The sequence below is a fragment of the Mizuhopecten yessoensis genome, unplaced genomic scaffold (genome assembly GCF_002113885.1).
Source record: "Mizuhopecten yessoensis strain PY_sf001 unplaced genomic scaffold, ASM211388v2 scaffold11101, whole genome shotgun sequence".
NCBI classification, from domain to species: domain Eukaryota; kingdom Metazoa; phylum Mollusca; class Bivalvia; order Pectinida; family Pectinidae; genus Mizuhopecten; species Mizuhopecten yessoensis.
In genome coordinates, this window is record NW_018408880.1 from 27,449 (window position 1) to 99,537 (window position 72,089).

At 37.0% G+C, this 72,089-nt stretch overlaps 3 protein-coding genes across 4 annotated transcripts in view; 2 read left to right on the forward strand and 1 right to left on the reverse strand.

The window, feature by feature from the left end:
• Nucleotides 1-23,461: 23,461 nt before the first annotated feature.
• On the forward strand, nucleotides 23,462-41,127 carry LOC110465835 (cysteinyl leukotriene receptor 2-like). Its single transcript, XM_021521943.1, has 2 exons — nucleotides 23,462-23,975; nucleotides 39,160-41,127. Exons 1-2 carry the CDS (start codon nucleotides 23,917-23,919, stop codon nucleotides 40,238-40,240), a joined length of 1,140 nt encoding a protein of 379 aa, XP_021377618.1. The 5' UTR covers nucleotides 23,462-23,916; the 3' UTR covers nucleotides 40,241-41,127.
• Nucleotides 41,128-46,414: 5,287 nt separating this feature from the next.
• LOC110465778 (AAC-rich mRNA clone AAC4 protein-like) lies at nucleotides 46,415-48,968 on the reverse strand. The gene is made up of 3 exons (XM_021521853.1): nucleotides 48,295-48,968; nucleotides 47,606-47,768; nucleotides 46,415-47,066 (listed from the first exon to the last, which is right to left on the reverse strand). Exons 1-3 carry the CDS (start codon nucleotides 48,466-48,468, stop codon nucleotides 46,876-46,878), a joined length of 528 nt encoding a protein of 175 aa, XP_021377528.1. The 5' UTR covers nucleotides 48,469-48,968; the 3' UTR covers nucleotides 46,415-46,875.
• Nucleotides 48,969-63,694: 14,726 nt separating this feature from the next.
• The window catches only part of LOC110465765 (regulating synaptic membrane exocytosis protein 2-like), a 96,779-nt gene continuing 88,384 nt past the window's right edge, over nucleotides 63,695-72,089 (forward strand). For both annotated transcript variants that reach the window (XM_021521838.1, XM_021521839.1), the window contains exon 1: nucleotides 63,695-64,184. In XM_021521838.1, coding sequence (XP_021377513.1) covers nucleotides 64,036-64,184 — 149 coding nt within the window. In that variant the 5' untranslated portion in view covers nucleotides 63,695-64,035. The remainder of the gene's footprint in view (nucleotides 64,185-72,089) is intronic.

Here is a 72,089-nt window from a genome sequence, read left to right on the forward strand (position 1 = left end):
CGTGAATCAGATATATTATTACTGATTAGCACTTTTGATTATCCTCAGTTAGTTGGAACAGGACCGCTTCATAGCTCTGACCACGCAATATATAATTGTAAACAGGGACGTAAATGTCACCAATTTTAGCCAATCACAGGACAATATTTCCGTGTAAAGGGTTAATCCAGCGACAGTTCCAAGAGTAAATACGAAGTTTTAGAAGGATACTTAGTTCTAACTAAGAATAAGATTATATCCAATGACGTTTGAGTGAACTTGAGTCCGTGGTAATGGATTTTATTTGCAGTTTGTTTAGTATTACTAGAAGGTGACGTTATGTCTCGTTTATGAATATCTGAGCTCATTAACTGAAGTATTTTTACCGGAAGTTGCGTGTAGCATGCATGACCTACATTCAAGTAGCAGTTCCCGATTGAGATAAACAGGGTGCATTTTCAATAAGAATACGACGTTGTGATAAGATCATATGTTCTATAAAGAAAAGTAATGATATTTACAAGCCATTCAAGTGCATTTGAGTCCAAAGTTACGCATAATAAAGACAGTAGGTCCGGTATATGATTCAATTTAGTACCAGTGACTACCGCTAGAGGCCGTCTGTGTGAAATCGACATTTATGAATATCTGAGCTCATTAACTAAAGTAATACCAATAGCTGGCGGCTAACGCCTTAGCTAAAAAGCCTATCAGATAAAACCATCGAAACAGTAGTAAAAAAAAGAACTTTTTTAATGTCTGATAATGATTTTTATATAGTAATAACAGGCGGTTGATACATGTAACAAATACATGTAACAAATATGCACAGGAAAAATGGAGAAATGATTAAATCTCATATTTTTTTATGTTGAAATGAGCCGGACAAGGAATTAGAATGTCCAAATGTCAAGCGTTACGTTAATGCCATAAATCGCCCTCAGAGCATGACAAGTGCGCTAGCATAGGACATTTGGTGTTGGCCAAAGCTCTCCGCTGATACTTTGAGACGAAATTGGACGGAGGTTTGTTCATACACACAAGATATCTTCTAAAGCGTAACTAGGGGGACCTAATTTCCGTAAACTAAACCCCAAATAAACCTGTGCAGATAAAAACACCTGACAGGTGTCCAGTAACGATGCATGAAAGGGACATGAGCGTCAGGAAAATATTATGTAAATTTTAATTATTATTACAATATTTTATATATCAAGATTCATGATACAAATAAATATTCAGGAAATATAAAATGCATGTTTACATATTGTTTACTTTGCAATAAATATCTTCCAACAATATGTCAAACACGTATTTCCTAATGTGTAAAATCAGCGAAATTCAGACCTCAATATGGAAAAGGAAAAACAAGGCACTGTACACAGCATTTAAAGTTTACAACCCCAAATTGTTGGTATACCGATGTTACCATAAACATTCCAAACCAAACTCTAAGATGGCAAGTTTTTATTCAAACAACCAAACGTGTAAATACATTACTTTGGGGTTTCCTGGTCATTATCATCTTTAATTTCTGCACACGGCTCAGTTTTTCACAAGGTGATAAATCACTGGGTTCTGCAAATCAGTCAGTTGTAAAACTTGATCACCTGAACGTCATCATTTTATCTCTGTCCTTGTGCGATAACAATAGCTCATCCGTCATAATACCCATCTTTCTTACATCTCCATTGATCGTTCTATTGTACACAACGGGATGTCAACATTCTGTTCACAATTACAGTCCCACACGTCACAATAAGGCGTCACACAGGGAAGCATTTGTGCGAAAACAATCGAACCCCCTTTCCATTCAAAACACCATCACTCAAACTGAAGAAACCAACAAAGCAAGTAGCAACAATTTTAACAATAGATACTGTTTTAAAATAAAGGGAAACTACCAGACAAGTGAGAAGGAGGTGCGAAGCAATTACCGCAAGTTATAACCATGGATCTGTGTTTATGAGATAGTTGGCCCCTACCTGATAACCTTTTCAATGATAGCATGCCGTGCCCCAGACTGAGTTATTGTGGAAAACGTCGCTATCTTGTCAGACAAGTAGACTCAAGGACCACGGGTACGGGACAGTACGTATTATCAAAACAAATAACATAAGAAAATGTTAAACTACAAATGTATGAAGTAAACGATACTATTTCGAGAACAGACCGGGTATTTTTCAAAAGGAGGTGTAGAATTATCTTTAGTTGAAAGATCATATTACATTTTTACACAGGTATACATATTTTCTAATGTTTGTCATGCGGTATTGACAAAAAGCTATTTACGAACGGACAACAGAACGGTTTTAAGGGTTTTGTATAAAAAAAATTGCTCCAGTCAGGAAAAAACAGAAATATACATAGTAATATGTGGAGTATTCGCAAGTTTCAAAATAGCGTTACATGTCCTGCTAATGTTTTTTTAATGTCATCTCTCTCTCCATCTTCACCTCTCTTCATTTTATCATTTAAGATTGTAGTAATAATTGTAAGAGTTTATGTCATATTATGATGCTTCAAATAACAACACACGAGAACATCTTACAAAAGAAGCTTAAATGGTCATACATAAAGCAAAAACAACCCAATTGAGCTTCGAACCGTAAGAAAACCCTTCATTAAGTAATACAAGCTGTGTGCTTGTTTGGAGTGAGTACCAGTAATGGGAAGCATTTGCAGACTTGCGTCATCAACGATTGATTGCTAGCTGTATGTTTTGCATTGCATCTTAATACATGCATGACAAAAAATAAATGAATTGTCTTATTATACCCAATATTTCTATAAGCGGCCGAACTGGCTTGTTTATCACTCACGTGCTAATGAATGAAGTTGCTACACACATTAGCCCTATGTTACCAAGATAAGTCCCGGTCAAGCACAAGCTCAGTCGGGTATCATTACAATAGGAATCTTTTATGGGTTTTTTCTTATTTATTTCAATCCTGTAATTTTCAGAATGAATCAAGGTCGTTTATTTTTACAAAGTTGAATGTTCTTGTGGTCAACAGGCTAAATACCATGCATTGACGAACGTTGCGCTATTGCCTGAGCGTTAAGGCTCTTCGTGGCAAATGGACTGAGAAAACTACATAACTAATTTGTTTAAGGTGCAATAAGTCTTTCTTCTTTAAAATGCCAAATTCAGATGAAATTGGTTAGATATAAATGTCAACGGCAATAACAAGTTTGATTGCAATTTGACTTTCTACAACAAGTGTGATTATTACCCGATTCCTTTCGGTAATGGTACATTTGTTTTGGGAAGCTATTTCAGACTAGTGTCAGCACCTGAGTGAATAACTGTAAAGGTTTCAATTTTCGCGTGTGGAATTGTCCACGTTATGACGTCTCAAGTTGAATACGATGTGAACATTTTCGCGTTGCCATTGGTTCAGAAATCATTGTATTCCTAATATCGATAACTTATGTAATATATATATAAATATTCGCGTGAGGACATTAACGCGAACATTTCCACACCGCAAAACCATATTTCATTAAAATGTTTCATTAACGCGAATGGAATCAGTTTACTTGAGGGGTGTAACAAATACGCACAGATCCAGGACACAGTTTCATTGGAGCGAACATATAAATGTATAAAATATTTACCCCTTAGAAACGCATTTGCTTCCAACGAAATATTTCCTATTTGGAAAAAGTGTGTTCGTTATAGTAATTTCTGACGTCATCGACGTAAGGACAGCGAGACAGCTATTGCCAGGAAGAAAAAATTATAACCTTTTATCAGTATGAGTTAAAGATTATGAGTCGTGTTCATTTCTCATCGATATATCTATATGCGTAATTATTACTTTGTTAACATTGGCGATTCCAGTAAAAAAAAAAAAAAAACAGGCATCCGGATTTGAGGATCAGGAATTCCCAAATGGCTCTGAAATCCTCTACATGGACACACTTGTAATTGTTGAACTCAATTTACACCTTCCTGGGACGGAATCGGTCTTGGTAGTGTTATCAAACATATTTAGTCAAACATTTCATTTGTGGGGCCTAAATATCGAGAAAAATATTTTGTTTGACAAAAAGTTTAAATAAATAAATAATGAATATACAACATTTGATATAGCGCCCTATCTAGCTAACATAAGCCACTCTAAAGCGCTTTACAGTACATAGATATACAATTAGTGTTCCCTGTCAACCCTGTGATTTTTTACTCTCGATCAGCCTTAAAGTGCACCAAGTAGCCCCGAGTAATTCAGGTAAACATACATGGTATACCATAACGAATCACGTACAGGAAATCAATAATCTTCATAATATGCCTGTACCTACCATATTGTCGATGAAAAACAAATATTTCCAAAACATTTATAGATATACAGAAATTTTACAATATTCTTTTTTATTTGTGAATAAATGACACGGGGTCTTTTTGTTACCTGCTTTCTTCTTTTTTTTGGTGGGGGGGGGGAGTCCTGCTTTCGACAATACAAACATGGTGAAATCCCTGCAGGTGCTATTGAAAGACAAGTGGCCTTCTGATATGCCAAAAAAATGGTCTTGTTCTCGGAGTGCATGCTATTATAGCAACGAAGTTTATGGCCGAGACTGTTCTGGTTTCTGGACTATTTTATTTCTGATGTATGGTTTAATCGGCTAAGTGAATTGGAAAGCATTCAAAAAGGCCATGCAAGTCAAAAAGTACGTTTTACATTGATTACATAGAGTTATATGTAAGGCATAAGATAATACAAATAAGTGTTAAGATGGTTGATATTGAACAAATATCAGGAGTGTGTAAAAAAAGTTTTTTGTTAATTTTGGTATAAAGGTGAAATACGGGACGAAAATAAAAACCCTTTTTCAAAGTCTGACCCTAGGACGGTCACACGGCCAACAAAACAAGGAACATTGGTCGACGCAATTATTTGCTTACAGAAAGACAAACGTTTTAGAACCATAGGTTTCCCTTATACTCCAACTCCAACAACCCAGGTATTCGGTATATTGAAAACGAATGTTGAAAAGTGGATAAACAATTTCTAAAGCTCCCAAAGTATCAGCGGAAATTCAAATTCAATTTGAAATAAGAACGGCCTTCCAATGATGAATTTATGTTCTTTCAAAGTTTTAAAGATGTATGAATCAATTGAAAATTCAAGAACATTAATCTGACACCGACATTAGTTAAACTATATAAATGGCCCTTACCTTTTCCGAAAGTACAATCACAACGGTATACGGAGCAATTCTACCTAGAAACTAATTACGTGCATATAACGTTTATGTATTGTATGATTCAAATGGTGTACAGTTATATGCAGCCCAAAAAGAGTGCTTGCTACTCCGTAATCATCAACCAATCGAATTCAGTTACAAAACACAAGTATCAAAGATCAAGTCTGTCCAGTGTAAGATACCGGATTTACATCCCCACATCCCCCTTCCTTTTTGATCCCGGACACATAATGCATTTTATGACAAAACGTATGACGAGTCAAGTAGTGCTATATTACTTAAAACTTTGTTTGCCGTTGTTTGTAACATGCATGGACACATGTTAAGGTATACCACAGCGTCAACACCAAAAAGACAAAATATACCACAGCGTCAACACAAAAAGACAAAATATACAACAGCGTCAACACAAAAGGACAAAATAAACCACAGCGTCAACACAAAAAGACAAAATATACAACAGCGTCAACACAAAAAGACAAAATATACAACAGCGGCAACAAACACAAAAAGACAAAATATACCACAGCGTCAACACAAAAGGACAAAATATACCACAGCGGCAACACAAAAAGACAAAATATACCACAGCGGCAACAAACAAAGACAAAATATACCACAGCGTCAACACAAAAAAGACAAAATATATAGAATAGAATTATTCAAATATGGGATTTTAGGATTTCATGTAAATGGTTTCTGGAAATAGACTATGACCTCGAGGAACCAGAAACTTGTTATACCCCTCAAGTTTATACTTTTAACTGTGTAATAGCGCACAGAACACAAAATTAACGAGATGTTTCCAACTCGATCTTGAATGGATGTACGTTCATCTTTAATAGCCATGAATAAGAAACTGGACCGACAGTGATGGCCACGTTCCAAATCCATGAAACAAACGAGCGATTTTATTAGAAATGCGTTGATATTTCAAAATACAGGGAAAAAATTAACATAATAACCTATTTTATTGAATATCCACAAAATACTTCAAGTTTGTCCAAATCTATTTATTTCTATATTTATGCTATTTTGAGCGCTTTATTGTCAAGCATATAAAGAAAAATAAGATTGCCGATTTTGCTTTTTAAAGAATTTTGCAAAATGCCAGTCGGCGATCGGAAATTTCAATTATTAAAGCAAACTGAATCAAATACCATATTTAAAGTACGAATGTAAATAAAATATATATTATAACACACGCAGATGTTACACTGTAACAAATTCCAATTGACAACAAACTGAAAATTACCCTAACCCGACGAATGGACGCACGGACGGATTAGTGTCAATGCATGGATCGGAAAACAAAAACCGTTCCAATATTTCCGAAGAACTTGCTCTACGATGAACTTTCGGGAGTTCCCTATGGTTATATGGAACAAAACGATATAGATTACATCAGAAATCACGTTCGGTAATTGACTATGATCAAAGGATAACATTACCGATTTGCTCAATTGCAAATTATTCGTCGATAACGCGATTCATGTATAAAAAGCGGTTCAGGAATAATTTCCTATCATTAATATTTTACTACTGAGGTCATTTTTTTAAGTATCCCCGAAACGGATATCCATTAAAAGTTCAGCGTCAAGAGTGAGAAAAAAAACAGTATATTTGTAACTTTGGATTCCGGGTGGATTTAATAAATGTTTCTATTTACAGGGTTAGATATAAATACATGTTTCATTTCACAGCTGGTTAAATGTAAGATATGTACCTACTTTGCATTTGGAAAACATATTTGTAGATTTTTGATTGCGCTCCAACCCAATTTTAACATGATTAAGAACGCAAAGGGATCAGCGTTATTTTGACGCTTCTCACACTGCATCGCATAACGTAAGGCAATCGTAAGAAGCAAACATTAAGATGACGTAAATCTATGATTATCACCTGCAATAGACACTAGGGAATATTTGAAATCAAAATCATATAGACAGATTTGTTCAATGTCCATGTCAGTATGAACACAAGTCGGTTACATAAATATGTACACGAAATATGCAGCTACCTGAGGTTACGGGAATATAAGTTACTAGAAACAAAAGTACAATGTGATTAGGCCTAAATACATGTCTTACAAATTTAGCATAAACTTTGGAACCCGGACACGTCGGTGGGAAATCGTGCATAATCACTGAAATCGCCGAAAAAAAAGGTTCTTTCGAAACCGGACTAAGTTGATTAACGACCAGTGCTTCACATTGGAATTCAACTACATTTTATAACCAAGAGGTGCATTGGACCTGTACCGCTCACTTGCATGAAAACAAATATATTTTGTTTATTTAAAAGAATACATGTAACGGAAGCTGTAACAGGGACGAAATCACCAGGGGAGGGTAAGTCTGTTGATTTATTTATTTTTTATTGTAAATGAAATCATCAATATGCCAAAATAGTTAAAACAACAAAAACTTGACATGTCCAAAAATACCACAGCTAATTGTCAGCCAAAACTCAAGGTCGCCACAGACCAAGGCCAAAAACGACAAAAATAGCTATAAATATAGGACATTAAAAGATCCTGGTCAAATTTAGCTAAAAGTCTGTTATAGGTAAATGTATGTAAGATATTATGGTAGAAAACAATAAAAAGATCAGTCTCAGCTAAATTTATAAAACCCTTTAAGGTCAGCCAGATCATTCAAAGCTAGAGGTCAATAACAAGTCCAGGTCAGTAACGGTTAAAAGTTAACAACCATTAAACGTCAGTCATAGCTACAGGGGAAAAGCTTGAAAGATCAGTCACGGCTAAATGTCAAAATCCATTAAAAGTTAATCGGTTCATAACAACTAAAGGTCAGTCACAGCTTCACTTCAAAATCCATTAAAGATTAGTTACGATTAAAGGTTAATAAATAAATGATCCGTCTTTCCCTCACCAGAAACGTGAATTTTGCTTCAAAAAGGTTGACGGGGTCGATTTTTCGACACCGACAGCTTTACACACCTTTCACTTTATTACATTATTGAAGGATGGCGTGTTTACCAAGTGCTGTATCTATAGTATATAGTAACTCTCTGTACACAAATAGCCTATACCTATTTTTAATATACTTTTTATAGTTTCTGAGTTGCTGGCGATTAGAAGTGCAGAAAATAACGGTATTCTAAGTGCCAAAATGCAACGAGGTAGACGTGGATTCGAGCCCTGGACATTCGACCATTATTTTGTCGCTCAAGCGAGTTAAGCTACCTGATTAACGAAAGTATGGTTACCAAGTCGTGCAATAATTTATTAAAAAAAATACGGGGAGGTAACTTTGTTTGCGAAACCTACAATGGATTTTTTTCTAAATATTTTCTTCAGTTGGGTAAGTATGGATTATGAAACGTTTCTTGTTACACAATCAATAAGTGTTTCTGGGTGACGTTTCAATGACTAGTACGGTATGTACTCTGTCACCTTCATCAGACAGATCTAGAGTACATACCGTACTAGTCATCGAAACGTAACATAGAAACACTTACTGGTTGTGTAACAAGAAACGTTTCATAATCTACAGTGGAACTCTCCTGTGTTTTGCCTGCCGTGTGACGGAGATCCTTAATTATATCAGCGAATATACAAGAATGTAGCGGCTACATATACACATGCCTAATTATCATTTTGACAATGACATGTGTATTATATCAGCATTTTCAATTTCACTGAATAATGAAGTACCATGGCCGAGCTCTTATCAAAGTGTTCACATGGTCTACGCGTGAACTTGAACTTTGACCTAGATGAAATTTGACATGCTCGCCATATATCGCAACGCAACATTAATGAAATGCACATTAACCTGTCAATCATCCAGTAACCCATGTGCTAGTCGCCGCCGAAGTGCATACTATACACACGTGGCATGTAATTATGTTTACTGGGGATTGTACACTTTATATATGACATTTCATTGTTATGACAAGCTAAGGGTGATACGTCATTTATACAATTAACGGAGATCTAGACTATGTACTCCGACAATCTTACCAACAGTGTATATATGCATCTAATTATGTCAACATATTTAAATCTATTTACAGTTTAATAAATCTCTTTTACCTTTTGTTCGGTTTTTTAAACAGTAGTAAAAAAAATCCATCAGGCGACTCGTGAAAGGTGTAAACATTGTACACAGAAGATTAAAGATATTTACTTTGCATTGGGCAAACAAAGATGTAGTCGGCACAAGGATTAGCTTGTATTCTAATTCAACTATAGCAAATACTAGTCACCTGATAAAATCGTTAGTGAGGTTTCGAATGGAAATTTTTGACAAATCGTTCTTTTTTTATATTTCTGAATTGAATGTTATCAGCGGCCAATAATACGTGCCTGACCGACACTCGTACAATATCGCCACGACAACCCGGGGGCCCGACTCTGTGCCTTTCATACCCGGCCTAATCCTACTCTTGTTACAAATGATAGAAGTGACACACATTAATTATATATATAATATTACCTGTTTGTGGTGACCGTCACAGTATACTATCCGTTACATGCACCACGTGTAGACTGACACCACCAGTAGCCACCCTTCTTGTCTAGTAAAACACAAGTATCCACAGTCATTGAGAAGATGACAATATTACACGAAGGCCCCTAAAAACGTAAACATCTTAGCTGAAATAAACACGTGTTGTCAGTTTTACACATGTGCAATGTATCCACACACAAGAATTGTGACTCTTTGTCTCGTGTAGCACGTTCCTCGCGCCATTTGCCGTTAGGTGTCTTTAAAGGGTCACACTTCGATAAACTTGGACACAAACAATCGTTACTTTTCCGCTCTCTCGGTAACATGTATACGTAATACGTCGTCTCGTCAAACATCAGAGCGTATTGTTTGTAGTCATCTTTTGAACACAGGCGATCAGCTGTAAACGACTGTTCTATACATATTCACATTGAAGTAATTCAACCCATGTTAGCCAGTTATCCCTCGTACACAAACTGGTAGACCTTGTCGCACACTTTCCTAATACAACTGTGCTAGTACATGGCTCATAATTGTGTGAGGGTGGGTGTGTGTGTGTTGTGTATGTGTCGTCGCAGTTTCACTAAGTGGAAAAGTTCCAAATATCAGTGTTCCGCATCCATTGAAATATATTACCCTAGATCTAGGTTTAACGTGTGATTGTATGCGTGCATATCGCATAGGCACAGTCCATTTCAAGATGTCACGACTGGTTCACCGCAAGAATTGATGGAGTAATAAAAATACTTGTTGGCTAGTCTCCGGGGATTTCCAGCAGTAGCTGTTTAGGGCAATGTTTTACGTTGTTTAAGGATCAACAAGCCCCCTTATAGGTTCTGTATAGTAACCTAAAGTCCCAACCTCTTTAAAGACCTCAATTAAAAATCGGAACTTATATATGTAATTTGAATACATTGAACTTGTACATTGGCTATACAAAAAATACATAACCAGGTTAACGTAGTCAAAAATAAGGCAATAAGGCTGATGTCGTCATAAAAATTGCTCACCGGACTTATTACATGTCAATCTCTTTTGCGACCCAACTGAGTGCTATAAGGAAATGACCATAGTAAAATACTCCCGTAATTTTTTTAGGCAGTTTAAGTATAAGAAAACAAATGCTAATTAACTTTGATCTATAAAGTGAACTTGAGATGATATGCCATTAAACAACATGCTGAGATGTTATGGAGGCGCTAGGATATGTTTAAACATTGAAGCTGAACAGTGCGATAATGTTTATACATGTAACATGTTTAGCTTTTTAATAACAACAATAGATTTTAAGGAAGGACACTTTATATGCAGTTAAAGTGGTTTTTATAGTCATAGGTCTGTGGTTTTACACATATTTACCAGTTAAGGATGCTACTCGGACGTTTCACTATGATTTTTGGACATTCCTATAGCAACAAACATCTACTTTTGAGGCCGGTATGTACCAGCTCCGCATGACCTATGCATAAAGATGAACTTTAAATAACATGTAATTTCGTAGCATTCAGTAAGGTCGCTAAAGAGATTGACATGTTATAAGTCCTGAGAATTATTTTTATGAACACGTCAGCCTTAATGCTTTATCATTGACTACGTTCACCTGGTTTTGTACCTTTCAAGTAGCTTATGTACAAGTTCAATATATTTAAATCACATATAGATATATTTCGATTTTTAATAAGTGGTCTGCGAAATTGACATACCAGGGGATTGAAATTTAGGGTGACTATTACATCTCTTTGGAGGCTTGTTGAACCCTTTCATCGGGCTTCCGGTGCCCAGGAAAAATTTGTAGTCCATGAGCTTTCCATTTTATCATGAAACATATCCTAGTCCATGGAATTTCTATTTTCAGGAAACAGTGGTTAGTCCAGAACACTTGCAGTGCCTTGGGAAACACTGAAATTGATGAGAATTTCTTTTGTTTCATCAAACCATGATTATATTCATTGTGTTTTTATTTTTAAAAGCGTCTGGTGAAAGGCCAAAAGGTCGTAAAATAGCGGACGTAAAACCGTCAAATAAATAAATAAATTGTTAAAGGAAAACAGTGTCTGGCCAGGGAGTTGATTAAGCAATACATTATCAAGGGAGCTTCCTGGTGCTTCAGGAAACAATGGCTTATATCGAGGGTTTGCAGTGCGCCAGGAAACGATGGCTTATCCCGAGGGTTTGTAGTGCGTCAGGAACCCATGGCTTATCCGGAGGGTTTGTAGTATTTCAGGAAACCATGTCTTCTACATAAGAGGGAAACTTGGGCTAGTCCAGTACAGAAAGTTACTGGTGATTGTTTGTTTGCATGACGTCACTCAACTACCGTTACAATGGTTTTGATCAAATATTACGATTTGCGTGTGGGCAGCTCTGTGTATTTCCAATATATATATATATACTGGAATCTACGTTTTGTTTCAATGGGAAGATTAATACATGACAGTAGAACTCTGTTATACTGTCACCATTGTCCAGAGAAAGTTTGGCGTTATCAAGGAGTTTGACGATAAATTGAAGGAAACGTATTTAAGCAATTCTTAAGTAAACGATAAAAAGGGACATTGAAATATGTTGGCGGTAAACGAGGTGGCAAATGAAACGAGGGGTATTACATGGAGGTTTTACAGAGTATCTACATGATCATTGACGACCAGTTGGGTTAATTTATCAGCTGAATACTTAGACTACCATACTATTGACAAGTTATAACTATTAGTACGACCAAATGTTGACAAAATTGACGAGTTGTTTAGAGCAAGGCGCTAGAGGTAGATAGAAATAATAATCTAGATCCCCATTACAGGATTGCAGACACGCGCGTTATTCAATTTGTCTGCAATCCTGTGAGAATTATAGGACAATCACTTTCCAAAGAAGGCAGTTCAATACTTAAGTGTTTTGAGAAGAAAGTTCAGTTTAGTTCAGTTAATTTCAACCCTGAGACGTAAGATGTCAAATTTGATTTAAACCCTGACAAATTAGAAGCCATATTTTATTTAAACCATGAGACATTGGAAGCTATATTTAAACGTAAACCCTTACACATTAGAAGTCATATTTAATTTTAACCCTTACACATAGGAAGTCATATTCAATTTGAACCCTTACATACTAGAAGCATTATTTAATTTGAACCCTTACACACTAGAAGCAATATTTAATTTGAACCCTTACACACTAGAAGTTATATTTAATTTGAACCCTTACACACTAGAAGCAATATTGAACCCTGAGACAAAGAAACACGTTACGATCATCAGTGTAAGCCTACCAATTGTCATATTAAATTTCATAACTATGCAGCAAGTAGTTTTTAAGAAAATCTCCGGAAACTAGAAGGAGAAAGAACAGCAACGACGACGACGACGACGACATCAACAAAAACATGAAACGCAGTAGAATCAACAAATTCCATACTTCATTTGAGGTTACTCTTTCATTTAATGGACGGGGCTGACTGGCGTATCGTTCTGTCTTCCCGGCTAGAGGTAAATACGTGAACACGTCACCGTAAACTGCATATAAGGAGGTTGAATTTGAAATACGGTCCCTGTAAAGGTAGGTGACGGCCACTTTCAACCTTTTTCATGGATAGTTATATAGCTCACTCGTACATTCTTCTAGACAGATGGTAAATTATCACGTCATAAATATGGAAATACATTTTAAAGTCGGTCGGAGGTAAGCGAGCTCATGGCGATGTACAAGGGGTTTAATCAAGGAGACCTATTGGCATTTTTATGGGGACACCAAATTTATTTCACTGATATTTTCCATTTAACAAAGTTATTTATGGGAGAAAGTCGATGTTTACTTCTACTTTGAACTTTATCATCATTTTCGATAACAAAGTCGATTCTACTTCGGTACAGCTGTAAATTTTAAAATATTGTATACAATCTTTAAACTTCCTATAGCTTTACTTTACAAGGATAAAACTACTTTTCAGCAAGGTTCAATATTAAGCTATTATTTTCCCCCAATCTAATACATGTATGTCGCGAATTTTATTTAATTTAAAGATGAGATTCCCTTGATGTTTGACAATATTGAGCTGTTAGAAATATATAAATCGTATCATAGGTTAATTTTCGCGTGTCATCTACCCCGAAAAAGTACTTCATAAGTTCCAAAAATGCCACCATAGAAGGCAAAATAAAAAGATAATTATCAGAGCCAGAATAAAACGCAATTAACCTGAGCTCGCAGTTTTTAATATGATGTAAACGAATTATGGTAATACACGTACCAGTGTTATTTATGTAGTCATGTGGTTAAGGTGTCTGACATTCTGCTACCACTAGGCCTCAACCACTAGGTCGCGGGTTCGAGCCCCCCACCCCCAAATAAAAAAAATAGTAATAAAGTTATGTTCACGAGAAAGTACAGGTGAATTCTACATTACCTATTGCTAATAAGATTCGACCTGCATCCACATAAAGAAATCGAATGACCCTGGAACAGTTTATAACTTATTTTTGAGACGAGATTTTGTAGCCAATTCAAACACAATATTAACACAAATTTAAGAAAAAATAAATAAAACTGACCATAACTTAACATACTGTATCACATTTTATGAAAACAAAGCGAACCGTGAGAGAGGAAAGTCGCCTTCTGAAAGGAGAAATCATTTTCAAATACCCTTGAATTAGGATTAGGACCCCCCGCGCGCTAATATACTGGCCAACAAGAGTGATTTTAAAATATATGTTGTAAAATTGTGTTTCATAAATGATTTGTTCCAAAGTTTTTAAAAGTTAACATGTGTACTTACACTCCGTTAAGCATTATTATACTATATCTTCTGTACTGTATTACATGTAATAGTAAAAAAAAAGAGTTTATTAATTTATTTCATATTTTATTTTTGTTAACATAAGTTTTCCACTGGTAGTGTTACATTTTGTGCATGAGAGCAGAATTTGTACCGAGATGGGATTCGGGTGTTGCTTTGATGCCTTGCTGTCTCATGCTATTCGAATTCAAGGTGAGTGGATACTTAAAAAATGAACGATTTTGTATGCCGAGTTGAAAAAGTCATATCCGAATGATCAGATTTTGGAATTTTTATAGTGTTGTTACCCTGGAGGCTATGCATGTACTGAAGGGGAAACAACCGTAAAATATTTCATTAACAGTGTTTTTTTTAATTACAGTTATCTCCCTTCAACGCTGTAGATCATCTACCAGAAATAATATTCCTGAAGTCTGTCAACTTATACAATTCTATTTTTTTAAGGTTGAAGTCTGACCACAATGACCTTTCATGTTAATCATATAGATTCCAGGTGAGTCGATACATAGTACAGGTATACAAGTGTTAAAAAAATTGTTTGTTTGTTTGTTTGTGTTTTAACGTCATTGCAACAGGCAGGGTCATATGAGGACGGGTGCCTAGAGAGACAGCGCCGGAAGGGGAGAAAATAGATAAGAAAAAACAGGATACTATTTTATTAGACGAAATTACTAAACGGTTGTCATCGCTGAACATATTAAATTAGTTGGTATTTCAACGACAATCGACTTCTGTTAATTGGTGTCACCTGTGTCGTATATTGCTTATAAAACATATATCCAAGGAACTAGTCTCCGACAAATAATACATTTTTTCTAAATTTCTGCATTGTGTATGCATTGTTGTGTCAAACAAAAACCTTATTTTAGAAACTATTTGCATGCATTCTTTATATTTCATGAATTATAATAATAATTTAGAGGTGGGTTTTTTTGCCGTTTTATCACAACCTAGTTCGTAGGTCGTCTCAAAGCGGTTCAAAAATTATAGTATCCGTGGGTATAGGGCCTTTTGCAACCAGACAATATCTTTCTCAACTCCCTGGGGAGCATACAGCCGGTGCTGCAATTTCGGTGCTTATAGCTAACATTTACAGCTAAATAGACTGGAACAAGCGGGGTGAAGTACAAAAATGTACCTTGTTCAAAGATACAAAACACTGAGATGCCGTGACGTGACTCGAACCAGCAATCCGCCGGTCACGAGCCCGGCGTCCTACCACTAAGCTACCGTGCCTCGTAAATATGAATAAATCCCTGATTTAATAACGCATTTAATTCATTGTTAAGCAGATTGTGCATGTTAATATACCTGTATGACTCTATACGCCTGAACTTAGTGATCAGATGGTTATACCTACACAAGGAATGTAACCGGCCAGTATGAATATTCCAACGAAAGGGTAAAGCGATGGGTCATGTGTGTCGGACTATGACAACGATATGTGTTTACATCCCAAAATGATAATCCCCTCGACGGCCTCTTGGAATAGCATTGTTCGTTGGTCAATAACTACCAATTAAACCTAAAATAGTCAAGTTTTTGTTATATGACGCATAACATATAAAATATGTTTTCATAATTTAAAGTTTTTCAACAAATTTCCTTTCTGAATCTTGTCAATGAAGATCTGTCGGAGGGTAACATCCGCTACACTTCCAAAACCTCAAGTTATTCCCTTCGGATAATTGGGCGTCCATGTGCTATTTCCTGCTATTGTTTACTGCCCAAGGTCGACACACCTGCTTTTTGATTGGTCAAAATATCATTTGCAATGGAAATGTATTTGTCTATCATAATGTCCATTCCTGATATTTTAGTCAACATCCGTTAATTTCGGATATAGTAGTCAACATCGATTAACATCAATCGGGAACCGTCGGCTCTTTCCGTAAGGCAACGAGAAAATACATTAGTCCCGACGGTTCCCGATTGCCGTTAATCACGCCATAAATAGTCTGATTTAATTAGTCATGTCCTAAATTACAACTTTCCAATTAAAAGGTAATAACTAATGTTTTTCTATCAATGGCGGGTTATGTAGTCACTACTGATGGACCCAAACGCAACAGAAATCCACTGCAACAACGTTTTGGTTTTTAATATTTTCAATATTTCCAATCATTTAGCCTTGCGAGTGCGTTCGTTCTGTTGGACGTAACTTGATAAGACAACAAGAGTCTGCCCATTGAAGGAGACTGTAATCTTTAAGATTATAATGTGTGTGAAAATATTATGATTTCCTCAAACTTGGTAAGCTGTCGATCAAAGGACGGTGACTGTGAACAAAGATTCGGAAAGTAATGTATAATCGTTTGTTTGTTGATTGATTGATTTATTAATAAATTTTAAGTATTTAGTTAATTGTGGGAGGTGGCAACGATGCAAAACAAGGTAAAGTTGAGTACGTCAAACCTTGCGAATGTAGGGCGTTAACATATGTTTTGCGGACTTATCTTTTGAAATGATAATAAATGCAAGGTGTGTCATTTTAACAACGGGAGGTTGCGACAAAAACTAGTTGATGAGTATGTAGATTGTTTTCTTGTTTTTGTTCTGTGTGTGGTTTCTCATTCACAAAACGTGTAAAACAGACATTGATAGATGGTTCGGTGGTTCCTAAATCATCGCTAACCGCATCCTGTATGCATGTATCAACTGTCATAAATATTTTTTTCTTGCTTAAAATTACGGAACAACAACTTACAATTTTATCACTTCATTAACAAATTTATTGCATGTAATTGATTTGAGATTTTTTTTATCTGACAATAAAAAAGATTTTTTTTTAAATGGTTAAAGTCCAGAATGCTAGATTGGTCGAGTGGTTAACACTCCAGCCTTCCACGCAGGCGGCCGGGATTCGATCCCGAAGTCGTCGTACGCATGGATATTCAGAGAAAGTGTTTTTCTCCTGCCCTCACAACTCCAACAACCCAGATGGAGTATACATTGGTCTGGTTGGATGTTGCGGTATCTATGATGTAGCATTCAAGTGAGGTGGCACTATAAATGATGCCGTTGGAAGCACGGGCCCACTACAAACAGAGCACATCACATCTCCAGCACACACACAGGCTTACATGTACACACATAGGGAGATGTTAGCCAGTTGGCATAGGACTAGTAGTTAGCGCCTGATAAGGCAGCTCCTTCGAATCCCTCAGAATTGTATTGATTAATGTACATGTATATGCTAATTGTATTAGTTGTACTGTAATACGCTTTAGAGTGGCTTATGTTTGCTAGATAGGGCGCAATATCAAATGGTGTATATCATATTTATTAAAGCACTAAAACGACCAATGTCAATGTCGTTTTCTCGCAGCAGATAAACAAAGTTTGTTGTCGATCTTAATCCATACAATATTATTAAATCCTTAGAATTCCAGAGAAATTAAATCAAATAACGTTTGTTTAAAGAAATAAACAAGACTGGTCCATTATGTTTCAACCTGAGGATTGGTTATCCTCGAAATTCAAGGGGAACTCTTTCTTACATTCTGTCTAGAGAATGAATGTAAGCTCACCCATGGACGATGATGATTATGATGATGATGATGATGATGAAACCATATGTCTTCATCCTGTTCTGTAATAAGCAATAAAACATTGAGAAAAATAATAACACAAAAAAGTAAATCTTCAGCTTGACCATAACACCGCAGATCGAGTGTGAGAAAGGTTTCATATATACATGTATTTGTCCTGGGTTCGGAATAGAATTGATCACTTTTCTAATACCGTTAACTCTCATAAGCTTAATGACTAAGTACATGTATGTATGTGTGTAATTGTGTGTCTGCGTGTGCGTGCGTGTGGGTGTGTGGTGTGTGCTTGTGCATACATGTATGTATGTATGTATGTGTCTATTATTATTTCCAATTGGATACTCTCTCTCTCTCTCTCTCTCTCTCTCTCTCTCTCTCTCTCATTTACCTCATTCAATTATAATGATATACATAATCTATATATATATATATATATATATACAGTAAAAACCCGTTTACTCGAACTCGAATGGTCCAGATTAATAGTTCGAGGAATACATGGTATTTGACGAATCCGATGTTCGACCGACATCGTCATTTTTTTATCAGGTTGGATAACAGACAGTACGAGCACTGCAAATACCGCGGATAGTAAATGATGGAAGAAAAAGAAAGTTTAATCAAGATGACAGCATTTAATAAGATTTAGAATAGCTAAACAATGAAAACATATAGCCACCTGTATGTATAGTTAACAACCTTATGATGTTTATATACGCTTAATTAAATTTTCCGGAAAGCGCGATACATATTTTAGTAATATCCTTTATTTAGCACTTTTCGCGCTACAATTATTGCGCTAAATTATGACTGCGCTAGTTGACGTTCTGATATAAAGTTATGCGTTGCATGTTTTCGGAATGCGCCAAAACATCTGTGCTAATCTGTTACTGTATGTTCGATAATGCGCTCAAACTTTAGTATGTTTACAGTATCTTATTCTACACAGACGCTGTCAACTGCACCTAGATCACCAACAAACATTCAGCTTGTATAAAACTTTTACATCTTCAGACTGAGCTGATGAATTAACCGCTAGTAGAAAATGACGAATCATATTTCAACCTTTTGACCTGTGAATATGACAAATTACAACAAGCGGTGTTGGTGGTAGGCGGGAGGCGATGCGAGAGGAAACCGGATGTTTATGAATCGTGCATGACCTAGTAGTAGTCATTTTAACAAGTGATGAGTCATGCATACATAAATATGCAAAATTATCAACAATGATTAAATAATAAAAGAAATGTATAAAAATATCATCAAATTGTCACAGGTGGGCGTGCACACGTTACTACGTCAGATAAGCCATAATCAGCAGAACGTCTACTGAAGAACAAATTATTATTTGGGTATTTTTTCGGCAGACATAGGGTAAAGAGCCAATACCTCACTTTTTACCACAGTATAGAATGTTCGCCCAAGTGAGGAAGGCAGTAGGTTCTGTTCCTATGCCAGGACATACCACAATCCTTAAACAATTGTAGTTATTCCCTGCCAAAATATCACTATTTAGTAGGGTAATGACAACAACTGGTTCACCCGCTGTCAGGATAATGTGACCGGAAGGAATACTGTGGTGGGTGCCTTCGTCATGGTATTTCAGTGAGGTGGCGCTCTAGTGTCGGAATAAGATTCGCGCTATCACTAGGAGGCAAATACACCAACAGACCCTGCCTCAAGCATACATTACACACATGGAGATACGACTTTAAATGATCTTAGCTTTTAATAAAACGCCCAACAAAATAACATCAAACCAAAATGCAGGTAAAGAATACCATTAAGCTAAGTTAAAATTACAATAGTCAGTAGTATACATGTATGAAATATTTGATTAAGGATCCCCGTAACACTGCTAAAACCGCTAACTACGCACTGGGTACTTTTTTCCCCGGCATGACTACTATAGCTTTGAAAAAATTATTTCTTAAAAGAAAACCATACCTTGCGAAACGTTTATGAAAAAGCAGTCAAGATGAAATAAACAAAATACAGTCAACAACAGAGTTCGGCCAGACCGAGATTCGAACCCTGAACTTAAGATTGTTATACTATCGCTCTAACTGACTGATGTTTTGGCCCAAATGTGCTACGTTTGTACGCAAAACGAAAAACCACAGTGCAGTGGGACGGAAGAAGTGCGCAATATAAATCAGGACACCTTAAGATGTATTTTTCAGTATTTTACTTGCTTGAAATTTGAGTTGTGAAAACAAAAATAGAAATTACATTTACAGGAGTTGAACTCGAGACCTATCCACTGCAAATCCTACATTTTACCAGTAGCGCTATCCTGAAAATTTTGTAAATTTCACTATGCATCAAAATGAGATATGAACACCTTTACAAGGGAAATTACTCTGCCATATTTCCTTTATATAGTCGTTTTCCTTAGAATAAAATGCTATCATAAAACAATAGTAATCGAGATGGCACTTGAAAATATATAAATAATAAATTAAAAAATGATCCAAAAAATGAACATGGACCAAATAATACGCTCCGTGTGACTGCAATGTTCTACATTAACTTTGGTCGGGTGGTGCCATGGATAACGCACTTGCTTTCCACCAAGGCGACCGGGGTTCGATCGGACGTGAACAGGTATTGGGTCACCTGCCCCACAACGTGGGTTTTCTCCGGGTACTCCGGTTTCCTCCCACATTAAGACCACCTGCGCGCTTACATCCGGGCCAACAAGAGTGATTAATATAGGTTGAAATAATCTGTTTCCTAAATGTTGTAAAATAAATAAAGTTTACGTTTACATGTGTTTGTCACCCTTCAAATTTGTAACACTCTTTCTGGTTGGATAACAGAGCCTTTGGCTCGGGGTGTATAAAAACCAGACGGGGTATATGAGCCCGTAGACCCCTCGTAACCCAGAGATAACTAATAATATGATTAATGATACATGTCATCTATTGAGTTACAGTTCCGCAGCGCTAAAATGTTTGATAGTATTACATGTACTAACACACCAGAAAAGTACTGTGTTTGCAGGCCCCTGTGATAGAGTTGGGCGATGAGTTCTTTAAGCTTATACTTATAACTTTCGGGAAATACATGTATTACTGATACAACATATACAGAGATAAGTTGTCTTATCTCCTCTGTACCAGAACGGATTACCAAGGGACTTTCGCCTGCTAGGTTAACGATTTCAACAGATATTTGGTATCAGTAGCGTTACACGCTTCCTCTGTGATGTTTATTTTTATTTGATTCTTCCTGTTTGAGAGAAAACAAACAGTATGATCTCGTGAAAATCGTGAGCCTTTGACTGTACTAAGGGCGTGCATCATTAGAGAAGTATAATAAAAGGATTTTGACGCATGCATAATGATCATAATGTTCTGTTTGCAATATCGGGAAATGGAAAAACTAAACTTTGATCTTTTTGGCATAGTTTTAGATCACGTTCTTTGATCTAGAATCGATAATATAGAATGCAGGTTTCATTTAACAAAGCAATATTTCATCTTGCGTTTAGTTTATAACAGATATACATACAGCGATATTTGTGAAACAGTCTGAGAGTTTTTTATGCATTCTCCTCCTATTTGTTTTTGTCATAATGTTTCATACATACCTATTGTTGTATTACTACTTTTCGTGTTTCAGATAAGTTTGTTAATAGTTTCAAGGTTTATTGCCGACAATTAGTTCATAACCTGGAAACAAGAATCTGTTTAATGAGAATTGTAAATGTCGAATGCACTTTTGTTTAGTCATATGGCGAATGAAACTTTCACACGAAACACGTGAATAGGTTTATCATCCATATTACTATAGCTCGCCCCGCATCTCTCAAAGGGAGATAACCGCGTAAACGTGTCCGGAATAGCTACGTGTGAAAATTGAAACCCAGAGACGTTTTATATATAAAAACCGAACAGTTCATCTGGTTTGTTTTATGCTTGTAGATATTATTAAAAAAGAGAACATTAGAAATAATACGAAAAAATATACCATTAAAAATTTAACATATCGGTGCTTTGTTTTTTATACGAAATTCAAAATATATAATATCTTTCAAGATTAAATATATGAACATTTGTAATGTTTTCAATATGTTAGGTATTTTAATACGAATGTTCAAAATTTAATCTCTCAAAATGGAGCGTTTTCAATAAGTTCGGCATTTTAAAACAAAAGTTCAAAAATAAATACTTCAAAATTTCTAGTATTTTTCAATATGTTAGGTACGCTTCGTATGGAGTTTAGTCTTCATGGTTCGTGTAGATAATACATTGTATACATATGTTATATATGTATATATATATTCTGTCTTTGCGTATTCCGTCTTTGCGTATTGCAGAGTTTTCTTCTCTTGGGTGCAGGTATTGGTTGTTAAGTCACTTGTTTGTGAGATTAACGTCATCAATTTTTTAGAAAACGACGTAATTTTCTCACACTAACCAATGACGTAACAATCAACCCCTGCTCCCAAGAAAAGATAACTCTTCAATTCCGTCTTTGCGTATTGTAGAGTTGTCTTATCTTGGGTGCAGGTATTGGGTGTTACGTCACTTGTTTGTGGGAGAAACGTCATCAATTTTTGATAAAACGACGTAATTTTCTCAAAAATTGATGACTTTACTCTCACAAACAAGTGACTTAACAACCAATAACTGCACCCAAGAGAAGAAAACTCTGCAATACGCAAAGACGGAATAGATCACACAGGAGCGATAAACATTTAATTAAGTCCCATTCTAAATATAAATCGATACTGATAACATTTTGTATAATTACTGTTAAGTGGTCTGTTATTTTTTATGAGAGTCATCATGACATCCAAACGAGTGTCTCGTTTACGGAAAATGCCGACGGTTCCCGATGTTCCTGTAGCGTTACCAGAGTACAAATTGCACTTGGTAATAATCGAGGCATATATAGTTTTGTGACGATAATTGATTTTTGCCAGAAATTTTATTTTTTAATTGAAATTTTATGTTTTTTATTCATGGAATATTATTCAATAGATAACTTATCAGGATTTTTTCTATTTTATTTCGAGAAGGCTCTCTAGAATATAGAAATAAATGAAAGACTGGGTTCATTAATGTCATATGAAGTAAAAGTGCATGTGGAATCCAATATATACTTTATCTATACAAAGTATTTTAGTGACTTACATTTTTTCCACATTCTTACCCTATATAAAGTTAAAAACCGCTTACACAAATTAATTTATTTTTTACCCGGCTTTTCCATTAGCTGCAGTAATTAATTAAAACGATCAATGTGTCGATGGTATAGTGTGTAGGGTTTATATGGTTTAGTATTGACTACGACTTTCATTAAATGTGTGTCACGACAAGCTAGTCATCCTTCCGGATCAAACTGCGAAGCCCGCATCCCCGAACGAAACCGGATATTGGACGAATTGATGCTCGAATCAAATATTAGAAAGCCACTTACCCCTCAACTCTCAACGATATGATACCCCATGTATAACTATTATAAATTCATGTGTACGATATGATACCCTATTTATAACTATTATATATATACAGTATACGTACGTATGTACAGTGTATATACATATATGTATAGCATATATGTATAGCGATAATACTAGTTCAGTATTTCTCTATTCGCCAGCAGTAACCGGCAAATGGACGATTATCTCCGCTAACGATCTGCTTCACTGAGTAAACCCCCTATAAACGTATACGGTGTTTGAAGCGGGAAGCGACGAGGTTGAAGATGACTGAGTGCTTCATTTTTTCTGATTTAATATGACAAATTAACGTGGGTTTATTTTATTTTCAAATCTGTGTATTCATTTGACAATGCTGTGGCGGAGACACATCTCACCTGATCCTCTACATCCGTAAGATTCGCGATTCAGCAGGAAAGTAACAAACAGTTTGTATTGCTCAGGCAGTTGATGATTTTAACCAGTGGTGGAGAATGTGTGATCTCGTACACAGGAATTTATAAATACAGGTGAGTTTTATTTTTGTGTGTATGATATATATGTCCACATGCGTCGTTTTTGTATTTAGCATTTATTTACATTTACAAGTTTTTTATTTCAAGAAACATCAGTCATTCATTTCCTATCAATTCATTTCATTCTTACCATTCATTTATTCATTCATTCATTTAGTCACTCACTAATTCATCCATTCATTTCGTTTATTCATTATATTCGTTATTCTCTCACTCACTCACTCATTCATTCATTCATTCATTCATTCTTTCATTTCATTTCATGTATTCATTTCGTTTCATGTATTCATTTCATTTCATGTATTCATCTATTTACTCACTCATTATGTTAATTCATTCGTTTCTTTATTCATTCGTTCAATTGTTGGCTTCTGTTATTATTGAAGTGAAGGTATGTCCCCTATAAACAGAATCTATTTAATCCTCAATTCCCATTCGGAAGATAGAATAAAAAAAACATTGAAAATGACAAAACGACAGATGTATTGACATAAAGGCATGTGTAAATATGATATGTGTCGTAAAGAAGGGCGAAAGTATGAACAACGGGTACGTGGAAGTATGACAGTAATGTACGTGGAAGTATGACAGTAAGGTACTTAGAAGTATGACAGTAATGTACGTGGAAGTATGACAGTAAGGTACGTGGAAGTATGACAGTAAGGTACGTAGAAGTATGACAGTAAGGTACTTAGAAGTATGACAGTAAGGTACTTAGAAGTATGACAGAAATGTACGTTGAAGTATAACAGTAAGGTACGAGGAGGTATGACAGCATATATTTTTCATTGGTGAGTTGTGTATTTCGAGAAATATTCAAGACTATCTCATTCATTCATTTTACTCTCGCACTCATTCATCCATCCATCCATCCATCCATCCATTCATTCAGTTTATTCATTCTATTGTTTTACATTTGTTTCGAGGATAGTAAACACGTCAATGAAATTGACAATACGTCATACGAACTGACAGAAAGGCAGGTGTAAAAGTATTATATATACCGCGTAGGAGGGTGAAAATATGGTAAACAGATGTTAATGAAAGTACGACAGATAGGTAAATTTAAGTTTGACAAATACATGCACGCATACATAACATAATGGAGACACGTCTTTAAATGACCATATTTTTGCATATTAATAGGAATTAGAACTGAATAAAACTGAATAAAACAAAACAAAACCAAGAAATGCCAATGAGATATCGACTCCATTCACGTGAATCTTGTTGAATCCAAAAATATATTTTCGTAAAAATGGCCATCAGAAAATTCCTTATTGTAATGTAGCATATGAAAGAGTTACTTTGTCCGACCCCACGTGATGTTACTTTGTCCGACCCCACGTGATGTTACGTTAAACATTTACTGCTACATTTAACTATTCATAAAAAGTAGCAAATTACCTAACCAAAATATAATTATATCGTTATGATAACAAAACTTAAAAATTATATAAGTTCCTTTTCAGATTGATTCCTGAAGCGATGATGAAAAGATGAATTACTAAAATACCATAGGAACTAATGCACTTCGTATTAATGCATTTTCTGGCTATATTTCCTTAAATTCTTGACTAATGCATAAAATGTGTCTTCAAAAGAATGCGCCAGTATTTGTATAGGGAAATATGAACACTTCCTCATATTAGAATGCAAAATATGTTTGTTCCGTGCAGAATGTAACAATGGGATTGGTGCTAGTAAAATGTTTACATATTTCTAGTACGAAAATAGATAAACAAAAACAAGTTGCTTATAGGAGCGATATCGCACCTTCATGTAGAAAAGTGTACAGGTAGTATAGGCGATCTTTGAGTTTGCGGATTGATTTTGACAGATTTCCGTCTACACACCGCAAATATATCAAAGTTATTTTATCTTAACAGTTAAATCAATCAAGATGATAGTTGAATATAAATAATTCATATAGATATAATGAATTGATTTTTTCTTGACTACCCTAATATATATATATATTAGGGTCTTAGATCAATCCGCCTGAAGAAGCCCTAGAAGGCAGAAAGGCCTAGCGGACGATCTGAAAAAATTGTTTTTATTCTATATTTTCCTTCGCAAGGACTTAGTTAGAATTAGTACTGCGCGCGCTTCAGTTACGCGCTGCATGCACGCGCTGCACTCTTTAGATAACATAGTTCAGCATAATAACCAGTTAACACAATATCTACAGTGCATATTAAATAATTAACATGTTATGTAAGTAATGCAATGTAAATTTATCCATATTACACTATCCGGGTCTCGTTTGTTATACATCAAATATGTAAATATAATTTATTGACGTACAATAATTGAAAACATTCACTTTATCAAAACAACCGTGTAAACAAATTAATGTTCGAAAAAATAAATACTTAAGGATCACTGTCCCACTGTCGACAAATAAATACTTAAGGATCACTGTCCCACTGTAGCAAATAAATACTTAAGGATCACTGCCCCACTGTAGCAAATAAATACTTAAGGATCACTGCCCCACTATAGACAAGTAATTACTTAAGGATCACTGTCCCACTGTAGACAAATAAATACTTAAGGATCACTGCCCCACTATAGACAAATAAATACTTAAGGATCACTGACCCACTGTAGACAAATAAATACTTAAGGATCACTGCCCCACTGTAGACAAATAAATACTTAAGGATCACTGCCCCACTGTAGACAAATAAATACTTAAGGATCACTGCCCCACTGTAGACAAATAAATACTTAAGGATCACTGCCCCACTGTAGACAAATAAATACTTAAGGATCACTGCCCCACTGTAGACAAATAAATACTTAAGGATCACTGCCCCACTGTAGACAAATAAATACTTAAGGATCACTGCCCCACTGTAGACAAATAAATACTTAAGGATCACTGCCCCACTGTAGACAAATAAATACTTAAGGATCACTGCCCCACTGTAGACAAATAAATACTTAAGGATCACTGCCCCACTGTAGACAAATAAATACTTAAGGATCACTGCCCCACTGTAGACAAATAAATACTTAAGGATCACTGCCCCACTGTAGACAAATAAATACTTAAGGATCACTGCCCCACTGTAGACAAATAAATACTTAAGGATCACTGCCCCACTGTAGACAAATAAATACTTAAGGATCACTGCCCCACTGTAGACAAATAAATACTTAAGGATCACTGCCCCACTGTAGACAAATAAATACTTAAGGATCACTGCCCCACTGTAGACAAATAAATACTTAAGGATCACTGCCCCACTGTAGACAAATAAATACTTAAGGATCACTGCCCCACTGTAGACAAATAAATACTTAAGGATCACTGCCCCACTGTAGACAAATAAATACTTAAGGATCACTGCCCCACTGTAGACAAATAAATACTTAAGGATCACTGCCCCACTGTAGACAAATAAATACTTAAGGATCACTGCCCCACTGTAGACAAATAAATACTTAAGGATCACTGCCCCACTGTAGACAAATAAATACTTAAGGATCACTGCCCCACTGTAGACAAATAAATACTTAAGGATCACTGCCCCACTGTAGACAAATAAATACTTAAGGATCACTGCCCCACTGTAGACAAATAAATACTTAAGGATCACTGCCCCACTGTAGACAAATAAATACTTAAGGATCACTGCCCCACTGTAGACAAATAAATACTTAAGGATCACTGCCCCACTGTAGACAAATAAATACTTAAGGATCACTGCCCCACTGTAGACAAATAAATACTTAAGGATCACTGCCCCACTGTAGACAAATAAATACTTAAGGATCACTGCCCCACTGTAGACAAATAAATACTTAAGGATCACTGCCCCACTGTAGACAAATAAATACTTAAGGATCACTGCCCCACTGTAGACAAATAAATACTTAAGGATCACTGCCCCACTGTAGACAAATAAATACTTAAGGATCACTGCCCCACTGTAGACAAATAAATACTTAAGGATCACTGCCCCACTGTAGACAAATAAATACTTAAGGATCACTGCCCCACTGTAGACAAATAAATACTTAAGGATCACTGCCCCACTGTAGACAAATAAATACTTAAGGATCACTGCCCCACTATAGACAAATAAATACTTAAGGATCACTGCCCCACTGTAGACAAATAAATACTTAAGGATCACTGTCCCACTGTAGACAAATAAATACTTAAGGATCACTACCCCACTGTAGACAAATAAATACTTAAGGAGCACTGTCCCACTGAAGCAAATAGATACTTAAGGATCACTGCCCCACTATAGACAAATAAATACTTAAGGTAAATACTTAAGGATAACTGTCCCACTGTAGCAGATAAATACTTAACGATCACTGTCCCACTGTAAAAAATAAATACTTAAGGATCAATGCCCCACTATAGACAATTAAATAATTAAGGATCAATGCCCCACTATAGACCAATAAATACTTAAGGTAAATACTTAAGGATCACTTCCCCACTGTAGACAAGTAAATACTTAAGGATCAATGCCCCACTATAGACCAATAAATACTTAAGGTTCACTGCCCAACTGTAGACAAATAAATACTGAAGGATCACTGCCCCACTCTAGACAAATAAATACTTAAGGATCACTACCCCACTGTAGCAAATACATACTTAAGGATCACTGCCCCACTATAGACAAATAAATAATTAAGGATCACTGCCCCACTATAGACAAATAAATACTTAAGGATCACTGCCCCCCTGTAGCAAATAAATACTTAAGTATCACTGCCCCACTATAGACAAATAAATAATTAAGGAACACTGCCCCACTATAGACAAATAAATAATTAAGGAACACTGCCCCACTATAGACAAATACATAATTAAGGATCACTGCCCCACTATAGACAAATAAATAATTAAGGAACACTGCCCCACTATAGACAAATAAATAATTAAGAATCACTGCCCCACTATAGACAAATAAATAATTAAGAATCACTGCCCCACTATAGACAAATAAATACTTAAGGATCACTGTCCCACTGTAAACAAATACATACTTAAGGATCACTGCCCAGGGTTCGAATCCTTGGTCTTGTCACGCGAAACATCTACACGCAGAACATTTACTGATTATTTTTCATGTTTGTGATTTTTTTTTTTTATAAAAGCCATGCAGGGTATGTTTTTCTTTTCAGAAGGGACTTGTCATTTATAGTTATGCTGGACTATTTACACGTGTTGGCAGTGGTACGGGAATCAATATATATGTACACAAGTGTGGCTCTATTTCCAATATGCGTAGCGTAACATTACAATCAGCTTACCATTTACAGGCCAATTCACTGAAAAGGTTCATTTAGCAGGAACTTAAGGTATCTTTGCACCAAGCAGTGATCAAGTTGGCAGAATGTCAGCGAAACTGTCTGGGTAAGAACATCGGTTTACATAGCGGTGACCAGACAAATCTAGCAAATATAGAATTATAAGTTCTACACACAACAGGATCCACGGGCAACAGTTGTAAATATTTATATATTATAAATTTCCCCGGGTTTTAGAACTCAAAAAGTGTTCTGCTTTAAACCTATAGTGATGTATATACGTTAACTTGAGCAACAAACAATTAACGTCAACACACATGGTTTAACATCGGAGCCCATCGGATTTACTGGGAAACATTATTCGGAACATCTCGCCCAAATTACAGTTCCTTCCATCGAAGTTGACTGAATCGGCCGAGGTGTTCCGAATTATGTGGTGCAGAAAACGCTTGTCATTTGGAACACAAGGTTCCACCCCTGTTTTGTTAGAGAGGAGGTTCCCTTTGTTGTTATGTCTACCAAGATCCAGATATAGTGTTTGTCCTTGTGCGTTGACGCTGGGATGATTTTTCTTCTACTTATTAAGAGGTGCATCATCAATTTAAAAAAAAAACGTGATGTAATGTACAAATGAAAACAAATTGATATCCAACACAGTTTTAATCAATCTACTTATACTTAGATCTATTTCTGGATAGTTATAGTACATGCATGAGGTAGCAAACGAACACATTAATGAACATCCTCGCTCTAACTGGCATTGCAGACGGTATTTGGGTTACATCGGCGCCCCTTATATGCGGGGGTTCCTACTCAAGGTTCGGCCTATCTTTGAAGTCATCCGGTTAAACTTCTGGTTACGTGGACGACCTAGGAGAACATGAAGTGGGTAAATAAATAAAACCTATATTATATGAGGATTTTTTAAATCACACTTCTGATGAAAAAAATAAGCTTGAGGCCGGTCGTTCGCAGTGCTGTTATGTTAGCAGTAATTAAGGGTAAAAAATATCCATTAGCGATGTTATCGTGAAATATTTTAATTGAATAGTACAATATATGTGTTTTGATTCAAAATTATCACGAAAGGCAGGAAAAATGTAGTTTTGTTACAAAAATGACAAAATGTCTTAATTGTAATGCTTTATTTCTGAACAATTTGGCTCAGCAGGACACTTCTTGGTTTAGTGTGTATAAAGTTCAGGTCATGCGCAGAACTAACTTCATTGTCAAAACGACCATTTTCGCTGATTGGCTGTTCAGGCGGTTACTGTATTTATTGTATCATCAATTTGGTGGCAATCCAGTCGATAAATAGTTTCAACATACGACCGGTATTGATTACACCTGTTGTTCAAACGAGTATAACAATCAACTTCTTCATACGTGTAATATAAATCTGACTAGACACCATCTCTTTCTTTATAACACTTTGCTATATGTAAGCAGTGATCGTACATGTATAACGTCATCCTGTTTTCAAGATCGCACGCATGCGTCGCTGTGGTACATGTATATACGTATGTCATGAATGTAATTGAAGGTTTATTTAATTACATCACCATTTACACACGGGGAACCTTTTAAATAAATTCGGAGACTTTGCAACGTGTAAAGTCCATATCTTCTTATTTGCATGTAGGTACATGCAATATTAAACTTAGTTTTCATAAAACGCCAAATAATGCACACACAATCGGCCGTTTAGTGCCACAAATGTTCTTATAGCTAGTTCTTTTATCACGATTGAAGTTATCTCGTTATTACGACTTAATTATCTCGTTATTACGAATTAAGTTATCTCGTTACTACGATTTAAGTTATCACGTTATTCGTCTTTCGTACTTCTCCGTTTCGAAATAGATACATAATTCCAACTCGCTCTTTAAGATGCTTACGTCGTAATAAAGAGATGACTTAATTCGTAATAACGAGATAACAACAGTGTCGTAATAAAGAGATATATTAAGTCCGAATAACGAGACAGCGTAGCACGTAAAAACGAGGCAAGTTAAGTCGTAATAACGAGATTGCTAAACTCGACATATGGAGATTCATGCTGTATATGAGTGGTACACTGTGTTAATCGACTTTCGTAGATAACCAGCATCTTTCCCCGTAAAATCATAACATACGATAAATGATTGGTTAATTAATATAGGTTTCCATGGAAACGCGGCAACCTCGTGGTGCGTAATAGAACTACTTCAGATCTAAGGGAATCACGCTTTCATAGGCAACGTTTAAATGGTGAAATAGTGTGGGTATCTGTACTCATAATGCAAAAGTGTATGTAGAGGGTAGTCATGATACATTTCTGCTATACAACAGGTGAAGTCTAATAGTCTTATGGTAAACACAGCTTGATTTTTTCCGTTTGAACTTATTTTGTACATGTATGTAAGTTACGGCTTTATCAAAAACTGTTCAGAAAAAAGTCACAAATTAGTAAACATGTGTTCCTTCCGTTTATTATGTGACGTCACGCGTAGTTTATTGAAGGTAAATAGGGCGAGTCCTGCCATGATGGAGTAACCAACTGTTTCATAAATGCAAGCACCTGTGCAAAAAAATAAGTTCAATCACTTACAGCTTAATTACATTTAGTTAAGATTTTGAGAAAGTCTTTTGTTCACTGTTAGATCACCACACTCTATTAATAGTCTGGTCACTATCATAAGGTTGGGGCATTTATAGAAGCCAAAACAACATAATCGCATAACACCATTACTTCACTATATTTATCAACGATTACATGTACCTACATTGTATACAACAACAACGAAATTATGCTGACAATCATTTAAGCAACATAAAAATTGTTAAGATACATTTTTTAATGGTATTTACTGACGTAATAAGAATCACGAATAGTCGCAGCGGGTTCGAGGCCGACTTGGGGCAATCGAAAGGTCCTTTCCGCAGGTCAGTGTTTCTCCGGTTACTCCGGTTTTCCCCACCACAAACACGTGGTTCGACCTTTAATGACCATAACTGTTAATTAGTAAAAGGGCGTAAAGCACAAATAACCCAAACAAACAAAATAGAGAAGTATGCTGTTCTTCATCGGCTCTACTGTATTTGTCCTGGTCTTGGTGATCGAGACTAAAACAGTCCCCCTCTCTTTATCTACTTGACCATCATTTCCTGTTCATTTGAACCGTACTGACCAAAGGTCAAAGATCTCTTAAAACGCTAAGTGTTCTGGCCCGAGGTGTAGGAAATATGGTGTATGGTTGAAGTCCCGGATGTACCGAAAGTATTGTCAGCTTAATATGTAATTAACAAATTAGTACAAATTAAAATGTTTTAAGATAAAATATCTGGTTGTTTAATTGGTTAATTTTTACTTCAGATAATGTTGTTTATTATTTAGTTGTGGTTATAAATTTCGTTAAATATTATGAAATAAAGAGTCCTTAATAAGAATATTTTTCCTTATCTTGATATATATATGCATGAACGGGGATACTACATGTAATCAATAGAACAAGAAAAATCAGTTTCAGTTATCGAAAACATGATATATTGGTATTTGATAGTTTTTAATTCAACCACTAATTGCATTTTAAGTTAAAATGTATAAAAATCACGGAATGGGTCGACGAACTATGTTGGAAGGTCAAGCCGTCTTATAAATTCGAGCTACAATCCTGTATCTAATTTCAATTTATATAGAGTATTGTGTTGAAATAACTAGCCAAAGCGCCCTAAAGCGCCGCCACTCCGCCTATTATGGACATAGACTGGTGGTCATGATCAGTGGTCAGTTCATGATCACTGATTGTGTCCGAAATCAAAGGACTAGCCTATGGCTACATTTTATAACCAGGCACATCTATAGCTATTGACCCGTACCAAAAAATAGAAATAGTGACGTCATCATTGATAGAAACGAGGTATTTATACAGCGTCCCTTGTAGTGAAATGTAATTAGTTTCGTGACTACGTAATTAAAATGGTCATTGCAATTCGGAGACTGTATATAATAATTTAGTTGATCTGAACAACAGGTAGTTACGGCATTGTAAACTTGCGTTTTTGGCATGTCGCAACTGTGACGACACGTGGTCAAAGGTCACTTCGAAGCACGATCGTTAAATCGCTATTTTCACAAACCAATCTTTTTCAGGACAATTAATAATATACATATTATATGTCACCAATGTGACGTCATATCATACACAAACATACAACATATCATTTTCACGGCAGGTTGGTTGTTTTTGTTGGTATTTTTTTGTACAATACGTCTTGTTATAAGCTGTGGTCAATTAAGGTCGAACCAGATTTTAGTTGTGAAGGAAAACCGGAGTACCTGGAGAAAAAACCACTGACTTGTGACCAGTACCTGGTGACTTCCCCACTTAGGCCTCGAACTAGTCCGAATTATTCTGACGTTTTATCAACCTTTTTCATATCGGTCTGTCGTCGATTAACGTCAGAACTCCGGCCCTCTATAATATATGCGGGAAATATGCGACCCGCGCCCGGAGCGCACTTCAAACTGATATTTTAGAAACAAATCGTCACTTTCACACACATGTCGCACATGGATCGAAAGACTGTGTAAAAAGACTGTCTGTTACTGCGTGACTGCTACAAGTGTGTGTGTAAAAAGACTGTCTGTTAATGCGTGACTGCTACAAATGTGTGTGTAAAAAGACTGTCTGTTACTGCGTGACTGCTACAAGTGTGTGTGTAAAAAGACTGTCTGTTACTGCGTGACTGCTACAAGTGTGTGTGTGTAAAAAGACTGTCTGTTAATGCGTGACTGCTACAAGTGTGTGTGTAAAAAGACTGCCTGTTACTGCGTGACTGCTACAAGTGTGTGTGTAAAAAGACTGTCTGTTACTGCGTGACTGCTACAAGTGTGTGTGTAAAAAGACTGTCTGTTACTGCGTGACTGCTACAAGTGTGTGTGTAAAAAGACTGTCTGTTACTGCGTGACTGCTACAAGTGTGTGTGTAAAAAGACTGTCTGTTACTGCGTGACTGCTACAAGTGTGTGTGTAAAAAGACTGTCTGTTACTGCGTGACTGCTACAAGTGTGTGTGTAAAAAGACTGTCTGTTACTGCGTGACTGCTACAAGTGTGTGTGTAAAAAGACTGTCTGTTACTGCGTGACTGCTACAAGTGTGTGTGTAAAAAGACTGTCTGTTACTGCGTGACTGCTACAAGTGTGTGTGTAAAAAGACTGTCTGTTACTGCGTGACTGCTACAAGTGTGTGTGTAAAAAGACTGTCGGTTACTGCGTGACTGCTACAAGTGTGTGTAAAAAGACTGTCTTTTACTGCGTGACTGCTACAAGTGTGTGTGTAAAAAGACTGTCTGTTAATGCGTGGCTGCTACAAAACATGTGGATTTCCCAAATTGGGATGAAATAAATTTGAATTATCAATTAAAATGTCTTGTTAAAGTGAGAAATGGCAACGTCATACATAACTCGATTTGAATAAAGTTCTGGTCATACTTGATTAAATACAGGTGGATGCGTGAATCTAAATTACTTTCCTTACATGTATAGAAATATATTGATAAAAGAGGGTGGATACATATTTTCTGATACAGAAGCGTTTAAAAGCAAATAAGGTCATTAAACTGATCATGAATTTGTTGAAGCACATCCTACAAATAAGAGTAATCTAATGGAATTTCTCATCTATGAGATATCCGGTTGCTTTTCTTGGTACCTAATCATTTGAGTAAGGGTTTTTTAACCGAAATACGAACATGAAATATTCTAAAAGTAACTCATTGACTTACAGGCCCTCGAAAATCTTTAAACCGGGTACAGAACATCTCATGACGATCGTGTCTGAAAATGGTAGATTGATCTGTGTAAGGTTTCGGATAATATGGTGTTCACAACCTTACACACAGTTCATAAAGCGTGTTTTGTATTGGCGGGTCGTTTACGACACTTTCTTCAAGAAAAGTCTGTATTTTGTGGCAGACAATTTCTTTATTGTTTTATACTAAGCTTTTTTTTTTTTACCTGGATAGTCCTTAATTTGCGGTAGTAGATTATTAGCACTTTCAAGCAAATTAACACTTTCACATGCATAGGCTTTACGGTAGACTAGCGGATTGCTACATTTACCATTTACACGCAATTCATTTTTACAGCAATCGGGGACCATCGGCTCTTTCCGTAAAGGGGCGTCACACACGACCGATGTACCTCGCCGGGACTAAACCGGAGCAAAAAGGGCTCCGGCGAGAAAGCACATAAAAAATCAAAATTGACCGTAGCATTACCGATATAGTACCAGCGTCCCCGTTGTGATACCGTGGTTCTACTGATGTAAAATTCTATGTGCATCCGAAAACATACCACTTTTCTGTTACCTCATCAGTGTTACCGAAGCGCCGCCGATGTTAAACCGATATCCGAGGCGCCGCCGTTGTTCTAACATGTACATGTGCCACCGTTGACCGGGGGTACATGTATAGCGGAGTGATACCGTTGACCGGAGGTACATGTATAGCGGAATGTTACCGTTGCGCTTCCGATCGATGTTACTGTAGTATATCGTTAGTACATTGGCGGCGCATCAGAACTGCTTCGGTGGTATTCGGTAGTAATACGGTATCACATCGGTACCGGTTCTGTTCGCATTGAGGACACCGGAGAGTCGCCGATCCATTACGGGGCGCTATCGGTGCTCTACCGACATTAACGAAGCCATAACGGAGTACTACCGATGTACTGCCGTTGTGGTCCCGTTGCAGCGCAACGGCGGATTTTTTTTAGCATGTTCAAACAATTATACCGTCGCCTGCTGTTGCTAAATTTTTCGCCGATGTCCTGACGATGTCATTACGATGAACTACCGTTCATAGCGATGTGATACCGTTGCGCTGCCGTACTAGTAGCGATCCCCGAACCTTGTGCTCCGACGACCCAAATCGGCTAGGTGAGACAAGACCTTAAACGAGAAAATACAAAAAGTGCCGATGGTTTTCGAATGTATCGGATAGCAGACATTTTATCAATATAATTGATTTAAACATATGTTATGACAGAAGCAACGCAATTAGATTGGGCACAAATTATTACCACAATATTGACGCCCTCTCCACAAATAGAGACAAACGAATTTAAATTTTAAAAAACAACGAAGACGCACACAACGTATTTAAGTTTTGTTTTACGGTTGTTTTCTTTGTTCTTTTGCTGGTTTTAATTAAAAATATCCACATTTCTAATCAATGCCACTTCCAAATCTACGGGGAAATGATGGTTTTCACAAAGTAGTAAATGAAGGGTATAGTCAATGTTAATGTTTAGTGAGTGTAAACTTTGTTATAATGCTCGCCTTTGACGAGGAAAGTTTGTACAATTGAAAAAGAAGCGATATGCATCCTCACACGGGTGTCAACAAACCAAAACACCTATCAACAGAGCCTTATTTTGTGGTCTGAAATTGCAATGGTACACATAATAAACTTCAAAAGACTACTTGGGGATAAACTACATTTCAAATGTATAGCTAGCATGGCTAATTGAATTCTAGGGTGTTATCTTGGGTAATTAAACTTTCAACCAAGATTACATCCTTTTCGAGGCAGTCTCGTTTTTTTAAATAAATGTTTTAAATGTTTATTCAGCGGTGTGTGAAATAGTGTGACATATATACAACATACCACGTAAGTTCCCGTTTTATCTGACACCGATCGGTGAACTTTGCATTAAAAACGTATTTAACTGGTTTGATTATCAATGTCATCTGTCGTTTTTTGGAATATAAGCAGGATATGATTCCATTTGTTGATACTTGTAATTGTAGGTATTTACTCCCGTCTAAAATGTTACTGGTGTATGTGTTTAGAAGGAATGCTTATCCTGGTTACCAGTGATTTGTTTTCTAAACAAACAAATTTGTTTGTAAGCAATTATGTAACTGCAGCCAATAGTAGACCCGGTGACCCGGTACTCAGGCGAATTCAATGACGAAAATATATGTAAATGTGTCTGTGTTTTCAAAGTTTTCAACCTCTTTAAGTTTGGAAGTGTTTTGAAAGATATACCAACTCTTCACTGGAAACGTGTGGTGCGCGGAAGCCAAGTGGTTAAGGTGTCTGACCGCCGATAGCTACGATAACTAGCCCTCCACGTACAGTATCATGGGTTCTAGGCCTACGTGGGGCTGTCACCAGGTACTGGTCGCAGGTCGGTGGTTTTCTCCGGGTACTCCGGCTTCCCTTCACCACCAAATCATGGTACGTCCTTGTATGATCCACGTGGGTCATTCGCTACTTCTAGCGATATTAAATACGCTGTTCAAGTAATAAGCCATCCTCAAAACTACTGTGGCTACACTCACTATACGTTCATATGATACTTCATACGAAAGAAAAACACCCAGAAAACAAGGGGCAGAAAATTCACCCTGATTGACACCAATCCTTTGTCAATATCTGCTGATATGACGATAGACATATGTTCTGTATGATAGACTGAAAAAACTGCCTACATCAGAAAATTTTCAAGTAATGATCCTAGCCAGTTCGCAACTCCACAATTGTGATAGACTCTGTTGCCATTTTGTCAAAACAAACATTATGTCATAAGTTTCTATATCTTCTTTTAATTTAAATGAATTTTATTGCATAAATACTACACAAAAGGATTGGTCGCAAGTTATTACTACTTATCAATGTCCTCTCCATAATATTACAGTATACGAGTCAACATCTTTAGATGGCACTATATATTGACCTGTATTTACGCAAACCATTCACTACCAACAATAAATCTTTGAACATGCTTACAAACAACTTCGTTTGATTTTATATCTAACGAAATATCACCAAACAAAAGATTTTCTAATGTAATATTGGTATACCATATTAAATATTGAAACATTGTATTTCTTTGTACATAATACATTGGAAAACAAAAACTAAAATGTTTAGCGTCCTCCATATGAAGTGCTATCAAGCACTCTGCTATCGATGGGATATTTCCGATCCTCTGCGAATTCCTGCTTTAAGTTCCTGGCCAGTGCTCGTTTACGTCTGTTATAAAACCTTACAAAACTTAATACTGATATCAGTGAGTGAGAGCTGTAATGGCAATAAGGTAAAGTGGGGAACGCAAGAGTAGTTTCTCACTTCAAAGTCTCATTTAATGTACGTAATAAAAAGTTTACGGAATGTGAATATACCCATAAACATTTGTGTTGTTTTGATTTATGTGGCTGATAAAAAAATATTGATATTTTGTTGGTTTTTCTTATTCTCATAAATATTTGATATAATGGATTCGATGACTACTACTTTTCACTTAATTCACATTGTTACGTGTTTTCTTCTTAAGGGTACATGTATATGTCACATTTTCACATATGCCACTGATATCTTTTATGTAGCGGAACTAGACTTGGTCGATCGTCGGCGACCGGGTAGATCGGTTGGCAGAGCATCCGTCTAAAGTTCGGTGGGTTCTAGGTTCGAATCCCGATCTGACCGTGAATTTCTCTTTTTCCTGTTACAATTACGGTTATGGTTTTGTAAGAAAGTCCCAATCGGGAACCGACGCCACTTTCCGTAAACGAGAAAATAATCAATAATGTTTTCGTTTACGGAAAGTGCCGACAGTTCCCAATTGAATAAGTTTTAAAAGCTTATATATTAGTCTATGATTCTGTTTATGTATATCGTGTTATTTGTATACCTTAAACCTGGAACAGTTTAGTTGACCACTTCACAATATTCATCCATGACATGTTTTTAGGGGTATCGTGATATCGACCACTTTCTGAATCGTTAACGGTAGGTACTTTCCATTTCTTATTTACGGAAGGTGCTGACGATTCTACTTTCTAAGACTAATATTGACAAGATGGTAAATTAATTAACTAATCATCATTTTCTTTCTTTTCCAGGGACGAGATGGCGTCACCAAATACAACAGAGAACAAACTAGTTCCGGTGTGTTATCAATGGATGCAGGACACCTTGGACAAACCTGACGTCACACTTGTCGACATAAACAACAAACTTATCCTACGCTTCATTGGGGGTATCACCTTCCTCGCCATCATTTGTATCGTTGGACTCATCGGGAACAATCTGGTTATCTTCATCTACTTTCGACGTTTCCGGAAGTCAAACTACCGGATATACGTTCTTTGGCTTGCCATTCTTGATATTGTTAACTGTACCGTCAGCGCCCCTCTTGTTATTATATATATGTTATTTCCGGTAACATTTCCGTCGGACATATTTTGTAAAGTTTTTCGATTTATTTTGTACTTCCTGTCGATGATGTCCACTTCCGCTTTGGTTGTCATAGCAATAGACAGATGTCGGAAAGTTTTACATCCACTTCGACGCCAGATATCGACAAATCAAGCGAAGTTTTTATGTTTTATCAGTGTGATTATCTCTCTTGCACTGTCATGGCCGGCTCCGATTCTGTTCGGACTGAGTGACGTACAAACTGGCGTCCCTGGATTGACAGGTTTCCGGTGTATTACAGCCAACAAATACAAGAAGACGTTATATATGATACTGTATAGCTCAGTTACCTCCCTTTATTTTATAGCCGTTACTACCTCACTGATCATTGTGTACACTCTGATTGGTCGACAGATATTTAAACATAATGTCTTCCGGTCAAGTATGCGCAAAATGTCGTCTTTGAGCACAGACTATGATGATTCGCCGAGGAGAGGAAGTAAAGCATCCTCTAATGGCTGCGCAAACTACAGTGTGCGCAAGACAACGTGGACATTGGGCGTTGTGACAATAGCGTACATATTAAGCGCGCTTCCTCACCATGCGCTGGCGTTATTGTATTTTCTCTCGAAGGATTTAGACTGTAAACTTGATCTCCTGGAGTCCCAGTTTTATTACACTTTCATATGGTCGTACTTCGTTAACAGTGCCATCAATCCCTTTATCTACGGATTTAGAGACAAGAAATTCAGGAAGGAAGTGAAACTAATTTATAGCAAAAGTTAAACAAACATGTACAAAAAAAAATGTGCATTGAATTGATTCCAGTATTCATAGAAATGGACAGAATAAACAATATAATATATTGTTAACATCCGGGCCACCAAGGGTAACTAATACAAGCTGAAATAACCTGTTTCATAATTGTTGTATACTTAAGAAGTATAAAATACTCTAGTGTATGGATAAACTATTGTAACTCAAAGGAAAAAATCCAGGAAATTATCTGGACAACACGAATGCACCCAAAATTAGTTTGTGTATATCTATAGCAACGGCGAAGTTGCATCAATGTATGTTTTTTTTCTTTTTATTCATTGTACCACGGAATTAGATTAGATCTAAGTCCGTGATTGTACTAAGTTTTAGATTTATTGTTTTGAGATTTATTAAAACCTGTTGGACAGGAAATCTCCAGAAAAATTACAACAAATTTTGTTTTAAAAGGTGACTCTGTCCTTTGTCACATAGCTGACTGACCTTTGTATAAATTCTGATCAAGATAAAAAATAAAATGAGTTCGGCTAAAGAGATGACACTGAATTGGTTTGTTGACGTATTTCTATAAATAGTTACAGTAACCTTGACCTTTGGATCCATGTAACACAATTTGACAGATGTATTATCATAATAAATCATTATCATAAAGCTTGATTTTATATCAGAATCTGTTTGGAAATAATGTCGCTAGTGATGACGCTTTAGAAACAGTGACCTCGACATTGGAACCATAAAATATCAACGCATTCCATAAACTCTTATTACAATTCGCTAGGAAATTACTTAAGAAGAATGTGGCCCCCTTTGAATGGCAGCACATAAAACATTTTCTACCACAATACGATGTGTTATTCCACTCTTAGATCATTGTATAAACACGCTGACTGTTATATAAATAGGAGTTATATACCACACGTGGTATATGACCTACACAAGTTTTGATTGGTCGAGAAGATGAACATTCACCGGGACGACTTTTTCCACGCGCTTTTTGCCACAATCTGGTTTTTTTACGTCGTCTGCTGTCAACATTCGACAAATGTTGGTGACTTTATGATGTTATGCGGAAAAGGGGGTTATTAAGGCAATATTAAGAGAAAATGATACTTAAAGAGTTGATCGCTAGTTTCAGGCAAAATTGCTGCAGACGCTCAATATCGTTTCGACGTCACACCGTCGCGTTTCCAGGTCGTGAAACCAAAACAAGATCTGTCACAGTGTCGGAAAATATTTCGTTCTCCCAACGTCCCGTTATCGCTATTTGGACGGTCTGACTATGGCTGAACTGTCACTATAAACGTCAACCGAAGAACCGTCACGAAGAAACGTAGGCCTATGGTTTTGGACATTAACAGCGATAAGTTCGTATTTGTCACTTGGCGGGAGGCAGACTTCGTACGATATGCTTACGCGCATATAGTCCGTGTTTAATTTATTTAAATTAATGCAATACTGCTTCTCCCAATATTTAAAGTCGTTCATCTATTATATGTTTTCATGAAGTCGTTGCCGAAACATTAATTTTGACAATTTGACTTTTTTCATATGGGTCATATCACTACGCCAGCCTTGTCAACAAACACATGTGCGTATGTTATTTCCGACTGATCATGAGATTGTGGTAGAAACAGATCACACGACTCGTGGTTGTGGATATGGTATTTATTTCACTCTCGTTAGTTAATTTACAAAAGTTACAGAAAGACACTCACTAAAGCTCGTGTCTTTTGTAACTTTTGAAAATTAACTACCTCGAGTGAAATAAATACCATATTCAACAACCACTCGTTGTGTAACCTCTATATATATCACTACTGCCCTACTATCACCGATTGAGGGGTGGGCTTATCGAGAGGACAATGAGATAGTATCCAATTGGCATGAAACATAGACTAGCTCCAGTAAAATGAATTTACGAATGAAAACTTCTCGTTACATTTTTGATCGTACATGATTTTACTATTTAGTTTAAAGCGGAAATAAAAGTCTTGTCTTGAAATATATAAAAAAAAAATATACTTTCACTGCAATCAAGTGTATTTTAAAAGTGTTACGTTTTGATTTAACATATTCTATTAGTGGAACAAACAGATAGGGCTAAAAATATTGCATCATTACAAAGCATATTCGGCCATATATTGTTATTTAGTAATAAAAAGCCCATAATTTTGATTTTAATTATTGCAAATTCCAAAAGGACATAACCTTTCAGAAAGAGGTTTAAGGAAAGAATAACAAAAAAGTTGAATGAAAAGTGTCATTTTACGTAAGCTTAAGTCTAGGGCTGGATTCGAGGTAAAAAAATATATTTTTATTTTAAATAAAAGCATTGTTTTTTCTAACATCACTTCCATGTAACAGCTCATTTGTGTCAACCACATGTATATTTCAAACATCAATAATTGAAATAAGATTACGCCCTTGTATGTCACAACGAAGAATGATTTGTTTCGTTATAAAGACTTCTACTACTCAAATCAGAATTCACAACAAGGTTTAATCTAATCACAGTGGGTCACAATTTCAATTTAACATGTATACCTTCCTATAACTTCCTAGGTTGAATATTAAGTGTCCTTTCGTCAAAAGGTAGCAGGTAGTGTTTGTGTTTGTCAAAAAGTTTGGAAAATTGCAGTTTCAAAAGAAAGACAGCGAAAGTGATGATCGTAAAGCCGAGTCTAACTTGTTGCAAGAAAATACAGCTGTTGATTAAACAAACTGTAATAGAAATCCCATGTTTGAAAACCGGTAATTGTTTTAAATTTGTGAAGTCTACAATTCATTAGTTTGTTTTGATTAAAAATACCAAAGAAGGTTACCGTGACACAGGCAAGAGGTACAATATGTATGGTCGCATAAAATGCTTCAGACTCAATATTAATGTATAGTGGAGGATATTGCAAGTAACATTGGAAAGATCAGGTTGTCTCCCTTTTGTTTCTTCAGGATTTTTTAAAATCTTTTCCATCTGTTTTCATATACAAATAAAATATACTGATAAAAACCATGTGTTCGTTCAAACGTCTTTCTGTTATATTGAATGCTGCTGATAATTGAACTTCCTGAGGTGAGTTATCATCACTTTCGTTCTGTGCATCCCTGGAATTTGACATGACAGAATCGAAGGATCTTCGTTTAATATACACCTTATTTTATTTCTTTTTCATTTACAGTATGACGTAAAGCAATACACAATTATTGAAATTGGATTTGGAAACAAGTTTTACAACTTATGTAGATCCATCTCCAGTGGAGGAAATACATGAGATTTGAGGACCACATGTTTTATGACTATAATATTTGAGAACAAAATATGCAGCAATGCGTTGAGTATATGAGTACAAACGCAAAATAGGGGGGGATAGGATAGGAAATAGGGAAAAGAAAATTGCTCTGATTGTAAACAGTTAAGTACAGGAAGGATGCCAGTTCAAACGACAGGTATATATGGTAATACAAGAAAAACTCATTCAAATCTTCAAGAGCTGATTATGAAATTTTGAGTACAGGAAACAATTAATGCATTTTCTTCATCTGACAACTCATCATCGTCAAACAGCGGTAATTTACTTGAAATTGGACAATTTATCTCAGTGACGACACGTACACGTAGTTGTGAAAAAGGCGGCAGTGTAACAAATAATGTTCATTTGTCTCGTTATTTTCCATACATGAAAACATGGCTATCAATAAGGCTCTTCCTTTGGTTGATCTGTGTTGTGTTTTACGTTCTATTAAAAGCTATGGCCATTTAAGGATGTGGCTGATTTTTGTGGTGGAGGAAAGCCGGAGTACATGGAGAAAAACCAGCGACCTGCGACAAGTACCCGGCGATTGCCACACGTAGGCATCGAACCTACTCTTCGTGTGGCAGTGTAACAGTAAAATTAACAGACTCAGAAGTCAAGTGTCGCTCTTTTGTAATCTTCAAGGGACATATTTCAGCCTAGTGATTGGTCAGGGTGTTTTTTTATTTGAAACTAATCGAATGGCTTATTGTGTGCCTTGAATTTTGTCATGACATCATACGGAGGTGCAGTGAATAAAGGTGAGCGTAACCCATTTAATATCGGTGATGCTGATACCGATTTTTATCGGCTACATACATGTACAAGTATGTGTAATTTTCGGGTTCTTTGCTTCGGTTATAGGACGCCAAAACATCCGGAATTTGACAGTTATTCCTTGTGAGTAAAAAACCCACTAAATTACAAGTAAACAATTTTGACAATAGACAATCTTTGGAAACGAACGCACCTAATATTGCCACATTTACATTATTGACGATAGACGAACATAACAAAGGTAAAAATATAAAAAGCATAATTAAACTGTTTGGAATTGGTATTAAACGTGTATCCTATCATGTAAATATGGTTTATATAAGAACTAATAAATATACAGACTACATTGCAAGACGTTTCGGTTACGTTTATATCTGAATAGTTTCTGTAAAATGTATCTTAGAAATAATCATTGTAAGTGGAATGTGTCCAAAACTATTTATATATCTATGGCTTCCAATTATATTCCATCATAATAAACTTCCAGAAACTAACAATACAAGTCATTATGAATCAACAGCTATATATAATTGTCTCCGACGATTCAATTATGAACCCAATATTTTGGTACGAATTGCAAACAAGTATGTTAGTTAAACCGCATGGTGATTTGTCGGATGAACAAGTTGCATGTTATGAAACTGATCACATTTGGAAACATTCTGAGATAGAGACTCGGAGACACGGAGCTTCGAGGGAGATAGAAGGAAGCGGAACAGCAAGGAAGACAAAATGTTCACAAAACATAGAAAAGTGTTGGGGTTGTGGAAGAGGTTGGTAGAGTTCTGCCAAGCACACTGGCTTTAATTCAAGACCAGATGTTCATCGGGTGCGGTGACGTCATATTTTGCTGGAAATTATCGATGTTTTCTAAATATCACGTACTGCTATAGAAATATCTACAGGAAGGACAGTAATGGCCGTGAAAAGACGTCATGGAATATTATAATCAACTGTTGAATATTACCCTTTACCATTAGGTTGTAACGGAAGATCACCTGCACATAGTCTGAAAGTTAAAACAAAATGCTTACAGTCTGTAAGGGGAGACAATTCTCCTTCATAGATACTACATTTACCAACTGTAATCACCTACATGTACCACCGTTTAACAAGGTAACGGGGGATAACTCTTCAACATTAAAGTCTGTTTAACTCGCCGTTAACTCGCCGTTGTCGAAGTCATACCATTAGTCTACGACTACTATTGACGCATCTACTGGTGTAACTGGGCACACTCCCGGTCTGTACCTCCCGATCTGTAGCATGTGGGTCTAAATTTGCCTGGGTGTTTGGAGAGATTAACCATTACATTTGTTAACTCATCAATAATTGCCTGTAAGGGGAGACAATCCTACCTCATAAAGCATGGAGGGAGTTTACCAAACCTGATTAAAGTTCGTAAGGGGAGATTAACTGCCATTGAATAGAATTGGGGATTACACTCAACCTTTATAGCCTGTAAGAAGAAAATAACATAAGTTTCACCATCAATAAATGCCGGTAAGGGGAGAGAACCCTGCCTCATTAATATAGCACGAAGGGATCCATAAGCTGAGAAACCGTTATTGAAATAGTTGATGGGGGACTGCAACATTTTTAGTTTGTAATTATACATTCTAGATACTCCAGGTGTTATGCTCACTTCCGCTCGCTACACCCCTGGAATATGTCTGGAATATGTCATGATCAAATTGAAGGTCAGTGTGCGCCATCTTGTGGACAAGATATGTACAAGAAAGGCAAGTTTGACCCTTTGATGAACGTCAAAAGAATCTCGTGGTCATGTAACGGTAAATTAACTGACTTTGAAGTTTCAGCCTAGCGATTGGTCAGGTTTTTCTTTTATTGAGACCGCCTTCAATTTTACTGTGACATATTCCAGCGACGCAGAGAGCGAAAGTGAGCGTAACCCCTGGAGTATCGAGGAAGGTTATTATACAGACCTTACACGGTTGTGTCTACAAGGGGAGACTACCCATTACTATTATTGTTCTAAGGTGGAGATTATCCACAATAGTTTCTATCTCACACAAAGCAGAAAAAAATGTCCTGCAATTTTGCAAAATATCGTAAAAAAATAAATATCCAATAATGAATTCAGAATATCAAAATTTATTTTAGAAATAAAATTCATTGCACATTTTTACAAAATACTGGTCTTTGTTTGATCAGTATAAAAACATCATATTCTATTTTAGAATAGCAATCGATGGTACATTGTAATTTTAAAGTATTTTGTTAATTGATCGATAGAAAAGCACTATATGCTGAGACTCTTCCTCCAAAATTTCAAGCCCGGAAGTGACCCGTTTGCGATGCAGAACTCTGGTTTGACATGTACAAGTGTACCATTCTTTGGTGCGACTCTTTATACTGGGAAGACTGTATTCCCTTTCGGCGTGGAATCAGGTCCGACGTCCCGAGTCTATCTGAGCACAGCATGACGGGTATGGTACATGTACGCTTAATATGCATTTTAACGGATAAATCTCCTCAAACCAGGATCGCACCATAATTACTAGACATGTGGGCGTCTAGGTGTTTATTTTACCAGGTGAAAACTTGCTTAGGATTTCAGCTGTTTCTGAAGATGTATTTCGCGTTTGTCGAGACGGTTATCATGACGACTGTGTTGGATGTGACGTCATTCCCTAGGGTGTGGTAGACACGTTTCAGAGTGTTTGCCGTGTCTTTGTTGGTGGTCCACACGTGTAGAATCTGTTTCTCCCATTTCTCCATCGAGTTCTTTGATGACTGCACGACACCTGTTTAAAATAAATCAAAATGTTATGAGTCGATTTCAGTCTATGAACAGTTATGCAGTTAATTTAAAACAACACCAATCATTTTCTGTGGTGCATTTTTTTCCATTTATACCACATTTGCGATTGGTCTCAAATAGACATTTTTACAAGTTTGACATTCAGATGTTTTTATTGGTTTTGTGCAAAACAAAACATGATACTTCAAATGGAAATTTGACTTCACGCATTTATGTTATTTCCTGTGATTAACCCGGTTACAGTAAAACCTTGTTAAACTGCCATCATTTGGACAGATAATTTAGCGTTAAATGGGGTTGTCGATTTTTTTTTTTTAGAAAATTCTTAACAAACAAACAAAAAGAGGAAAAAGGGGGCGTTGATATATGTTGGCGGTAAGTGAGGTGGCATAGTAAACAAGTGGCATTGTATCGAATTTTTAATGTATATCCAAGTATTCTTCTATACTCCGAAGTGAAATAAAAAGTTCATTAACAAACAAATATAACAAATATTCTCTAATATGAAATACATATATGTACCTTTGAGTTTCTTGGTCAGCAGACGGCGGGCGTCTTCCTCCGTGAACTCCCCGTGGAACCTCATCGCTCGGGTAACGGACACACCAATCTTGTGTCCGAACATGTCGCACACGTAATCGGTGATGGACCCTCCCATGGGGAAATAGTCGACCTCCATCTCAGTCTGTAATTACAAAATACAGACAAAAATATTAAATATACCATTATCTAAACATAATAAGAGTAGACGGGAGAGTAACATCACAGTATACATAAAACACCGTTCAATAATGTGAATATAACAATACTTGATTAACAATTACAGTTATGAAACACCATAATACATAAACCTATAATTAACGTTAAGGGTGATAGCAGTACGTCTCCACAATACATAAGTTTTTGGAAATCCATATTCATAGTTAAAACATGTCATATACCGCAGAGAATTTTTCACGTTACGTCAGTTTACCCATGATTGGATTCTATGTTAATTTACCTTTAAAAAAATCCTGACTTCGTTTGACAGATAAACTACTAAATATTGCCTCACTATAATTTCTGTGACACACAAAAAATGAACAATGAATATGTTTTGATACTCTTTTATGTATAGACTCGTTTCCAATACTTATGCATTTTATAAACTTATTAAAAATTAGATAGACGCACTTAAAACAAGTTTAACTTGGGTACAGACAAATTCTCACCTTCAGCAGTTTGGCTCTGAAGCACCTCTGGAGCAACTCAAATGACAGGACCTCTGAAACAACGGAGTTCCCTCCGGCGTTTGGGACTGTCGCTAGTCTTATGGCGGCTATCGAAAGTGTCATCTCCTTCAGTTTCTTGAGGGGATAGAAATTATTGTGTATCACACCGCCCATGGAATTATTTTCCAGTAATTTCACGAAGTTAAAATACTGCTGAAGATCAACTGAGAAATTCTCCCCAACGTATGTATTACATGAGGTCCTTGGAGGGGAGAATTTCTCATCGTTTCTTGAACCTTGACGAGTGAGGGTGGTACTTGTCCCATTCCTCTTGGAGAGGCAAACTCTTAATGTCCGTACCGGTTTGTCGAGGCGAACAAGAGAAACTGCGGTGATGCTGGTTACACCGAGGCGTCGTCGTCCAGGCGGCCTTACTAACACAGGACCCCGTCGTGGGCCCCTGCGTTCGGTGACGATTATTGCTATTAGAGCGTCGGCGATTATTTTGCGTCATTGTCGTTCTGTTGTTGTGTTTTCTGCGTGTTGGCTCGAATGTCATTGATGGTGGGGTGGCTCGCTAGGCTAGTGGGTAGGTGGCCCGGTTAAAAATCTATCACATACTGCTTTATTCAAAAAAGTTCTTACCGAATGAAATGCAGTGTTGCCCAGCTAGTTTTATATACAACTGGGGATTGACCATAACGTCAATACTATATTTAGTTGGCTTATGATGCATTCGACCAATCATATTCACGTACAAGAATAACAACCAATCAGATTTCAACATGATGACATCATGTTATTTTTAGAACCGTAACGAGTTTTACCATTTGATGATGAAATATCGATGAAATAATTCAATCTGTAATACTATATTAACCTATTGAATGTATACCCAGGTATATATAAGTATTTATATGTATGCTTTAGAAACTGCTTTGTTCAAAATACATGGGAAGCCATTCAAGACTCTACGAGTTCCGTAGAAAGTGTTGTGATATATAGAAGACTCACGATCCAAGAGAGATAACTCTTGCTCACATATTTAACTGTAAAGGAAGATAAATCATGCAACCATATCCTAATTTAATGGGCATTTAATGTAGACTAAAGTGTCCCGAACTAGAAAAGTCTATTCTTATAATTATATATTAAATTATGTTTTGTGTTAATTATCTTTTTTAGATCGTCAAATATTAAGTTCTCTAGCAAATTCGATGTATGTAAATTAAATCCAGTCTCCTTTTGAGCTAACTGTTAGTTTGGTAATGTTGTGTCCTCATTAGTCCGGACACTTTGTCTTTACAAAACACTTTGGTATAGTGGGGCCTTGTAGGTCTGAACACTCTGGTTTATAGCGGGGCCTTGTAGGTCTGAACACTCTGGTATATAACGGGGCCTTGGATGTCTGAACACTTTGGTTTATAGCGGGGCCTTGTAGGTCTGACCACTCTGGTTTATAACGGGGCCTTGTATGTCTGAACTCTTTGGTTTATAGCGGGGCCTTGTTGGTCTGAACACTCTGGTTTAAAACGGGGCGTTGTAGGTCTGAACACTGTGGTTTATAGCGGGGCCTTGTAAGTCTAAACACTGGTTTATAGCGGGGCCTCGTAGGTCTGAACGCTCTGGTTTAAAACGGGGCATTGTAGGTCTGAACACTGTGGTTTATAGCGGGGCCTTGTTGGTCTGAACACTCTGGTTTAAAACGGGGCATTGTAGGTCTGAACACTCTGGTATATAACGGGGCCTTGTATGTCTGAACACTTTGGTTTATAGCGGGGCCTTGTAGGTCTGAACACTGGTTAATAGCGGGGCCTTGTAAGTCTGAACACACTGGTTTATAGCGGGGCCTTGTAAGTATGAACACTCTGGTTTATAGCGGGGTCTTGTAAGTCTGAACACTCTTGTTTATAACGGGGCTTTGTAAGTCTGAACACTGGTTTATAGCCCGGCCTTGTAAGTCTGAACACTCTGGTGTATAACGGGGCCTTGTAAGTCTGAAAACTCTGGTTTATAACAGGGCCTTGTAAGTCTGAACACTCTGGTGTATAACGGGGCCTTGTAAGTCTGATTACTGGTTTATAGCGGGGACTTGTAAGTCTGAACACACTGGTTAATAGCGGGGACTTGTAGGTCTGAACACTCTGGTATATAACGGGGCCTTGTATGTCTGAACACTGGTTAATAGCGGGGCCTCGTAAGTCTGAACACTCTGGTTTATAACGGGGCTGTGTAAGTCTGAACACTGGTTTATAGCGGGGCCTTGTTGGTCTGAACACTCTGGTTTATAGCGGGGTCTTGTAGGTCTGAACACTCTGGTTTATAACGGGGCTGTGTAAGTCTGAACACTGGTTTATAGCGGCGCCATGTTGGTCTGAACACTCTGGTTTATAAAGGGGCCTTGTAAGTATGAACACTCTGGTTTAAAGCGGGGCCTTGTAGGTCTGAACACTGGTTAATAGCGGGGCCTCGTAAGTCTGAACACTCTGGTTTATAGCGGGGACTTGTAAGTCTGAACACACTGGTTTATAACGGGGCCTTGTAAGTCTAAACACTGGGTTATAACGGGGCCTTGTAGGTCTGAAAACTCTGGTTTATAGCGGGGCTCGTAGGTCTGAACACTCTGGTTAATAGCGGGGACTTGTAGGTCTGAACACTGGTTTATAGCGGCGCCATGTTGGTCTGAACACTCTGGTTTATAGCGGGGACTTGTAAGTCTGAACACACTGGTTTATAACGGGGCCTTGTAAGTCTGATTACTGGTTTATAGCGGGGACTTGTAAGTCTGAACACTCTGGTGTATAACGGGGCCTTGTAAGTCTGAACACTCTGGTGTATAACGGGGCCTTGTAAGTCTGATTACTGGTTTATAGCGGGGACTTGTAAGTCTGAACACTCTGGTGTATAACGGGGCCTTGTAAGTCTGAGCACTCTGGTTTATAACGGGGCCTAGTAGGTCTGAACACTCTGGTTTATAAAGGGGCCTTGTAAGTCTGAACACTGGTTAATAGCGGGACCTTGTAAGTCTGAACACTGGTTAATAGCGGGGCCTCGTAAGTCTGAACACTCTGGTTTATAGCGGGGACTTGTAAGTCTGAACACTCTGGTTTACCTCATTAGTCCGGACACTTTGTCTTTACAAAACACTTTGGTATAGTGGGGCCTTGTAGGTCTGAACACTGGGTAATAGCGGGGCCTCGTAAGTCTGAACACTCTGGTTTATATAGGGGCCTTGTAGGTCTGAACACTCGGGTTAATAGCGGGGCCTTGTAGGTCGGCCAACTCTGGTTTATAACGGGGCCTTGTAAGTCTGATTACTGGTTTATAGCGGGGACTTGTAGGTCTGAACACTGGTTAATAGCGGGGCCTCGTAAGTCTGAACACTCTGGTTTATATAGGGGCCTTGTAGGTCTGAACACTGGTTTATAGCGGGGCCTCGTAGGTCTGAACCCTCTGGTAATAGCGGGGCCTTGTAGGTCTCAACACTCTGGTTTATAACGGGGCTGTGTAAGTCTGAACACTGGTTTATAGCCCGGCCTTGTAAGTCTGAACAATCTGGTTTATAACGGGGCCTTGTAAGTCTGATTACTGGTTTATAGCGGGGACTTGTAAGTCTGAACACTCTGGTGTATAACGGGGCCTTGTAAGTCTGATTACTGGTTTATAGCGGGGACTTGTAAGTCTGAACACTCTGGTGTATAACGGGGCCTTGTAAGTCTGAAAACTCTGGTTTATAACAGGGCCTTGTAAGTCTGAACACTGGGTAATAGCGGGGCCTCGTAAGTCTGAACACTCTGGTTTATAACGGGTCCTTGTAGGTCTGAACACTCTGGTTTATAACGGGGCCTTGTAAGTCTAAACACTGGTTTATAACGGGGCCTTGTAGGTCTGAACACTCTAGTTTATAGCGGGGCCTTGTAGGTCTGAACACTCTGGTTTATAACGGGGCCTTGTAGGTCTGAACACTCTGGTTTATAGCGGGGCCTTGTAGGTCTCAACACTCTGGTTTATAACGGGGCCTTTTAGGTCTCAACACTCTGGTTTATAGCTGGGCCTTGTAAGTCTGAACACACTGGTTAATAGCGGGGCCTTGTAGGTCGGAACAATCTGGTTTATAACGGGGCCTTGTAGGTCTCAACACTCTGGTTTATAGCTGGGCCTTGTAAGTCTGAAAATAGCGGGGCCTTGTAGGTCGGAACAATTCGGAACACTCTGGTTTATAACGGGGCCTTGTAAGTCTAAACACTGGTTTATAACGGGGCCTTGTAGGTCTGAACACTCTGGTTTATAAAGGGGCCTTGTAAGTATGAACACTCTGGTTTATAGCGGGGCCTTGTAGGTCTGAACACTGGTTTATAGCGGGGCCTTGTAAGTATGAGCACTGGTTTATAGAAGGGCCTTGTAAGTCTGAACACTCTGGTTTATAACGGGGCCTTGTAGGTCTGAACACTCTGGTTTAGAACGGGGCCTTGTAAGTCTGAACACTCTGGTTTATAGCGGGGCCTTGTAAGTCTGAACACTCTGGTTTATAGCGGGGCCTTGTAAGTCTGAACACTGGTTTATAGCGGGGCCTTGTTGGTCTGAACACTCTGGTTTATAGCGGGGCCTTGTAAGTCTGAACACACTGGTTTATAGCGGGGCCTTGTAAGTCTGAACACATTGGTTTATAACGGGGCCTTGTAGGTCTGAAAACTCTGGTTTATAGCGGGGCTCGTAGGTCTGAACACTCTGGTTTATAACGGGGCCTTGTAGGTCTGAACACTCTGGTTTATAGCGGGGCCGTGTAAGTCTTAACACTCTGGTTTATAGCGGGGCCTCGTAGGTCTGAACACTCTGGTTTAAAACGGGGCATTGTAGGTCTGAACACTGTGGTTTATAGCGGGGCCTTGTAAGTCTGAGCACACTGGTTTATAGCGGGGCCTTGCAAGTCTGAACACACTGGCTTATAACGGGGCCTTGTAGGTCTGAAACCTCTGGTTTAAAGCGGGGCTCGTAGGTCTGAACACTCTGGTTTAAAACGGGGCATTGTAGGTCTGAACACTGTGGTTTATAGCGGGGCCTTGTAAGTCTTAACACTCTGGCTTATAACGGGGCCTTGTAAGTCTGAAAACTCTGGTTTATAACAGGGCCTTGTAAGTCTGAACACTGGTTTATAGCGGGTCCTTGTTGGTCTGAACACTCTGGTTTATAGCGGGGCCTTGTTGGTCTGAACACTCTGGTTTATAGAGGAGCCTTGTAAGTCTGAACACTCTCGTTTATAGCGGGCCCTTGTAAGTCTGAACACTATAGTTTATAGCGGGGCCTTGTAGGTCTGAACACTCTGGTTTATAGCGGGGCCTTGTAAGTCTAAACTGGTTTATAGCGGGGCCTTGTAGGTCTGAACACTCTGGTTTGTAGCGGGGCCTTGTAGGTCTGAGCACTCTGGTTATGGTTTGCTGTGTATGTGTATGTTTTGTCGTTCCGGACACTTCAGTCTACATTGAAACTTTGCTATTACATTAGTATGGGGGGGGCATTTTTACTCTTATTATTACATTTGTCTGTATAACCGAAATTATTGTAATTAAGTGACCTTTCCTTCTGACCTTCTTCACCTCCTGTTATGAGTTCCTATATTACTTACGACCTATAGACTAGTGCTATTTTACCTAAACGTGACTCGTATACAACCTTATCATAATTGACTTGCGTCATTCACTTTCCAATAGATAATACAGTTTATTATGTTTGTTTACATGCCTAATTCCCTAAGTGAAACGCAGAGCTAATTCTTCTGTTCAATACCAATACATTTGACCTTGCGAACAATGGGATAAGTGATAACATTATACCTCACCTTTGCCCCTGACCCCGGCCCGTGACCTACCAGGTCACGCACGCCGTGTACAGTAATGTTATATAATGTATGGAATATTTGCATATCTAATGCACAGAATTCACAAACGTATCATCGAGGGAGATGGAGCCGGGTCAGGATCCAACCTGGGAAATTATCATCGACCAGAATCATAATGTTTACCTGACCGGAGGTCACCAACTGAAAATATCACGCAATACATCCGGGGGAAATATGTTTGTTTAAAAAACTACTTCATTCAGAAAACCAACGTAAACACATTATAATTGTAATGACGGCCGTTATAAAAGTCCCCATGAAACTGCCCCGCAGTCGTAATTAAACGATGCTAATTGAAGTCATTGTACTGTTCGTAACGGCGTAACACATTTACATACCAAATTTGATCAAAATCGATCAATGTTTATATTTCGGTCAGTCAGAGGCCGCCATCTTATGTTCCATTGCATAACAAATGTTTATTGCACATCTAGGTATGCCCGCCAATATTCATGCCAAGTTCAATAGAATCCGACTTTATGTTTCCTAGAAAACGGTCGGATAAGTTCACGGCGAGGGGTTGGGGATGTGAGTGGGGAAGAAAAAGAAGAAAAAGAAGAAAAAGAAGACGAAGAAGAGGAAAAGACACCGCTGGAAGAAGATGAAGAAAAAAACGGCCAGGGTACAACCTACAAGTCTCTGAACTTCGTTAACGGAAACACCTTAGAACTGGTGGGAATTTTTTCATATTATTTTCCGTTAACAGACATTTGTTACATAATAGGCTCAAAGTCTAACATTCATTGTTTAGCATAATTCGACACGCATAACGTAGGATTAAAAGAGGGTCATTATATATGCTGTGCAACATCCCGGTCGATTTCGATATCTCTCGGGTTTTATTGATAAGGTTTAACATACACAAATATATATGGAGGTGTTTCTGATACTCTATCACGATTGATGATCCGCAGAGAATTGTTTTTTGCATAAACTTCAGTTGATTGCCATGTTACAACTCTCCTGACAAATGAAACATCACTTAAACACAAACATACGATGTACTTAAGATGGTTCTGGCCATTGGTAAGGAAATTCTCGTCCTGAAACTCTAGCTAAGGTTGTGAACATAGCAAAACTCGATATAATGACTCTCAGTCGTCTCTGTAAAATAAAACTTTATATATTTGCCCTCAGTTATTTCTTTACAAGCCTTATAATGCAGCCGGTGTACCCAATAAAGTAAAACCTTTATTTATATTGCTATCGGTGTTCCCGTTAAAGTAAAACCTTAATTTATATTTTCACATATGTTCCCCTTAAAGTAAAACCTATATTTATATTGCTACCGGTGTTCTCGTTAAAGTAAAACCTTTATTTATATTTTCACATATGTTCCCCTTAAAGTAAAACCTTAATTTATATTTTCACATATGTTCCCCTTAAAGTAAAACATATATTTATATTGCTACCGGTGTTCTCGTTAAAGTAAAACCTTAATTTATATTTTCACATATGTTCCCCTTAAAGTAAAACCTTTATTTATATTTTCACATATGTTCCACTTAAAGTAAAACCTTAATTTATATTTTCACATATGCTCCCCTTAAAGTAAAACCTATATTTATATTGCTACCGGGGTTCTCGTTAAAGTAAAACCTTAAGTTATATTTTCACATATGTTCCACTTAAAGTAAAACCTTAATTTATATTGACACCGGTGTACCACTTAAAGTAAAACCTTTATTTCTATTTTCACATATGTTCCCCTTAAAGTAAAACCTTAATTTATATTGCCACCGGTGTACCCCTTAAAGTAAAACCTTTATCTATATTGCCACCGGTGTACGCCTTCAAGTAAAACTTTTATTTATATTGCTACCGGTATTCCCCTTAAAGTAAAACCCTTATTTATATTTTCACATATGTTCCCCTTAAAGTAAAACCTATATTTATATTGCTACCGGTGAACCCCTTAAAGAAAGACCTTTATTTATATTGGCACCAGTGTACACCTTAAAGTAAAACCCTTTTCATATTACCACCGACGTACCCCTTAAAGTAAAACCTTTATTTACCCGGGCTCGGGGCCGAAGGGTTGCGGGTTCGAGTCACGGCACGGCACTGTGTTGTATCTTTGAGCAAGCAACTTTACTCGCCTCGTTCCAGTCTACTCAGCTGTAAATGAGAACGTGGTTGGGCAGTGCTAGAATTGTTGAATGCTAGCTGTGAGCGCCGAAATGGCAGCACCGGCTGTATGCTCCCCATGGAGTTGAGAAAGATATTGGCCGGTTGCAAAGGCCCTATAACCACGGATAATAATTTGTGAACCGCTTAGGGGACGACATACGAACTAGTTTGTGATAAAGCGGTATAAAATAACCGCGAATTATTATTATTATTAATTATAACCAGCAGGCAGAGCTAGTCATTGACGTGAGTAATGGGAGAAGGGAGACAATCCTAAATAACATCCCATATACTGTTTGTATTTAAAGTGCGTGCTTTCTTCCTCTTTCAAAACTTCACCTCTCTTAAACCAAAAATGTTTCTAATTCGGAAACACATTATCTATATATACAATAAAAGTTATGTATACAGTTCATGTTTATTGTATTTCGAAACGTGCTTGAGATATATACCATAAAAACATTATAAATCCGTTTATAGCGATTAAATAATTCAAGCATCATTCGGAACATCTATAAACAAACATGCTAAATTGATTATGCGTGAAATTGAATACAAGTATGACCTTGACATTAGAGATTAATTACGGCGGAGGAAATAGCCTTCTCTAGTGTATTAGGGTGGCTAAATGCGACTTTCTTTTTCATTTCAAAGTTATTTAGACCGTTTATGAACAGATCTATTACTTGACACTCTAGGTAATGATAGGGTAAATCTGGGTCACACTCTATGAAATCGTGGTTCTTCTACTGTGTGTCCGGATTAATGAGCTTTTCTGCGTGTCCGGACTAAAGGAGGTGATTCATGACTTACTGAGTTACTATGTATTCTACTATGCACATTGACTGACTTGTTTTGATGTTGTGTTCGTCCTTACAAGTTTTTTTTATTGTGTATTCGGACTAACTAGAATCTCCTTCTGTGTAACCGGGCTAACGATATTCTACTAGTGTGAATCCAGGCTAACAAGATTCTACTAGTGTGAATCCAGGCTAACGAGATTCTACTAGTGTGAGTCCACGCTAACGATATTCTACTAGTGTGAATCCGGGCTAACGATTTTCTACTAGTGTGAATCCGGGCTAACGAGATTCTCCTACTGTATATCCGGGATAACGAGATTCTGCTACTATGTATCCGGGCTAACAAGATTCTCCTACTGTGTAACCTGGCTAACGATATTCTACTATAGTGTGAATCCGGGCTAACGAAACTCACCTACTGTGTATCCGGGCTAACGAAAATCTCCTGCTGTGTATCTGGGCAAACGCGATTCTCCTACTCGGTATACGGGCTAACGATATTCTCCTACTGTGATTCCAAGATAGCGAGATTCACCTACTTTGTATCCGGATTAACGAGTCTCTCTTTATTGTGTATCCAGGCTTACGAAATTTCCTATTGTGATTCGGGCTAACGGAATTCTCCTATTGTGTATCCGGGATAACAAGATACACCTACTTTATATCCGGAATAACGAGATTTTCCTGCTGTGTATCTGGGCAAACGCGATTCTCCTACTCGGTATTCGGGCTAACGAGATTATTCTACTCTGTCTCCAGACTTATGAAATTATCCTATTGTGTATCCGGAATAACTGGATTATTTTAGTGAATATTCGGGCTAACGTGCTTCTCCTACTGTGTATAAGGGCTAACGAGATTCTTCTAGTATGTATCCGGTATAACGTGATTATCCTAGTGTTTATCCTGGTAAAACGAGATTCTCCTAGAGTGTATCCGGGCTAACGAAATTCTCCTACAATGTATCCGGGTTAACGATATTCTCCTACTGTATATCCGGGCTAACGAAATTATCATTGGTTATCCGAGCTAACGAGATTATCCTAGTGTTTATCGGGGCTAACAAGTTTCTCCTATATTATATCCGGGCTAGCGATATTATCCTACTGTATATCCGGGCTAATGAGATTATCCTTGTGTTTATCCGGGCTAACAAGATTCTCATATAGTATATCCGGGCTAACGAGATTATCCTAGGGTGTATCCGGGCTAGCGATATTATCCTACCGTACACCTCGGAGAAAAACAAAGAATCGTGTTTCCCTGTCACAATGGTAATAAATAGTTTATTATGCCGGAATAAAAACATAATCCAATATGCTGACGCGTCATGTCGTCTGTTCCGGACATTCGGAACTCTAGCTTTTGCACATTTTACTAGAGAGGCTCCGAATAAGGGAAATACGATAGGGGAAACTCGAGCGCGTGATGGGAATATGATGTTGTATAACCTTATAATGTGATCCATAAACGCTGTTATAAAAACGAAGTATACGTTCAAGCTGACTGGGCTTGTTACATTTGTAAATGCCGCTACCTAGTTTCTAAACGTTTTTAAATAAGATCATAATGTTTGTCAATAAAAATACATTAAATAATTTTAAATTCTCCTCTAAATCTTCACAATAATTGGATGAAAGCAATGCAGACTATCCACCTAAAAGAAAAGTATATGAAAAATTACATGAAGATTTCTTGAGGAAAAAACCGCCTTTATCGATTTTACAATAACGGACTGATAAGCTAAAAAACTATACTTTGAACCATCGGGTCCGGATCAGTAAAAACAGTGAATATTGATGATCGATACCTGGGCTAGCATTAGTACTGGACACCTTTTTCTTTGTCAGTGAATCATAGTACATCTACATAGAAATATGACTTTAACGTTACTACATACATTAACAGCAGCGCTGACCGGGGGAATCCTGGCATATGGCTATAAGTAACATATAACGCAGCAATTCCTTTCAAATTCGGTTAATATTTATACAGAATAAGTTGTACATTTAACAACTTTGGCTGGATTCGCTACCATTGAAAGTCGTGAAATCCCGTGTTTTCAGTTCACTCTTGATATTTAGAAACTTCAGAAGTCAGATAAAATTTCTCTGAAACTTGAAGGGTGATAAACACATAATTCGACTCATGTCCTTTCACACCCGTTAGTCGAAGCTCATTCCGTGGAGCAAAAACATAATCTCCATGGTCTACTGAAAGCCCTGAAACCAAACTTTATTTTAGTAATGGAAAAACAGAAAGTTATGAACAGCGAACAGATTATCACTAGTACCGTTCGCATGGAGAAACAGTAACCACGTGGTGTGATATTGCGTACATATATATTTTGTTCTCTACTGCCTATTTTCGGGGTGCGAAAGTTCATCAACGCGCTTATCTATGATTTTTTTTTATAATGCACTACTAAAATTTGAGCGCGCCACAATAAGTTCTTTTGCAGTATACTATCAGATTTGTTTTTAGTATTTTCACGGAATTTAATTTCTTTAAAATGTCCGTAGTATCTGATATTATACAGAGTGCATATTTTTATATTCCCTTTAATTTTGTCAATTTCAAATTTATTTTATTATCTTTAAATTGAAAATGTAAGAAAAATCATATTCAAAACAGTATACAAAATCAAATGAAATGTGTTTGGAGGACAACTCATGTGAATTGTTTTAAAACGAAGCATTGATATTAAAGGCTAAGTTTGTTCTTAACACAAACACTGAAACAGGAATAAAAAACGAATTTTTCGAGCTTTCGAGAAACTCTGTTTCCTTTGTCAAGCAAAGAGTGCAAAGAGTATCCAAGTATTGATAATTTTGCATTAGATTCTTAATATTTTGATAAGTTGTTCGTATTAATTAATTCTTGAACTTAGCAATATTTGGCATTGGAAAATAATATCTATCTAAACATGACCTCCTTTTTGAAGATAGAAAGGGAGAAGAAACGTCGATATTCTGGACGCAGAATTATCTGGTTGTACGCGCCCACGTCACACCCGTCTATTAAATAATTCATGCTTATAGATGTACGAACTATATATAGTTCACTGTCAATTAATCTCTTATTATGTAAGCCGTTGTGTAATTATACATACCGTTTTGTTGACAGATGGGTCGTTTTGTCAAAATGATATTTTGATGATTGGCACTAATCCATAAGGATATACCCACGGCCAAAGCTTTTATTTTTTATTTTTCTTTATTTATCCAGCATGTTGATAAATGGAGAAAAACACAATTATTCTGCTATAATACAAAATGAAAGTAACCAAAGTGTTCAGAATGGAAAGAAATCAGTGGGGCTAGTCCGGGGTTCGAACACTGGTCCTCCGATTGTTGTACTGACGTAAGCTGGTCAAGGGAAATTATCCAAAACGAAATTTAAGGGGAGATAACTGTATGATTTACTGTTTTGCATGCAATGGTGCAGGGATTCTTAAAAACGATATCTATATAAACGTATATTCATTCTTTGCTATACTGCCGTTATTGACAAAATCGAGACTCGGTATCAACTCCCAACGCGATAGGCTATAGGCAATAATGGACCTGTTTTTGAGGTGAATATTTGGTTACAAGGACATGATAAAAGTGATAATAACCGAAACGAAGTGAAAGGAAAAACCCAGAACTACACAAAGATGGCAAGACGATTTTAACATACTATAGTTGCAATTGTATTTGATAGCAATTGATATGTTGTAGATGGTACATTCGGTGAATGCTGTAGACTGTGTATTGGTACATGTTGTAGTTAGTACATGTTGTAGTTAGTACATGTTGTAGTTAGTACATGTTGTAGAGGGTGCGTTAGGTGAATGTTGTAGACTGTGTAATGGTACATGTTGTAGCTAGTACATGTTGTAGATGGTACGGTAGGTGAATATTGTAGATTGTGTATCGGTACATGTTGTAGCTAGTACATGTTGTAGATGGTACGGTAGGTGAATGTTGTAGATTGTGTATTGGTACATGTTTTAGCTAGTACATGTTGTAGATGGTACGTTAGGTGAATGCTGTAGATTGTGTATTAGTACATGTTTTAGCTAGTGCATGTTGTAGATGGTACGTTAGGTGAATGCTGTAGATTGTGTATTAGTACATGTTGTAGCTAGTCCATGTTGTAGATGGTACGTTAGGTGAATGTTGTAGATTAAGTATTAGTACATGTTGTAGCTATTACATGTTGTAGATGGTACGTTAGGTGAATGTTGTAGATTAAGTATTAGTACATGTTGTAGCTATTACATGTTGTAGATGGTACGTTAGGTGAATGCTGTAGATTGTGTATTAGTACATGTTTTAGCTAGTGCATGTTGTAGATGGTACGTTAGGTGAATGTTGTAGATTAAGTATTAGTACGTGTTGTAGCTATTACATGTTGTAGATGGTACGTTAGGTGAATATTGTAGATTGTGTATTGGTAGATGTTGTAGCTAGTACATGTTGTAGATGGTACGTTAGGTAAATGCTGTAGATTGTGTATTGGTACATGTTTTAGCTAGTACATGTTGTAGATGGTACGTTAGGTGAATATTGTAGATTGTCTATTGGTACATGTTGTAGCTAGTACATGTTGTAGCTAGTACATGTTGTAGATGGTACGTTATGTAAATGCTGTAGATTGTGTATTGGTACATGTTTTAGCTAGTACATGTTGTAGATGGTACGTTAGGTAAATGCTGTAGATTGTGTATTGGGACATGTTGTAGCTAGTACATGTTGTAGAGGGTACGTTAGGTAAATGCTGTAGATTGTGTATTGGGACATGTTGTAGCTAGTACATGTTGTTGAGGGTACGTTAGGTGAATGGTGTAGATTGTGTATTGGTATATGTTGTAGCTAGTACATGTTGTAGATGGTACGTTAGGGGAATTTTTTAGATTAAGGATTGGTACATGTTGTAGCTAGTACATGTTGTAGAGGGTACGTTAGGTAAATGCTGTAGATTGTGTATTGGGACATGTTGTAGCTAGCACATGTTGTAGAGGGTACGTTAGGTGAATGGTGTAGATTGTGTATTGGTATATGTTGTAGCTAGTACATGTTGTAGATGGTACGGTAGGGGAATATTTTAGATTGTGTATTGGTACATGTTGTAGCTAGTACATGTTGTAGAGAGTAGCTAGTACATGTAGATGGTACATTTGGTGAATGCTGGAAATTGTTTATCGGTAAATGTTGTACATGTAGTTGGTTCATGTAAGGTATTATCTATAGGCCTCTTCGTTATTTTATTTTCATTTCTTTACATATTTGACCTCTGTGTAATAATTAGTAATAATTAATATAATTTATTTGAAGAAGCTTTATAGCACTCTATCCCAGGTACCTAAATTGGACAATCAGACCAATTAAGGTATGTCTGATCTCAAACTCTTTGCGATACCCGAAGTGTCTGTCTCGTCGCCTTTCCGGAACAGCCGAACGCCATCAAAATGTTCGTTTCTAACGGTTGCCTCGTGCTTTTCGAGACGGGATGAGATGCTTCAAAATGACGCTGATAAATTACGTTCACATTTTCTTCCGGTATTGCTTATAGAGGAACGTTAATATAAAAACATATACAACGCACTCATACAAATTAGAACCTGACATACTCGAGCCAACTCTGACATGCACCACATAGACCATGTATCAACTGTAGCTACATGTATTTCAACACATATCTACCTATTATAATAGCTATTTGAACCAACCTGTTTCTATTCCAACAAATCGCTACATGTACCAATTATGCGTGGTATTTTATTCCAACCTTTATTGTACTATTTTTTTTTGGTTTGTCTTGAATTGTTTATGTTTTGCGTCCTATTAACAGCTATGGTCAGTTAAGGACGTGTCAGGAATTGGCGGTGGAGGAAAGTCAGAGTTCCCGGAGAAAAACCACCGACCAATTCAACCTGGCGCTGGCCTCGAACCAGCGAACCAGTGGTGGAGGGCTAGTGGTAGCAGAATGTCAGACGCCTTAACCATTTGGTCACCGCATCCCCTACTATTCTTTTTACATCTGTAAATATTATAACATTTCCATACTTCAACATATATAAGAAAATAGAGGCCATCGGAAAAAATGTACATTTGTATAACAAAACTGTTTGTCAGTTTGTATAGTTAGACACTATTCTAAGTAAAAAGTAATTGTTTGTCAATATACATGTACATAATGGATCTGTATTCTGAGTAAAGCATCATTGTCTTTCCGCAGAGACGTAGATATTACATACGTCCTTGTCCTGTTTCTAGGACAGCCCTGCCTGAGTGGAATAGAAGCGCGTTATTGCTCCCAACAATGTAAAAACTAGCATATGGTGTACTATAGGGTGTTCAGTGTATATTATGCCATCTGTATATATATATTCCTTTCTCTGTTCAATGAATACTGTAGTAATACATGCCAAACTAATCGATAAATTATGTAGGTTTTGTTCAGAAACGGAGAATGCACTGCTTTCCGAGCCTCGTGACGTCATGGATATCTCGATTTTCATTGGCTGGTTCGACATAAATATTGTAACACCGCTGAATATATTATGACTGGATGTCAAATCGAAACTATCGGAGTCTGTAGACCACCGGAATACAGAGAAAGGACTACGCTGCTGGGGTCGTTTGACCGAGAGAGATCCAAAGTTCCGTGTACACCACCGGTCGAGATTTACCGATGGAATATGCTTCCTTCAAAAGTGTAAATTTGAGGGAACTAGAGGCTAGTCAAACTGGGAAGTATCGAGGATGTATTTTAGCCGGAGCTCTGTACTGTAGCGATCGATGAAGAGACAAGCGCTTGTGACATAGCTGGCTCCTCAGCGATCGATACCTAGCTAACACTGAGTTTGCGCTGCTGGCTTGTGTAGACACTAAACATTGAACTGGTCGGCTAGCCACCGAAAACATGTCTACCAACAGGCCTAAACCCTCGGTCCGGCCCTCACTTCCACCAATGCCGGACCTTACCCATTTGACCGAAGATGAACGAAAAATTATTGAAGACGTGCTAAAACGCCAACATGATGAAGAGGAGAAAGAACAGGACATGATCAGGTAAGGGTTTCATTTTCAAAAGGCACTAATTTGGGCGATGGTCCGCCATTTTGTCTAAACGCAGAGGTTATATACAGTTTGATCGGGAAAGCGGTGAGGTTAAATTTCGGCGGTTTTATACTTGCCGATATCTATATTTAGATACAGGTGATATTTTGGTATTGCACGTAATTAGTGATCTTGATAACCGCAAGAGAGCGTGACCTACACATATACGTCATGACTAGTTTCCCCGCGGAGTTCCTCATAGTGCTGGTTGCGGGTACTGGAACATCATTGATTCTACAATTTTGTAAATTAACGTTTTTTTCCGTCCGGTAATCAATCAAATGAACGCTCATATAGATGTTCTTTTTATCAAATTTAAGATTTTTTTGGCTCACTTTCAACATGTTTTGTGTTAAGTTATAATTATATAAAAATGTCTACATATAGATGTATTCACCCAAAGTCGCCATTGAAGCTTTTTCGGTTTTCATGTTACGTTGGGTGTATTACAAAAGTGGATATATGTGTCTCTTAACTATCCAATTGAGGTTGAGAATGACCTTAAAGCAAATGTCAAACGTTCCCCCCTCCTCCAGTTACACCCCTCCCTCCCCGATCCCACACTCCCAAACACACGCATATAACATCGGTAGACGCATGTTATACTCAGAAGGCCATTGGATAAATGTCACAATGCCACTTATAGCAAGTGGTGATAAAACTTCAACATTTATTTGAATAAATTATATAGTTCCCCCTAAATAGTGTCAACATTGGTTATCTCTTAAACATTTACATACAGTGTAGTTTAGAATATGGCCTTAAGGATGCCCTTACCACTGCAAAAACACCCAAATGAAACTTTGCATTCAAATTTATTTGTTTGGCATGACTGAAGCTTTGATAAATCATTTTTTGAAAAGAAAAGTATTCCTTGCAGGACTGTGCACAAACTTAGCCTTTACTATCAAGAAAACAACGGATATCGCAATTGGAGAACGGCAGTGCAGTGGGACAGGAATCCTTAAGGGAAAAAAATGTTTAATTCCTGCAATATATTTTTGTAAAAATTTCATTGCATTACATCTAATACTTATCAATACACATTAGATAAGTCTGGCACATTGTATGAGTAAGTTGAAATTCTGGCAGCAGTTTACGTCTTCAGTGTTCTATTTATAGACAGAGAGCCATTTCACAGTTATTGATGTACATTATCCTTGAAATCAATCCATATATTTTATTTCCTTCCGTCATCAGAGGAAGACATTAATATCTTTGACATATAAGTAACAAACATTTAACCAAATACAGAGAAAAAGTAGAAGGCATGGATGAACTACTACAATGGTTATATTTACCAGAAAAGAAAGTGTAACTATGTAATATAATACATGTATGTTTCTATTTTCATACATTACACGAAGTCAATAAAGGACCCCTGTCTAACTGCCGGCAAGTTACATACTTACCAGCAATAACTAGACCCCCCATTTTGGAGGGATCGAGAGTCCTGATTTCGGCAGGGGTCGACATTAACACTAGTCCGCTAGTCCTGGACAAGTAGATTTCAGCAAGGACTAGTGAATCACCCAACCTATAACTGGTCCTTTGGACTTTTGAAAATATTATTATAAAATAAGAATATTGTTTTTTAAATTTAAGAAAACTGCTTAAAATACAATACAATGCATGATAATTGACAAAATGTTCCTAAAACTTCTCCATATTTTATGGCAGTAGTAATTGTATTAAGTCCCCTACAGTCGATTATATTTGATGGTGCTGTAGATCACGATGTTTCCTTATCAGGAAATCTTGGACTAGTTACATTGACGAAGACAAATAATCTGTTAAAATAGTCCCATGGACTACCAAGCAAAAAACGTTAGTGTCTAACCCTGTTCGGACCTTAAAATTAAACATTTCCAACCAGTAAATTTGCTAAACTAGTCCTATAGTCTTAGATATGGGGCCGTATTCATGAAACCGTTCTCATGCTCAAACTCATAGTCAGTGCTCACACCCAATTTGTTGTTCGAGTAATAAATAAATAATAATAATCACATTTTGTTCATGATTTTGAAGAATTATGGAGAGAGCTAAATACCAATTTACTCGTTACCATTTGACTGTATGACCGTGTCGCAGGATTTAAGTGAGTGATAGAAAAGCTGATTTGAGTATAGAATCCATGCTTGAACATGAGAATGGTTTCATGAATATAGGCCAATGTGATTTCACCTGAAAGAATAATTCAAAAGATGTCATTCTAAAGTTTTAAGGTTTTACTCAGAGGTGTATTCACATATTTCATTTGTTTTAATTTTGAGGATGTAGAACCCTCCCTATGAAAATTTCATAAGGTTCATTTTGACAATTATGGCAAAACATTAAAAAAAATCCATTTTTCATCGTATCTAGAGTAAACTCCCCTTAATCTAAAAAAATCCATTTTTCATTGTATCTAGAGTAACCTCCCCTTAATTTTTTGTTTTCATATTTATAACCATAGTGCAAAGTTGGACAGGGCACTTCAGTTGACTAGAGGTAGCTGAGTTGGTTAGAGCGACAGAATACTAACTTGAGGTTCAGGGTTCGAACCCGTGTCTAGCCCCACATATTTATGTTATTTATACTCAGATCACCGTTGTTGATAATTCTGTGTTTATTTCATCTTTTTATTTTACAAGTCCAGGAAGGTATGGTTTTCTTTTCAAAATTATTTGTTGAACTTATAGTAATGTTTGAAAAACCAGATTCCAATATGCATAGAACAGTTTTTGGCAGTGGTATGGTGATTCTAAAGGTGTTACAACAGACTATTTCTATACATGTCCATATTACTCAACTGTAAGAAATCACCTGGTAAGAAATCTTAGGAACTTAAATCTTCCAGAGATCCTCCTAACAGACATAAACACACTTCTCTGGGGTAATCATGATCTCACTTTTGAACTAAATAGTAAAACCTTTACCTATGTATGTAAGTAAATTAAGGATACAAACCGCTTCTAGTAATCTTAATTTCAACAATTACATCATGTTTGAAGAATAATTTTTCTTTATCTATGTGAAAACCTCGGTTAATTCTCTAAGAGTAGGTCGGGTTACAGAGAAACTGTCGTCAACAACCTATNGTAAAACCTTTACCTATGTATGTAAGTAAATTAAGGATACAAACCGCTTCTAGTAATCTTAATTTCAACAATTACATCATGTTTGAAGAATAATTTTTCTTTATCTATGTGAAAACCTCGGTTAATTCTCTAAGAGTAGGTCGGGTTACAGAGAAACAGTCGTCAACAACCTATNCTTTTGTCATTTTCAAGGCAATAAAAATATATTTAAACCAACAGACAGGTAATTAAGGGTGTATGTTTCAATATTTACCATTCTGAGGCACTACCCTTTAAATTTCAGATGACATTCATTGAATTGTAAATGCCATGGCCCATATGTTGAGGCACAGAATTAGATCAGCTATCTAAGTCCGTGATTGAGGCCATCATTTTTATGATGTCATAATTTTAACATCAAATATATATCACTGACTGTTCAAGGAAGATGGCTGTTGTGTTAATTAAACAAACACACAAGATACATTGACTAATTTTTAAGCTACTATTATATAATACTGAATTTTAATGTCTGTGAATTTTCTCTAAATTCTCCGAAATTGGTAAATGTAAGCATTGAAATGTGCTGATATGGTATCTACATGACATTAGATATGAATGATAGTGCATAATGATTTGTTTGCCTGCAAAGCTGTGTCATTCATATGGGCTGTAAATGCATTATATCATTGATTGTAATATACAAAAAGAAATGAAAAAAAACCAAGGTATAAAAGTAATGCCTGTAATTCATCCATTAGGAAAGATGAAAGCCTATATTAATATATGTAATGGATATTTGATAATTCTGTCTATCGATGTTAGTTTAAAAATGTTTAAGAGAATCTTCCCCTACCTTGAGGGGTGGTGGTTTTTGGTTGTCTTACCTGAGGCTCTGCAACCCAAAAAATCACCCCGAAAAAAACATGTGGGGTATGCATATCTTTATTCACTTTTGACGACGTCACAACTACTGGTGACACATGTTAATGACGTCACAATTGAACATGTGCTAATCGGCACGAGGCTATCTCCCCCTAGGGGGTGACAATTAGCTGATCTTTCCCGGCTAAACGGGAGACACACCTGTGAAGGGTGGGAGAAAGTTTACTACTTCCGATTACAAACAAATTATCGATTATGATTTTAAACTGATTGGCAATCAATAGTTCACCCCTGAAGTTTCATAATGAACTATTCCAACCTTTGAATTGGAAGGGTTCAAATTTGTCTTTAGGGGTGAATGAGTTTAACACACTTTATTGCAATCAAGCAATTGTATAAAGGTACTCAAATACCTTAATATTCAGGAAACCAAACCAAAAGCTATATTTTGACCTTAATAGATTTACATATATGTGTTAGCTGTTTCATACTTGCCAACTTATCTAAGAATAAAAAACATAGATAAATCATGTGTATGTCCATGACTACATGTCACCTAAGAGTGAAAATATCACTTTTAGCTGGCATCTTTTGAGCTGTTCTTTTAAATGAAATCATAAGATCACCGGAAATAGGAATTGGTAAGCAATTCATTGGTTGAAATACTCAACTTTAGGGCCCAAAATCGTGAGTCTCCATTCAAAATAGGGAGAGTTGCAATTGGCAAGTATGCTGATTCAGAGAAAGGATACAGTTGCAGGGTAAAGTTTCAGGGTCGATGTGTCATTGAATGTGTCACTGGTCCTGTGAGTTTTGTGTGTGTCACTGATACCCTGAGTTGTATATATATATATGTGTGTGTCACTGATACCCTGAGTTGTATATATTTATATGTGTGTGTCACTGATACCCTGAGCAGTATATATATATATGTGCGTGTCACTGATACCCTGAGTTGTATATATTTATATGTGTGTGTCACTGATACCCTGGGGTTTATATATATATATGTGTGTTTTATATAGAACCCTCTAACCAATCAATAAACAGACACTCTTCTTTGTAATAAATTGATTCATCACTCATCCATTGACATTATGATGTCACAAAAAGTCATGCTTATTTGTTTATTTTACAACAATTGCAAAACAAGTCCTAACAACTTATATTAATCACTCTTATTGGCCCTGATGTTATAGCGCGTGGGGACTCTGAATGTGGGCTGAAACTGGAGTCCTCAGAGAAAACATTAACCCTTTTGGTTGGGCAGGTGACCCTATATTATGTATACCTTTTCACCTCAGATTGGGGAATAAAATGTATGTTACCTGTATATTTACAGGTGTACACTGTATGTTACCTGTATAATTACAGATGTACATTGTATGTTACCTGTATAATTACAGGTGTACATTGTACATGTATGTTACCTGTATAATTACAGGTGTACATTGTACATGTATGTTACCTGTATAATTACAGGTGTACATTGTACATGTATGTTACCTGTATAATTACAGGTGTATACTGTATGTTGCCTGTATAATTACAAGTGTACACTGTATGTTACCTGTATATTTACAGATGTACATTGTATGTTACCTGTATAGTTACAGGCGTACATTGTAAATGTATGTTACCTGGTTAATTACAGATGTGCATTGTATGTTACCTGTATAGTTAGAGGTGTACATTGTATGCTACCTGTATAGTTACAGGTGTACATTGTACATGTATGTTACCTGGTTAATTACAGATGTACATTGTATGTTACCTGTATAGTTAGAGGTGTACATTGTATGTTACCTGTATAGTTACAGGTGTACATTGTAAATGTATGTTACCTGGTTAATTACAGATGTACATTGTATGTAACCTGTATAGTTACAGGTGTACATTGTATGTTACCTGTATAGTTACAGGTGTACATTGTACATGTATGTTACCTGTATAATTAAAGGTGTACATTGTACATGTATGTTACCTGTATAATTACAGGTGTACATTGTACATGTATGTTACCTGTATAATTACAGGTGTTCAATGTATGTTTCACGTATAATTACAGGTGTTCACTGTATGTTACCTGATACGTATCACAATGCTGTGGTTATGATACGATATGTATCAAGATAATGTGGTTACGATACAATACATATCACAATACTGTAATCACGATATGATATTTATCACAATACTGTGGTCACGATATGATACGTATCACGATACTATTTGTATCACCATACTGTGGTTACGATACGATACATATCACAATACTGTGGTTACGATACGATATGTATCACAATACGATATATATCACGATACGATATGTATCACGCTACGATATATATCACAATGCTGTGGTTACGATACGATATATATCACGATACGATATATATCACGATACATATAGCAAAGGTAGAAGCAAAGCAAATGAATATGTTGCAAATTTAATTTTTAATGGCAATATTACAACGGGAGTTAGACTTGGTCCAAAGTGGGAATGACTTAAAAGTTTCACACTATTAAAGTCATTGTGCATGCCGAGCTGGAGCTGTCACTCGCCATGTGGGAACAAATATGAGTAGACTAAACTCAGAAACAACCCAATCCAGAGAATATCGTTGGTGCATTGTGACCGCCCAAAAAATATTGTGTAACAAACTATATTAAAAAAATGTGATATAACGTTGCAGCCCTAGTTATCACATGTGTGTGTTGTAGTCAGTGTGTTACAAACAGTATAGTTACTTGGTGTACACAGCCTGCACTGCTAGTGTTTGTAACATTAGTTGTTTGTTCTACAGGTGGAGGATATTGCTTTGTAGATTGGAAAAAAGCCTTATGACTTATTTATGTTACTGTCATAACAGCCTTAATTGAAGCAGGCATGAAAAGATAATTAGCTATTCTGAGGCAATGCTTTCTCAGTGGACCAGAGCAGGCTTTCTGTAATGGAAGGCACATTATTGCTAACATTTGTTAGCTTTTACACAATGTACAAGTATTTTCTAACAACAAAATCATAAAACATGTTACATAATTATTCAATTTAATTAAAAGTATTTACCTAATTAATAAATTAAGTGATAGAGTCACAAATGGTGAGTTTTATTGTATTAGGTCACATAGGGTAAGATGTAATGGGGTCATATAAGGTCAGCTGCAATGAGGTCACATAAGGTTGTATGTTTTGAGGTCATGTTAGGTCAGCTGTAGAAGGTTACAAAGTTCAGCAGTCATTACATAAAAGTCACTCAGGGTCAGCTTTAATGAGGTCATAGCGAGTCAGTGGTCAAAAGGTCATACAAGGTCAGCTTTAGTAGATCATTAAGAATATAATTTTAAACAGGATGTCTAACTATAAAAAATCATCTGTCTCACTGAATCAGTTGTTCACAAGGTTCAAGCAATAGCAATAAAATAGGTTAGGCGTGTTCTCTTTTTAAGCGATAGACTGTTCCTCCGTATACAGCCTTACAAACAGATCTAAAGGAGATGGGAATATTTATGTAATTCCAGAATGAAGCTGGTGTTTTTTACCTCTCTCAAGGAATCAATAAAACACAGAAGCATCAATGGACTTGGCTGTTGCCTGTTCCAGAAAACATCCACTACAACTGTTTTAGGTTCTCTTCCCTCAATCAATAGGCTCTTCAGTGGTCATGTGACATAGTGTGTTTCTAGTTTCTACATTGATATGTGTGGGATCGGGCAATAGGAAAATGCTTCTGTAATATAATGGCTATAACTGCATAAAGGGGTGCAGAGTTTTATGCAAATTGAGGTTATCCCAGAAGAAGTTAGGCATACTAGGCCTGATGATGGTAGATTCCTGCCTCTATAATTTGGAAGCTCGCTATAGTATAATTGCAGGGAACTGTGCATTCCAAATGGGAGTCTAATGGTTTCT

Coding starts and splice junctions, on each gene's coding strand:
- LOC110465778 (XM_021521853.1), bottom strand. CDS start 48,468: ATGGGCGGTGTGATACACAATAATTTCTATCCCCTCAAGAAACTGAAG. Junction 47,769..48,294: donor TCAGAGCCAAACTGCTGAAG/GTGAGAATTTGT, acceptor TTGTAATTACAG/ACTGAGATGGAGGTCGACTA. Junction 47,067..47,605: donor GCTGACCAAGAAACTCAAAG/GTACATATATGT, acceptor TATTTTAAACAG/GTGTCGTGCAGTCATCAAAG.
- LOC110465835 (XM_021521943.1), top strand. CDS start 23,917: ATGATTTTAACCAGTGGTGGAGAATGTGTGATCTCGTACACAGGAATT. Junction 23,976..39,159: donor ACAGGAATTTATAAATACAG/GTGAGTTTTATT, acceptor TTTCTTTTCCAG/GGACGAGATGGCGTCACCAA.